The sequence below is a fragment of the Myotis myotis genome, unplaced genomic scaffold (genome assembly GCF_014108235.1).
Source record: "Myotis myotis isolate mMyoMyo1 unplaced genomic scaffold, mMyoMyo1.p scaffold_m19_p_3, whole genome shotgun sequence".
Classification (NCBI taxonomy): Eukaryota; Metazoa; Chordata; class Mammalia; order Chiroptera; family Vespertilionidae; genus Myotis; species Myotis myotis.
In genome coordinates, this window is record NW_023416335.1 from 112,448,282 (window position 1) to 112,520,370 (window position 72,089).

Here is a 72,089-nt window from a genome sequence, read left to right on the forward strand (position 1 = left end):
ACCACTGCAAAAATGTGGGAGGCAGAGTAGTTTTATCTAATATGTAGAAACAAATACAAAAGGACAACAAAAATGGGGGAGACAAAGAAAAAACTCCCAAATGAAAGAAAAGGAGGAATTGTCAGAAATGGAACTAAATGAAATGGAGGTAAGCAATTTGTCAGATAAAGAATTCAGAGTAGTGAGGAGAAACCAAGATTGCGCATAGGTAAACACCAGAGTTTGCTGCCTCAAACAACCACTTCAAAAATACAACTAAAAGACGGAACGGACATCACCCAGAACCACAGGAAAGCTGGCTGAGGAGAAATTCTTCAAATAGAAGGAAAGAGAACAGCATACCGAGACACAGAGGAGGCGCAGTGTGGAAAATACAAAGGTGCGGAGGTGCTCATGGAGCGGGCTGGTGGCTGAGGGTGCGGTTGTCTGTTTCAATCGGGAGGGAGTCGCAGACTCTGAGCTCCAGTTCTGGGCGAGTCTCTAGGGACCCAGACTCAAACGGGAGAAGTGGGACTGTCTGGCATCGGTCGGAACTCGAGGGCAGCTTTCTCTCCGAGGTTTGCAGCGGTTGCTGGGACTCTGAGAAGCAGAGCCTCTGGGGATGGGACTGAGAGCAGCCATAACTGCTCCCTCCACCCGCCCTGTTGACCCCGTGCAACCCTCCCCGCCCAAGCCCTGCACAGAGCCATTTGCCAGATAGCCTCAGGCAAAGGCTAGATTAGCACCTCCCCAGAGGACAGAAGTTTTCCCACTGCAGACAAAGCTGACTCTCACAGCCAGTTGGCCTGGAGGTCAAATCCCCCCAGTATTAACTACAACAATCAAGGCTTAACTACAACAAGAATGCGCACAAAGACCACTAGGGGGTGCACCAAGAAAGCATAAAAAATGCAGAGACAAAAAAACAGGACAAAACTGTCAATGGCGGGTATTGAGTTCAGAACCACACTTTTAAGGTCTCTCAAGAACTGTGTAGAAGCCACCGATAAACTTATTGAGATTGACAAGAAATCTAATGAGACCCTCGATGTTGTGATAAAGAACCAACTAGAAATTAAGCATACACGGACTGAAATAAAGAATATTATGCAGACTCACAACAGCAGACCAGAGGAGAGCAAGAATCAAGTCAAAGATTTGAAATGCGAAGAAGCAAAAAACATCCAACCAGAAAAGCAAAATGAAAAAAGAATGCGAAAATACGAAGACAGTGTAAGGAGCCTCTGGGACAGCTTCAAGCGTACCAACATCAGAATTATAGGAGTGCCAGAAGATGAGAGAGAGCAAGATATTGAAAACCTATTTGAAGAAATAATGACAGAAAACTTCCCCTTCGTGGTGAAAGAAATAGACTTACAACTCCAGGAAGCGCGGAGAACCCCAAACAAAAGGAATCCAAAGAGGACCACACCAAGACACATCATAATTAAAATGCCAAGAGCAAAAGACAAAGAGAGAATCTTAAAAGCAGCAAGAGAAATAAACTCAGTTACCTACAAGGGAATACCCATACGACTGTCAGCTGATTTCTCAACAGAAACTTTGCAGGCCAGAAGGGAGTGGCAAGAAATATTCAAAGTGATGAATGCCAAGAACCTACAACCAAGATTAATTTATCCAGCAAAGCTATCATTCAGAATTGAAGGTCAGATAAAGAGCTTCACAGATAAGGAAAAGCTAAAGGAGTTCATCACCACCAAACCGGTATTATATGAAATGCTGAAAGGTATCCTTTAAGAAGAGGAAGAAGAAGAAAAAGGTAAAGATACAAATTATGAACAACAAATATGCATCTATCAACAAGGGAATCTAAGAATCAAGTGAATAAATAATCTGATGAACAGAATGAACTGTTGATATAATAGAATCAGGGACATAGAAAGGGAATGGACTGACTATTCTTGGGGGGGTGGGGAGGGGTGTGGGAGATGCGGGAAGAGACTGGACAAAAATCGTGCACCTCTGGATGAGGACAGTGGGTGGGGAGTGAGGGCAGAGGGTGGGGTAGGAACTGGAAGGAGGGGAGTTATGGGGGGAAAAAAGAGGAACAAATGTAATAATCTGAACAATAAAGATTTAATAAAACAAAAAAAACCCAAAAAACAAAAACAAAAATAAAACAAACAAAAAAAAGAATTCAGAGTAGTGATGATAAAGGTATTAAAACATTTCTGTGAGAACTGCAAGCAACTCAATGAGAATTAAGAGAAAATTAGGGAACTTAATGAGAGTTACACCAACATGAAAAGAGTGGTTGAAAGAATAAATAAGAATCGATTGGAAATGAGGAATGACATAGCTGAAATAAATAACATCTTGGAAGGATTAAATAGTATACTACAAGAAGCTGAGGACCAAATCAGTGAATTAGAAGACAATGTGAAAAAACAACAACAAACATTCAAGAGCAGCAAATGGGAAAAAAAAAATTAAAAAGCAAGAGGAGAATTTAGGGAGTTTTGGAACAACATGAAAGGTAACCACATTCTCATCATAGAGGTACCAGGAGGAGAAGAATACAAGCAAGAAATGGAGAACCTGTTTTGAGAAGTAATGGCAGAAAAATTTCTCTAACCTGGTGAAGGAAAAAGTCACTCAAGTTCAGGAAATAAATAGAGTCCCAGCCATGACGAACCCCAAAAGACCCACATCTAGGCACATATTAATGAAAATAGCAAACATTAAAGACAAAGAAATAATCTTAAAGGCTGCAAGAGAGAGAGAGAAAGTTACCTGCAAGGGACTTCCCATTAGACTGTCATCTGACTTCTCAATAGAAACTCTTCAGACCAAAAGGCAATGCCACTAAAGAATACAAAGTAATGAAAACCAAGGGACTGAACTCAAGACTACTCTATCCAGCAAGGCTATCATTCAAACTTAGAGGTGAAATAAAGAGCTTTACAGACAAAAGTAGGCTAAAAGAGTATAGTACCACCAAACCAGCACTGTAAGAAATGCAAAGGGACTGTTGTAAGAAGAAAAAATAGAGAGAAAGGGAACACAGTCATAAAGAATAAGAATAGACACTTTTTGAAAGAGGACATACATAAGGGTGAGGGACCTATGAAAACATGCTCAAAGTCACTAATCATCCAAGGGATGCAAATCAAAATGACAACGAGGTATCACCTCACACCTGTCAGAATGGCTATCATCAAAAAATCAACAAATGACAAATGCTGGTGAGGATGCAGAGAAAAAGGAACCCTCATTCACTGCTGATGGGACTGCAAACTGGTGCAAACACTGTGGAGAACAGTATGGAGTTTCCTCAAAAAACTAAAAATGGAACTTCCATTTGACCCAGTGATCCCACTTCTAGGAATACATCCCAAGAAACAAGAAACACCAAGCAGAAAGGATATATGCATCCCTATGTTCATAGCAGCACAATTTACAATAGCTAAGATTTGGAATCAGCCTAAGTGCCCATCAGCAGATGAATGGATTAAAAACTTTGGCACATCTACACAATGGAATACTATGCTGCTGTAAAAAGGAAGGAACTCCTACCATTTGCAACAGCATGGATGGAGCTGGAGAGCGTTATGCTAAGTGAAATAAGTCAGTCAGAGAAAGATAAATATCACATGCTCTCAATCATTTGTGGATTATAATGAATAACATAAACTGATGAACAAAAACAGATGTAGAGACAGAGAAGCATCTATCAGATGCTCAAAACTCAGAGGGAAGCTAGGGGAGGTTGGGGGTGAGAGGGAGATATTAAACAAAGGACTTGTATGCATGCATATAAGGATAAGTGATGGATGTGGACTACTGGGGTGAGGGTGAGGGCATGATTGGGGGGATGAGGGGACTTTGGGGGGATAAGGACACATTTGTAATATCTTAATCAATAAAGGAAGAAAAAAAGAATAAGAATGGCAATAAATAAGTACCCATCAATAGTAACCTCAATTATAAATGGCTTAAATGGTAGCTGAATGGACACAAAAACATGACCAAACATGTGCTGTCTAGAAGAGACCAACCTGAGAACAAAAGACACACAGAGTGAAAGTGAAGGGATGGAAAAAAATATTTTCCAGGCAAATGGAAATTTAAAAAAGGCTGGATAGCAATATTCATATCTGAAAAAAAAATAGAATTCAAAGTGAAGGACATAACAAGGGCCATTGAAGGCGACTTCATAATACTAAAGGGATCAATAAAACAAGAGGATATGCACTGATAAACACATATGATCCTAACATAGGAGCATCCAAGTATATAAAAACTTATGGAGGATATCAAGGGAGAGGTTAATAGCAATACAATCACAGTAGGGGACTTTAATACCCCACTGACATCACTGGATAAATCTTCTAGACAAAAAAATCAGCAAAGAAACATCAATCTTAAATGACTCACTAGATAAGATGGAATTAATTGACATCTTCAGAAAATTTCACCCCAAAGCTACAGAACGTAAATTCTTCTCAAGTGCACATGGGACATTTTCAAAAACAGACTACATCTTAGGACACAAACTCAGTCTCCACAAGTACAAGAAGATTGAAATCATATCAAGCATCTTCTCAGATCACAATGGCATGAAACTAGAAACCAACTATAATAAAACACTCAAAAACATTCAAACACATGCAGGCTCAATAACATGCAATTAAACAATGAATGGGTTACCAAAGAGATCAAAGAAGAAATAAAAAACATCCTGGAAACAAATGAAAATGAACATACAACAAACCAAAATCTTTAGGACATAGTGAAAGCAGTCCTGAGAGAGAAGTTCATAGCATCACAGGCCTCAAAAAAACAAGAAAAACTTTTCATAAGTTATCTAACCCTACCACTTAAAGAATTAGAAAGAGAACAACAAGAAAAGCCCAGAGTAAGTGGAAGGAAGGAAATAATAAAGATCAGAACATTAATAAATGACAACCAGACTGAAAAAAACAATAAAAAGGTCAATAAAACCAAGAGCTGGTTCTTTGAAAAGATAAAAAATATTGATGGCCCTCTAGCTAGACTCATCAAGAAACAAAGAGAGGACCCAGACGTGAGTGGCACGCTCTTGTCCAGGGAGCATCAGCCCTGTGAGCAACCTGCCTCGAGCCTAAGAGCAGCAGCCTCATGTGGCCTGCCCCTGTCCAAGGAGCAGCAGCTGTGTGAGCAGCCCTCTTCCCCGTCCAAAGAGCAGCAACCACACGAGCAGTCCAACCTGTCCAAGGAGCAGCAGCCGCACGAACAGTCTTCCTATGTCTGAGGAGAGGCAGCCCTGCGTGGCCTGCCCACATCCAAGGAGCAGCAGCTGCACACAGCCCACACCCTGCATTAGTCTGAGGAGCAGCAGCTGCACAAGCATCTTGCCCTTGCCCAAGCAGCAGCAGCCGCACGAGCAGCCTGCCCAATCCGAGGAACAGCAGCTGTGTGAGCAGCCTGCCCCCATCCAAGGAGCAGCAGTTCTTCAAGCGGCCCAGCCCCATTCAAGGAGCAGTGGCAGCCCACCCCGGTCGGTCTGAGGACCAGCAACTACACGAGCAGACCTCCCACATCCGAGGAGTGGTAGCTCTATGCAGCATGCACCGGTCTGAGGAGCAGAGCCAAAACAGCCTGCACCTGTCCGACGAGCAGCAGCCAGTCCTAGGAGCAGTAGCCCCACAAGCAGCCCAACACATCAGAGGAACAAAAGCAGCATGCAACCAGCCCCCATTCAAGGATCAACAGCCTCATGAGCAGTCCACCCCAGTTCAAGGAGTAGCAGCTGCATGTGTAGCCTGCCCCATCCAAGGAACAGCAGCCTCGTGATCAGCACATCCTCTGTCTGAGGAACAGCAGCTGTGTGTGAAGCCTCTCCCCACCAGCCAGAGGAGCCACCACAGCGGTGAACAGCACCCACCACAGGAGCTCCTGCCAACTGAGGAGCAGCTGCTACAACAACTGCCAGAGGAGCAACCACAGCCCAAGGAGCCACTGCCACCCAAGGAGCAGCCCCTGAATGACTCAACATCTAGATATGTCGGTGAGATCAAATATGGGTAGACAAAGAAATCCCCAAAGGAAAGAAAAGGAGGACTCACCAGAAAGGCAGCTAAATGAAACCGAGGCATGCATGCAGCATGACAGAAAAAGAATTCAGATTAAGGGTCCTAGAATGCATAAACCAGATGGAGGGAAAAATCAACAACTTATGCAAGAAGCAAGAAGAAACAGATGAAAAAAATCAATAAATTATGTAAGAAGCAAGAAGAAATGAAGAGTGATATAGCTGCAATAAAAAACACCATTGAAAGTTTCAACAATAGACTAGGAGAAGTGGAGGACCAAATTAGCAAATTAGAAGACAGGGAAACAAAACACACCCAAACTGAACTGCAATTGGAGAAAAAAAATTAAAAGATAGGAGGAGAGCCTAAGGGAGATATGGGACAACATGAAATGAAACAACATACGAATAATAGGGGTGCCAGAACAACAGAAAGAGGAACACGACTTAGAAAACCTATTTGAAGAAATAATATCAGAAGACTTCCCTGAGGTGAGGAAGAAAAAAGTCACACAAGCCCAGAGAGTCCCAAACAAGGTGAACCCAAAAAGACCCACACCAAGACACATCATAATTAACATGGCAAATGTTCAGGACAAAGAGAGAATCTTGCAGGCTGCAAGAGAGAGACGGAAAGTTACATACAAGGGATCTCCCATGAGATTATCAAATGATTTCTCAACAGAAACACATCAGGCCAGAAAAGAATGGATGGAAATTTACAAAGTGATGCAAAGCAAAGGACTGAATCCAAGAATACTCTATCCAGCAAGGCTATCATTCAAAATTGAAGGGGAAATAAGAAGATTCACAGACAAAAAAGGGCTAAGGGAGTTTATCACCATCAAGCCACCAATGCAAGAAATGCTAAAGGGACTGGTGTAAAAAAGAAGAAATATAAAGCTCAGAAAGAAAACAGCTACAAAAAATAGAAATGGCTACAAACAAGTACCTTTCAATAATAACTTTAAACGTAAACGGACTAAATGCTCCAATCAAAAGACATCGAGTGGCTGAATGTATAAAAAAAACATGACCCATACATTTACTGTCTACAAGAGACCCACCTCAGAAGAAGGGACTCACACAGACAGAAAGTGAAGGGATGGAAAAATATCTTTCAGGCAAATGGAAATGAAAAAAAAAAAGCTGGGGTAGCAATACTTATATCGGACAAAATAGACCTCAAAGTGAAGGCCATAACAAGACATAAGAAAGGCCACTTCATAATACTAAAGGGATCAATACAACAAGAGGATATAATCCTGATAAACATATATGCACCCAATGCAGGAGCACCCACATACATAAAAAAAACTCCTGGAAGATATCAAAGGAGAGATTGACAACAATACAATCATAGTAGGGGACTTTAATACACCACTGACATCACTGGATAAATCCTCTAGACAAAAAATCGGCAAAGAAACAGCAACCCTAAATGACTCACGAGATCAGATGGACCTAATTGACATCTTCAGAACATTTCATGCCAAAGCCATGGAATATACGCGTTCTTCTCAAGTGCTCATGGGACATTTTCAAAAGGAGACCACATATTGGGTCACAAACAAAGTCTCCCCAAATTCAAGAAGATTGAAATCATACCAAGCATCTTCTCAGACCACAAAGGCATAATATTAGAAATAAACTACAATAAAAACAACTCAAAATACTCAAACACTTGGAAGCTGAATAACATGTTATGAAATATTGATTGGGTTACCAATGAGATCAAAGAAGAAATTAAAAACATCCTGGAAACTAATGACAATGAAAACACAACAATCCAAAACCTTTGGGACGCAATGAAAGCAGTCCTGAGAGGGAAGTTTATAGCTCTACAGGCCTATCTCAACAAATAAGAAAAAATGGTAGTAAATCATCTAAATCTACAGCTCAAAGAATTAGAAAGAGAGCAACAAGAAAAGCCCAGAGTGAGCAGAAGGAAGGAGATAATAAAGATTAGAGCAGAAATATATGACATAGAGACCAAAAAAACAATACATAAAATCAATGAAACCAAGGGCTGGTTCTTTGAAAGGATAAACAAGATTGATGAACCTCTAGCCAGGCTCAACAAGAAGCAAAGAGAGAGGACCCAAATAAACAAAATCAGAAATGATAGAGGCGAAATAACAACAGACCCTACAGAAATACAAATGATTGTTAAAAAATACTATGGACAGCTCTACTCCAACAAACTAGAAAACCTGGAGGAAATGGACATATTCCTAGAAAAATACAACATACCAAAACTCAATCAGGAAGAATCTAAAAATCTCAACAGGCCAGTAACTATGGAAGAAATTGAAGCAGTCATCAAAAAGCTTCCATCAAACAAAAACCCAGGACCAAACGGCTTCACAGGGGAGTTTTACCAAACATTCAAGGAAGAACTAAAACCTATCCTCCTCAGACTACTACAAAAAATTCAAGAGGAAGGAACACTTCCAAGCTCATTCTATGAAGCCAGCATCACTCTAATACCAAATCCAGGGAAAGACAACACAATGAAAGAGAATTACAGGCCAATATCCCTCATGAACATAGATGCCAAAACCTCAACAAAATTCTAGCAAATTGAATCCAGCAGTACATCAGAAAGATCATGCACCATGACCAAGTAGGATTTATCCCAGGGATGCAAGGATGGTACAATATCTGCAAATCAATAAACGTGATACATCACATAAACAAATTGAAAGAAAAAAAACCACATAGTCATATCAATTGATGCAGAAAAAGCGTTTGACAAAATTTAACACCCATTTTTGATAAAAACTCTCAGCAAGGTGGGAATAGAAGGATCATACCTCAACATAATAAAAGCTATATATGACAAACCCACAGCCAACATCATACTCAATGGTCAAAAACTAACCCCATTTCCCCTATGAACAGGATCAAGACAGGGATGCCCACTCTCACCACTCCTGTTCAACATAGTACTGGAAGTATTAGCCATTGCAATTAGACAAGAAGAAGGAATAAATGGCATCCAAATTGGAAAAGAAGAAGTAAAACTGTCTTTATTTGCAGATGACATGATATTATACATAAAAAACCCTAAAGACTCCATCAAAAAACTATTAGACTTAATAAATGAATTTGGCAATGTAACAGGATACAAAATTAATGCCAACAAGTCTATGTCATTTCTATACACCAATAGTGAACTTACAGAAAGAGAGACTAAAGAAACAATCCCATTTACCATCGCACCAAAAAAATTAAGCTACCTAAGAATAAACTTAACTAAAGAGGTAAAAGACTTCTACTCAGAAAACTACAGGATGTTGAAAAAAGAGATAAAGGAAGACATAAACAGATGGAAGAACACACCATGTTCTTGGATTGGTAGAATCAACATCAATAAAATGTCCATACTACCCAAAGCAATCTACAAATTCAATGCACTTCCCATTAAAATACCAACAGCATACTTCACAGATCTAAAACGAACTCTCCAAAAATTCATCTGGAATAAAAAAAGACCCCGAATAGCTGCAGCGATCCTGAGAAAGAACAAAGTAGGTGGGATCTCAATACCAGATATCAAGCTGTATTACAAAGCCACTGTTCTCAAAACTACCTGGTACTGGCACAAGAACAGACATATAGATCAATGGAATAGAATAGAGAGCCCAGAAATCGGCCCGAACCAATATGCTCAATTAATATTTGACAAAGGAAGCAGGAACATACAATGGAGCCAAGATAGTCTCTTCAATAAATGATGTTGGGAAAATTGGACAGATACATGCAAGAAAATGAAACTAGACCACCTACTTACACCATACACAAAAATAAACTCAAAATGGATAAAGGACTTAAATATATGACAAGAAACCATAAAAATACTAGAAGAATCCAAAGGCAACAAAATCTCAGACATATGCCGAAGCAATTTCTTCACTGATACAGCTCCTAGGGAATTGGAAACTAAAGAGAAAATAAACAAAGGGGACTACATCAAAATAAAAAGCTTCTGCACAGCAAAAGAAACCATCAACAAAACAACAAGAAAGCCCACTGCATGGGAGAACATATTTGCCAATGTTATCACTGATAAGGGTTTAATCTCCAACATTTATAGGGAACTCAAACAACTTAACAGAAGGAACATAAACAATCCAATCAAAAAATGGGCAAAGAACCTAAATAGACACCTTTCAAAAGAGGACATTCAGAAAGCCAAGAGATATATGAAAACATGCTCAAAGTCACTAATCATCCAAGAGATGCAAATCAAAACAACAATGAGGTACCATCTCACACCTGTCAGAATGGCTATCATCAACAAATCAACAAACGACAAGTGCTGGAGAGGATGTGGAGAAAAAGGAACACTCGTGCACTGCTGGTGGGAATGCAGACTGGTGCAGCCACTATGGAAGACAGTATGGAGTTTCCTCAAAAAACTAAAAATGATTTGACTCCATGATCCCACTTCTAGGAATATATCCCAAGAAAACAGAAACACCAATCAGAAAGGATATATGCACCCATATGTTCATAGCAGCACAATTCACCATAGCTAAGATCTGGAAATAGCCTAAGTGCCCATCAGTAGATGATTGGATAAGAAAAGTGTGTACATCTGCACGATGGAATACTATGCTGCTGTAAAAAAGAAGGAATTCTTACCATTTGCAACAGCATGTATGGAACTGGAGAACATTATGCTAAGTGAAATAAGCCAGTCAATGAAAGAAAAATACCACATGATCTCACTCATTTATGGATAATAAAGACCATCATAAAATTATGAACAAAAATAGATACAGAGGCAGAGCAGACTTGAGCAGACTGTCAAAGTACAGTGGGAAGGCCAGGGAGGGTTGGGCGGCAGGAGGGGGGTGGTGAGAGATCAACCGAAGGACTTATATGCATGCATATAAGCATAACCAATGGACATAAGACACTGAGCGGTAGGGGAGGCCAGGGATTGTCAAGGGCGGGGAAAAAAAGGAGACATATATAATACTCTTTGTAATAATTTAAGCAATAAAACAATAAAAAAAAAGAATAAAAAAAAAGAAAGGACCCAAATAAACAAAATCAGAAACTAAAGGGGTGAAGTAATAACTGACCCCATGGAAACACAAAGGATCATAAAAAAAAAAAATGCTATGAACAACTTTATTCCAACAAACTCAACAAGATGAAATGGACATATTCCTGAAAAAATACGATCTTCCAAAACTGAATCAGGAAAAATAAGAAATCCTGAATAAGACAATAACAACTGATGAAATAGAGCAGCGATCAAAAATCTCCTGGTGAAAAGCCCTGGTATGGATGGCTTCACACAGTTTTACCAAATATTCAAAGAAGAACTAACACCTAACCTTCTCACACTATTCCAAAAAAATTCATTCAAGAGAAAAGAATACTTCCAAGATCTTTCTATAAGGATTGCACTACTCTAATTCCAAAACCAGATAAAGACATGACAAAGAAAGAATTACAAGCCAATTTTCCTGATGAACATAGATGCTAAAATCCTCAACAAAATATTAGCAAATTGGATACAGTAACACATTAAATAGATCATACACCACAATCAAGTGGGATTTATTCTGGGGATGCAAGGCTGGTATAATATTTGCAAATAAATAAATGTGATACATCACATAAACATATTGCAAGACAATAATCACTAATCATATCAACAGATGCAGAAAAAGTATTCAACAAAATCCAACACCCATTTTTGATAAAAACTCTCAGCAAAGTTGGAATAGAAGGATCATACCTCAACATAATAAAAGCCATTTATGACAAACATACAGTCAACATTATACTCAATGGGCAGAAGCTAAAAACATTTTCTCTAAGGATAGGAACAAGACAAGGATGTCCACATTCACCACTCTTGTTCAACATCATACTGGAAGTCCTAGCCATAGCAATCAGACAAGAAGAAAAATAAAAGACATTCAAATTGGAAAGGAGGAAGTAAAACTATCATTATTCACAAATGACACGATATTTTACATAGAACACCCTAAAAACTCCATCAAAAAACTACTAGATTTAATAAATAAATTCAGCAATGTAGCAGTATACAAAATTAACACCCAGAAATCTATGGTGGACTCTCATAGCCAGTTAGCCTGGAGGTCAAATCATCCCTGGTATTGCCGACAATAATCAAGGCTTAATTACAACAAGACTGCGCACAAAGACCACTAGGGGGTGCACCAAGAAAAGATAAAAAAAATGCGGAGACAAAGAAACAGGATGAAAATGTCAGAAATGGAAGATATAGAGCTCAAAACCACACTTTTAAGGTCTCTCAAGAGCTGTCTAGAAGCTGCCGATAAACTTAGTAAGGCCCTCGAAAAGATTGGTGAGACCGCTGATAAATGTAGTGAGATCCTCAAGAAATCTAATGAGACCCTCGATGTTGTGATAAAGAACCAACTAGAAATTAAGCATACACTGACTGAAATAAAGAATATTATACAGACACCCAACAGCAGACCAGAGGAGCACAAGAATCAAGTCAAAGATTTGAAACGTGAAGAAGCAAAAAACACCCAACTGGAAAAGCAAAATGAAAAAAGAATCCGAAAATACGAAGACAGTGTAAGGAGCCTCTGGGACAGCTTCAAGCATACCAACATCAGAATTATAGGGGTACCAGAAGATGAGAGAGAACAAGATATTGAAAACCTATTTGAAGAAATAATGACAGAAAACTTCCCCCACCTGGTGAAAGAAATAGACTTACAGGTCCAGGAAGCACAGAGAACCCCAAACAAAAGGAATCCAAAGAGGACCACACCAAGACACATCATAATTAAAATGCCAAGAGCAAAAGACAAAGAGAGAATCTTAAAAGCAGCAAGAGAAAGAAATCCAGTTACCTACAAGGGAATACCCATCCGACTGGCAGCTGATTTCTCAACAGAAACTTTGCAGACCAGGAGGGAGTGGCAAGAAATATTCAAAGTGATGAACACCAAGAACCTACAACCAAGATTACTTTATCCAGCAAAGCTATCATTCAGAACTGAAGGTCAGATAAAGAGCTTCACAGATAAGGAAAAGCTAAAGGAGTTCATCACCACCAAACCAGTATTATATGAAATGCTGAAAGGTATCCTTTAAGAAGAGGAAGAAGAAGAAAAAGGTAAAGATACAAATTATGAACAACAAATATGCATCTATCAACAAGGGAATCTAAGAATCAAGTGAATAAATAATCTGGTGATCATAATAGAATCAGGGACATAGAAAGGGAGTGGACTGACTATTCTTGAGGGGGAAAAGGGTGTGGGAGATGTGGGAAGAGACTGGACAAAAATTGTGCACGTATGGATGAGGACAGTGGGTGGGGAGTGAGGGCGGAGGGTGGGGCGGGAACTGGGAGGAGGGGAGTTATGGGGGGAAAAAAGAGGAACAAATGTAATAATCTGAACAATAAAGATTTAATTTTAAAAAAAAGAAATCTATGGCATTTTTATACACCAATAGTGAACTCTCAGAAAGATAAACTTTAAAAAAAATGCCATTTACCATTGCAACAACAACAAAAAATAAGACACTAAAGAATAAACTTAACCAAGGAAGTAAAAGACCTGTACTTGGAAAACTACAGGACGTTGAAAAAAGAGCTAGAGGAAGATATAAACAAGTAGAAGAATATACCATGTTCATAGATTGGTAGAATCAACATATTAAAATGTCCATTCTACCCAAAGGAATCTATAGGTTCAGTGCACTCCCTATTAAATTTCCAATGGCATATTTCACAGATCTAGAAAAAATATTCCAAAAATTTACATGGAACCAAAAAAGACCCTAAATAGCAACAGCAATCTTGTGAAAGAAGAACAAAGTTGGAGGATTCACAATACCAGATATCAAGTTGTACTATAAAGCCCCACTGTAATCAAAAAGCCTGCTACTGGCACAAGAACAGGCATATAGATCAATGGAGCAGAACAGAGAACCCAGAAATTAACCCAAGCCATTAAACTCAATTAACATTTAAGAAAGGAGGCAAGAGCATACAATGGAGTAAGGACAGTCTCTTCAATAAATGATTTTGGGAATATTGGACAGGTACATGCAAAAAAAATGAAAGTAGACCACCAACTTACACCATACACAAGAATAAACTCAAAATGGATAAAAGACTTAAATGTGAGACGTGAAACCATAAAATTCTTTGAAGAAACCATATGCAGCAAAATCTCAGAAATCTCTCATAGCAATATGTTTACCGATACATTTAAGGTGAAGAAAACTGAGGAAAAAATAAACAAATGGGACTATATCAAAATAAAAAGCTTCTGCACAACAAAAGAAACCATCAGCAAAATGAAAAGGTAGCCCACTGCATGGGAGAACATATTTGCCAATGATACATCTAATAAGGGGTTAATTTCCAAAATATACAGGGAACTAATACCACTTAACAAAAGGAAGACCAACAACACAATTAAAAAAAAATAGGCAAAGGACCTAAGTGAAATACAGAAGGCCAAGAAAAAATGCTCATTCACTAATCATCAGAGATGCATATTAAAATGACAATGAGATATCACTTCATACCTGTCAGAATGGCTATCATCAACAAGTCAACAAATGACAAATGCTGGCGAGGATGTGGAGAAAAGGCAACCCTAGTACACTGCTGGTGGGAATACAGACTAGTGCAGCCACTGTGAAAAACAGTATGGAGTTTCCTCAAAAAATTAAATATGAAACTGACATTTGACCCAGTGATCTCACTTCTAAGAATATATCCCAAGAAACCCAAAACACCAATCAGAAAGGATATATGCACCCCTATGTTCATAGCACCACAATCCTATCTAATAATAGACAAACATGATAATTGACCATACCTTTTCTATGCCTCCCATTGGCTAATCAGTGCGATATGCAAATTAACTGCTAACAAAGATGGCGGCTAATTTGCATACTGCAGGCAGGGTGGGACAGTGCGAACTGCCAGTGCACCACCATCCAGGGCAGGCCAGCCACCTGGGACCCCATCAGTGGGTCCCAGGTGGCAAGGCAGGCCCACCCCAGAAGCCCCAGCAGCTACCTGATATGGCAGTAACTCTATCAGTGAGCACTCTGAAAGTCATGGCATAAATGCATCAATTAAAAGACAGATTATGAGGGTGAATCAAAAACAAAACCCACTTTAAATATAAAGACACATATAGATTAAAAGTAAATGAATTAAGCTGCAGCCTATTTTGCTCAGTGGATAGAGCATTCGCCCGTGGACTGAAGGGTCCCAGGTTCGATTCCAGTCAAGGGCATGTACCTCAGTTGCTGGCTTGATCCCCAGTCCCTATAAAAGCATGTGCAGGAGGCAACCAATCAATGTGTCTCTCCCTTTCCCTTCACACTCTCTAAAATTCAACGGAAACATATCCTTGGGTGAAGATTAACAAAAACAAAGTAAATGGATTAAGTAACATTAAAGAGATTATAAGAAAACTATATTCCAAATTTTGTTAGTTGTATAATGGTTATGTTTAAATTATTAACACCTAAGAAATTGGGTGAAGGGTACATATAATATGCTGTAGTATTTTATAGTGTTTTTTTTACATGTATGAGATTATTTCAAATTAAAATATTAAAAAATTAAAAATTAATAAAATATTAATTGAAATGTGTATGCATTACATGAAAAATCTCCTAATTGCTTCTAGCATAATTTATTAAATTGTGCTAAAATTTATAAGGGTTCAATTAAAAAAATATCTTAATTCTAAATGATATAATAGAAAATACATAATAGTGCAGTTATAAGCACTTATCTGAAAATAAAAATTCAAAGAAGTGAATTTAAAGAAGGGATTAGCCAAAGAAAATATATGCACAACCCATGGACACAGACAACAGTATGGTGATGGCCAGAGAGAAGTGGGGGGCAAGAGCTGGGTAGAGGGGGCAAAAGGGGGGAAATAGGGACATCCTATATAATAATAATAATAATAATAATAATAATAATAATAATAATAATAAAAGGCTAATATGCAAATTGACTGAACGGCAGAATGACCAGTTGCTATGATGCGCACTGGCCACCAGGGGGCAGACGCTCAATGCAGGAGCTGCCCCCTGGTGGTCAGTGCACTTCTATATGGGGAGTGCCATTCAGCCAGAAGCTGGCTCATGGCTGGCCAGCGCAGTGGTGGTGGCAGGAGCCTCTCCCACCTCTGTGGCAGCACTAAGAATGTCCAACTAATGGTTTAGACGCGATCCTTTGGGGGCCTAAGCCTTTAGTCGGACATCCCCCGAGGGCTTCCTAGCTGCCAGAAGGATGTCTGACTGCAAGCTTAGTCCTGATCCCCCGGGGGAGTGGGCATAAGTCGACAGGTGGACATCCCCCAGGGGTCCTGGACTGTGAATGGGTGCAGGCCGGGCTGAGGGCCCTCCCTCCCAAGTGCACAAATTTTTGTGCACCGGGCCTCTAGTTTATAATAACTAAGATTTAGAAATGGTCCAAGTGCCCATCAGTAGATGAGTGTATAAAATAGCTGTGGTACATTTACAGCAGGAATAACTATGCGGCTGTAAAAAAAAAAAAATAACAACATTTTCAAGAGCATAGATAGATCTGGAGAGTATTATTCTAAGCTAAATAAGCCAGTTAGAAAAAGACAAGTGTCACATAAGCTCACTTATATGTGTAATCTAATGAACAAAACCAAACTGTTGAACAAAATACATCTAGAGACATGGAAGCATGGAACAGTCTGTTGAACCACAGAGGGAAGCCAGGGGAGGGTGGCGGGAGGGGAAGAGATCAACCAAAGAACTTGCATGCATGTATGCATAACCAATGGACACAGGCACTAGGGTGAAGGCCTGGGGTGGAAGGTGGGAGTGGCTAGATGAGCTCAATGAGAGGAAAAAAGGCACAGATGTAATACTTTCAACAATAAAGATTAAAACAAAAAAATAAAATAAAACTTATCACTCTTTTTACCATCCCATCTCTATTCTTTGATTTATTTATTTATTTAACAAATATTTATTACATCTGGTTGACAAATAATGTAAAAAACCCTGAAAAGAGAACTTTAAAACATGTCCATACCTTCTGTCCTCACGTAACTTTTCTACTTAACCATGTTTAACCTAGGGCAATGCCTTCATGGTTTCTATTTTCCTTTTTGTATTTCTTTTGTTTCGAATTAAATTTATTGGGGTGACATGGGTTAATAAGTTTATCTAGATTTCAAGTGTACAATTCTATGATACATCTTCTGTGTATTGATTGCATTGTGTGCCCAACACCCAAGATCAAATTTTCTTTCATCACCTAATATTTGACACCCTCTGTCCTTCCTTCTGGTAACTATCATTCTGCTGCTTATGTCTATGAGGGTTTTTGCTTTAATTATTATTATTTTTTATTTGTTGCTTTCAGTTTTATATCCCACATCTGAGTGAAAACATAGGCTTTTAACTTTTCTGTCTGACTTGTTTTGTTTAGCATAATATTCGCAAGATCCATTTATGTTGTTGAAATAAATTTCTGAATATCCCTGTTGTAAAAATGAAGCTGGATACTGTGATTTGTAAACTGTTAAGTTGTATACTAATGTATCATCAATAAACTCTATCAGTTAGAATACAAGTAACAGAGAGCTTTACTAAAAATGGCTTAAACCATTAGGGATTTTGTTAGGTCAAGTAACCAACAGTGCTAGAGGTAATGCTCACTTCAGGCAAAGCTTGACTTAGTAGCTCAACAATGTCACTGAGAATCCAATTTCTTTCTAGCTCTTCACTTTGCCCTTTTCGGTGTCACCTTATAAGGCTTACTCCCCTTAAGGTTCCCTCTGGCTTCCAGCAGCTATTTCCTCATTCTAGTCCAGAAGAGAAGAGGCAACATCCCTGCCCAGCCTTTCCAAGGAAAGTCTGAAGATTCATTCTGATTGGCCCTCCTTGTATCATTTTTGCCCACTTCTGCATTTATTTGAATCCCTGCTTTTAATTATTTTGTGTATACACGCAGAAGTCCAATTGCTGGATCTTGTGGTAATTCTGTTTAATTTTTTGAGAAACTGCCATACTGCTTTCCACAGTGGCTGCACCATTTTATATTCCCACCAGCAGTGAACAAGGGTACCAGTTTCTCCACATTCTCACCAACACTTGCTATTCTCTCATTTGTCAAGAGATTTTTGTTTTTCTTACAACAGCCACCCAAATGGGTGTGAAGTAGCATTTCATTGTAGTTTTGATTTGCATTTCACTAATGACTAGTGATGTTGAGCACCTTTTTGTGTGCATGTTGGCCTTTTGTATATCTTCTCTGAAGAAGTGTCTATTCAAGTTCTTTGCACAATTTTTACTGGGGTTGTTTGTTTTTGAATTGTTTTCTAATTATAAGAGTTCTTTGTGTATTCTGGATATTAACCCCTCATCAGATATGTGATTTGCAATCTCACTTCTTAGGTTGCCTTTCACTCTGATGGTGTCCTTTGATGCCCATGAAACCCTCTCTTCAAGGCATCCAGCTTCTTCTCTCAGGCTCCCCTGGACTGCCCCTGTGACAGGATAGTAAGAAGCAGGGGAAATGCCTTGACAAATGGAATAAGGAAAACTGAGACAAAATAATTAAACAAGGCCAAATAATTTCAGCAATTCACAGCCAGCAAATGAACCACAAGATTTTGTCTTCCCTAACCAAGAATACTTAAGAGAAAATGGTTTACATATTTCATAATGCCATGGGGTAGACTGGCCTCAGTTAGGTCCTAGTCCCTCCTAGATGACATTCTTTGAAAATAAAACTAACCAAATAGTAACCCTAACTCCCCTATGTGCACATTTTGATGAATCAACATATTGAAGGACACACCTGGAATGCTAATGAATATTGCTAAGACCCTCCTCAAGACCTTCCCTAGGATCCTCCCCCCAAGAATGATAAAAAGCCTCAAGACATAGGATCTATGGGCACACTCTCGCTAGAGTACACCCATGCCTCGAATCTCTTTCTCCTAAACTTTAAGGGTTCCCATAAGACTTGCAACTTGCAACCAGGGGAGCAGCAGGCAGTGGCAGCTCGTTCCAGGTTAACCCCCTGAAACTGTCTCCAAGGCCCCCTTTTTCTCTGACTTCTCAGTGAGCCAAAGCAGCCCAGCTTAGGCTCTCTCCTGTTGCTTCTTCTATCTTAAGCCCTTCCTTGTTTCACTGTTCCCAGCTTTAACAAGTATACTCTACTCACAATACACTCTCACAGAGCACACTCACACCTTGTATCTCTGCTCACTCCTAAATTCTAAGGGACCCCATGAGGCTCATAAACCCTTTGATCCTGTCTCTAAGGCCCCCCTTTTCTCTGAATTTTCAGTGAGCTAATAGCAGCTCCATCTAGGCTCTCTTCTGTTGCTTCTTGTATCCTAAGCCCTTCCTTCCTGTCACTGTCCACAGCTATAATACACATATTCTCAAAATCACCTGGGCTCATGTTATGAAATCTTTCCTGCACAAAGTCAAGAGCCCACATGCTACCTAGCAGCTGATTTGAGGCAGACCTGTGCCGGAAGCCGGTCCATCTTGCTGCTTGACACAGTCGCTACAGGAAAGAAACATCTGTACAGCATATGTTTCAAGGGACCTGGCGTATATGGCATACTGTTCTTAATATGTTTGCTCCCCTTCTTGGCGCTATGTGTTTTAACCAAGGTCACCTTTCCGAGAAAGGTTGCTTCCCCAGGTAAGGATTTTTCCCTGAAGTTAGGGAGGGAATAAAACCCCTTAACTAAGTGCCAGGCGGGTAGTTAATCACTTTAACTACAAATAATCACGCTTAAGCTACATAATCTTTACTCCCTGGAATGGAGATAGGAAACACCCTAACCTTTGGAATAGAAATTGATAGGATTAAAATCAACTGGTATAAATACAGATGTAACAAGACAATAAAACACAGAACCTGGAGCTCCCCTGCACTCCTGGCCTCCTCCCTTTCCCTGCCCTCTTGTGGGTCCTGCACTGTCCTCCCCTCTGCATTTCTCCTCAGGGTCCCGAGGACCAGCAACCCTCTGCTTCCATCGTCATAGTGGTTATGTCTTCTCTGCGCCGGAAGGAGAACCCGGGAACACTTGGAATTATGGCGGCGGTGGATATCCGAGATAATCTTCTAGGAATCTCTTAGGTTGACAGTACATGGATCCCCATTTTGAACAGTGGAAGTGTCCTAGATTACTTTTCAGAAAGAAGTAATCCTTTTTACGACAGAACGTGTAATAATGAAGTGGTCAAAATGCAGAGACTAAAATTAGAACACTTAAATCAGATGGTTGGAGTGGAATACATCCTTTTACATGCTCAAGAGCCCATTCTTTTTATCATCCGGAAGCAACAGCGGCAGTCCCCTACCCAAGTTATCCCACTGGCTGATTACTATATCATTGCTGGAGTGATCTACCAGGCACCAGACTTGGGACCAGTTATAAACTCTAGAGTGCTTACTGCGGTGCATGGCATTCAGACAGCTTTTGATGAAGCTATGTCATACTGTCGATATCATCCTTCCAAAGGGTATAGGTGGCACTTCAAAGATCATGAAGAGCAAGAAAAAGTTAAACCTAAAATCAAAAGGAAAGAAGAACCAAGCTCTATTTTCCAGAGGCAATGTGTGGATGCTTTACTCCTAGACCTCAGACAAAAATTTCCACCCAAATTTATGCAGCAAAAGTTTGGAGAAAAGCCTGTCCCAGTGGATCAGACAAAGAAAGAGGCAGAACCTACACCAGAAACTGTGAAGTCTGATGAGAAGGAGACCACAAAGAACATCCAACAGACAGTGAGCACTAAAGGTCCCCCTGAAAAACGAAAGAGACTTCAGTGAGTATTGGACAAGAGAAGCTTGTAAGACTTCTTGTCCATTATTATACCTCATACTGTGACAGGCTCTTGAACTATGAAATTCTTTGTCACAACTCTCATTTGTATAGAATGTGCTTGCTTTTTATGCTCTTTAAGAAAGGATATAAGGACCCTCATGCTTTTGAGATGGATATTTGTATGTATCTTTTGTAACCTTTCCCCTACGGACTTGAGCAACCTCCTCACTCACATGTGTACTGCCTTCATATGTTTGAAACCAAATTAAAGTATTTAGAAAAAACAAACAAACAAACAAAAAACCCAGAACCTGGCTAGGCTGCTGATCAACTGAACGCTGTCTCCATGTCATTTCTTCTTCTCCGACTCTGTCCACACCTTTGGGAACCCCTGGACCTGCTGGGGTTGGACACCAACAGACCTGCAGTAGGCCCAGTCCCTGTCCAGTAAAACCTTCACAGGGTTCCTGGTGTTGATTCGTTGGCCCTGTATCCTGCTTCCTCCCAGGGTAGGCTCCATTTTGGCAGAGGATGGGAGAATGGTGGGTGCTTCAGCCCCACTCAGAAATGCCCTAAAGCCATCTCCTTCACATATGAAGCTGAAGACAACATCCTACCTAAAAATGAGGATTTGCTAATAGCTTTTTTTAAATCTAGAAATGGGTTGGTGACCTTATTTCAGAGATAGTTTTTGTTGTTTGATTTTTTAAAGAAAAAGCAGCACTGCCTGGGTGGCTCAGTTCGTTGGAGCATCATCGAGTACACCAAAAAGGTTGTGGGTTCTATTCCCAGTCAGGATGTGAACTGGAGGCAATCGGTTGATGTTTCTCTTTTACACCCATGTTTCTCTCTCTCTCTCTCTCTCTCTCTCTCTCTCTCTCTCTCTCTCTCTCTCTCCTTTCCTCTCCCTCCCTCTCCCTCCCCCACAAAAAATCAATAAAAAACATATCCTCTGATGAGGATTAGAAAAAAAGAAAAAGAAACATATTTTTTTTAAAATTTAGGGAATGTAGCAACTCCTCTATCCCAGCTTGAGGGCAAGGGCTCTGTTGAAGAGTGATTGGCAGCAGCTAAACCTGGAAAAAGGCAAATCTCCACCTGAGCCTGTAAGGGGAGATGGTGAGGTCAGTGCCTGGAAGCTCAGATCTGGAAACATACCTGTGGGCCCACGTCAGACCAGTCTGCTCGGAAGCCAGCCTCTGTAGGGGGAGTGCCTGGTACAGAGCAGAGAGTGGGCAGAGTAAGGAGACAGGCCACCTGTGTTAGCTTAACTGCTGTGATTTGGGGCTGTAACTCCCCTTCTCTGAGCTTCAGCTTTTTATATAGAAAATCAAATCAGTAATTGTTATAAAATCTTACTTTATTGTTACATGATTTACACAGTGCTTCATATGCATTATCCAATTTAACAAAATACTACAGAGCAAAGGACTTTAGAAAAAATAAAATGTTTAACATATGAAAGAAATTGTTTTCTTTCTTTGAAACCTGCCCTGGGTGGTTCCACTATTGTTTGGTTAAGAGAATTATACAAATTTGAGGCCTGGTTCTTTATCTTGTATAGACTGAGAGGCAATTAAACAATTATTCATGTCAGAATCTGAGGTAAGAAGGCTGCTTCAAAGGGTCCACTTGACAAAGTGAAAAGCAGTTGAGTAGAAACAGAGAGCACTACATAATTTCCTTCTGGAATATCCACACCATATGGCCCAAAGCAAGAATTTCAACTCAGCTGTGAAGAGAAAGAGACATAGAGAAAAACATTCGTGTTTTTGCTCTGATTTTTCTCAGCCATATTATGGAGGGCCTTTGGAGGCCACACATTGCTTTAAAGAGAAACCAACCCAGACCCTCTGAGGAAGATGGTTTTTCTCTGTGGGTAGAGATCATTCAGTCACGAACCAGTATCTTTTCTAAGAGGAAGGTTCCAGCAACCAAAACTGGCCATAAAAAGGACATTAAACCTTAGCATTCTCCTCATTTCCAGTGCCAATAACAGAGACAACCCAAGGATACAGGGAAGATACCCAGCCCAGCAGTCAGGCCCAGGACTCCAGCTTTCCTGGCAGAAGAAAATGAAGTTAATAGCAAACACATCTACATGTAAACTAGCACCACTCCCACCCCAACCACTGCCACTTTTCACCCTTGCCTGTTCAATAAACCCAAACCCCAATGGCCCCTTAGCCTTTGACCTTTCTTGCAGGGCTCTTGTCCTTCAGTGCCCAGGTGGAAACCCTTCCCAGGCTGTCCTGTGGAGATGAGTGGCCTGTCACCCACTCGAATGTGTGGCTTTATAGAGCTGGGACCTTCCTGGATTAGCTCGACAAACAGTCCTGCCAACAAAAGGAATTTCAAAATAACTCTAATTTTTTACTCCTGTTCCCCAAAACCCTAGGAGTTCTCTGGACACAGCCCATAGCACACTGTACGGAAGTGTCCTCCCTGTCTCTGTCCAGCCCACCCCACAGTGTATCACTCCACCCTGAATTTGTCCAAACACCCAGCCCCTCTCTTTCTGCACCTCTCCATGACTCTGGCCCCCTTCCGTCTTTAATGTTGTGTGTGTTCTGACCAAGTTTCTTCCTTTTTACAGGTCAGGATAGTGACTGGGCTTAGCTGTGACAGAGAGTTTGGAGGATGAGAGTTTGGAGGCTAGTGGTCACTGTTCCCACACAAGTGAAACCAACCCTTGAGTTCCTTCAGTTCCTTGGCTTCCTCCAAGCCACAACCAGGGAGTAGTGACAACCTCAAAGCCTGAGCTGCCACCCAGACGTCAGGGTGTAATGGCAGCACAGAGAAAAGCCTATTTTAAAATATCTGGAGAACATTAAAGAAAGTTCTCTTTATGACATCCCCACCTCCACTGCAGCCTCTCCCTAGGCTGCCATTGAAATTCACTTTCTCCAGAGCAAAAGTGGCGACAGCCTCTGCCAGTGAGGAGTGCATTGCAAGCCCACTCCACAATAGGCTGTCCTCAGAAGGTCCTCCAGTCACCATACTCGGTGACACTCTGCCTGACACCTCTGAGAAGCACCATTGTGCTCACTTCAGAACTCGTCCTCACTGCATCCTCAGGAAGGGAAGGGCACAGCACTGAAGAGGGGTGGGGCAAAGTTGGGACTTCTTTCGGTAACTAAATTTAACCTTGGGTTCCAAGCACAGATATTACTATTTGAAAGTACATCTCAAATGAGTACTTAGTGTGCCTGGTAAACCTTGGTGTCATACATGGCTTTTAGCATTAGTCATCTCCCTGCTGGGAAAGAGAAGTCCAGAAATAAGGATGTTGCAGAACAAAACTGTGTGGTTCACCAAACCCCAGGGGAGAGGGTGGGGAAGCAGCAGTGCCCTGGTTAAAGGTCACAAAGCATTATTTCTACTTTAATATCAGAGTCTGAGTGAGGCTAAGATCAAAGTGAAAATTAACTGAGGACAACTGTGCCATGTGGGCTTTCTGAGAGAGCTTGCTGAAAGGGAATGCAGACCACCTTAGCTTTCCCTGAGCCATGATGAAGAAGGAATGGTGTGAATGGGGACGAACATAACAGATGGCAAGAAAATATGGTGGAATTCCCTTCTTTGAAGATTCCTGGAACAAGACAGACATACACATTAGGTGCAGGTACACCTGGAAGTGAGCAAACTTCTTCCCCCAGGACTATGATCCTGTACTGTGTGTGACCCCTGGTTCTCCAGGCCTACAGAGTCAGAATGACTCACTCTAGGAACACAGGATGCAATGACCATGTGCAAACAAACCCGTGGCTCTGAGTCCCCCCGTGGAAGGACCATGTGTGCTCTCACCTCTTCTCTCCTCGCAAAGTCTCTAGGAGGTCATGTGCTCTCCTTGGTGAATAATAAAGATTTCTTGTGTGGATCCAGCCTGGATCTTAATGGTATTAATTTTATACTATTTCTGTTGCTAGTGGTCACTGTCATATTGTCTGAGCCTGACCCTCTTCTAGCTGCTTGTGTTATCCATCCTTCCCAGTGCTCAGAGAGGGAAAATATGCTCTTCTCACCCAGTCCTTCTAATAAGAGGGACCATACTTTCTCAGGTTGTTGTTGAGTTTCCCTTAGTGGCACCAACCATGAATTTCCCCACAGTTGAAGGGAGTAGGAGGGCACCTTCTGCAGGACACCCAGTGCACTTCTTCTAACAACAATCACCCATGTTCCCAGATGGATGCCAGGAACACATCAGAGCTATACTGAGTACTTGCATCCACTGGACACCATGCTCAATGCTTCACATGTATTATCTCATTTGACCTTTGCTTCTACCCCATGAAATAAATACTATTCTTGTTCCTGTTCTACAGATGGGGACACAGATGTGCAGACACCGGTGGGGTGGCCTGGTCAGCTCTTCATGTTTCAGGTGACTTTTCACTGTGCTGCAGTGGCCAACCTCCTTTCATCATTCTGTCCTGCCAAGGGTCCACTGGATCAAAGCAATCATTCTCTAGTGGATAGCACTGGTGTGCCTGATGGGTAGGTAGACAATTGGCCTCACTACATGACATGTGCTGATAGCTCTGGATTTTCTTTTAGTTACAATGCAATTCAAAAATGTGAATAAATGCTCAAGAAATAGGAAATGCAGCCTGAACAATAACAAAAGCCAAGATACTGATATTTCATATGTCCATGCTCTGTTCTGTGAGGACTCATTCCTCATAAGAATCCTGGGCAGTAGGAACTATTATTATCCCTCTTTTATAGGCACAGAGAGGTTAAGTAACTTGCACAAGATTCCACAGCTCTTACATGGAGATGCCAGCATTCAAATCCAGCAACAGTGTGGTCTGTTCCTTAAAAATGTAAAATATAGAAAGGATTTCAATATTCTTGTATGTTTATTTCTTATCACAGTTTAGAAAACAATATGCCCAAAAGACCAGAATTAAAATAAGGCATGAGAAGTAGCTAAAACAAGGGGCTCACGTCCAATGACTACTTTGGAGCCCAGACTTTGTGTTTGGTCTCCTCTCTCAGTTTAGCAGTGAAAGTGTAATAAAATAAAAGCAGGCAAGTGCCCAAGGAGGACACAAACACAGCCCTGTAGGAGCTTAGGTGATAAGAACCTCCTGACCTGCTTCTATTTGCAGAAGGTGTTGAACAATCACTAGGATCTCTATGGATGGTGAAGGGGGAAATGAATAGGAACATTGTAAGCAGAAAAAGGACTTCGTGGTGGAAGGGTCCTGGGGTCCTGAAATAGTGAGTTATTGAAATCGAATGAACCAGGGAGGAACTAATGGATTATTCCAGGGAGAAAATACACTTAAATTTATGAGAGCAATCGGCAGGTAAAGTTTAGCAACATTCCCAGCACACATGGGGCCTTCAAAAGAACTCAGTGATGGCCCACTGGGCAGAAGAGTTCTATCCTGTCTGCCGGGATGTCCTGGTTTACACCTACTCTTGTGGCATCACATCCAGTTAATACCCTCTTCTACTCTCAAAAGGGTCCTCACACGAACAATAAATTATATGACTACCTTGTATCTGGCAGATTGAAAAAGCCAACAGACAGAACCTTCAGTGACACTTAGGCACTAAAGAAGTAGTGTTTTATTTATTTATTTATTATTTTTAAATCATCACCCAAGGATATGTTCATTTATTAGAGAGAGAGAGAGAGAGAGAGAGAAAGAGAGAGAGAGAGAGAGACATCAATTGGTTGCCTCTCATACTAATCCCAACCAGGGACCTAACCTGCAACCTAGGTATGTGCCCTAACTGGGAATAGAACCTGCAATCTTTTGGGTGTATGGGATGACACTCCAACCAAGTGAGCCACCTGACTGGGGCAAGAACTCATGTTTTTAAAAGCCTATATCACAGTGCTAGCTGAACGTGGTAAAAAAGATGCAGTCTTGAACACAGGTGTCTGAACACAACCATAGTTAGTTTTGAAAGCCATAGTTAGTTCTTCTTCCCTCACCATATTTGGTCTGAGCCAAATTCATAAAAAATCATCTCAGTAGTATCTATCACAAAAACACAAGGAAAACCCAGCACTTTGATAAAAAGGCATTTCCCATCTTTTGGCAGCCAGTGATGGCAAAGGAAAAGCCACAGGTTTAAATCACACACTGGCACAAGCTGATGGGGCTAATTTTTATCCAAGAAAGCTTTTGAGTTGAAAACAACTGAATTCAAAGAAGTTAATTAAAACCACATTGAGTTGTCAGGGAGTTTAGAAATCAAACACAAAGCACTTTGAAACAATGAAACTCACTAACTCTGAGGCAAACAAGTTGACCAGTTTGTGCAGAGGAGCCAGCCTGTTTGTATGTAGGCTAAAATCCTTTCAGGAAAGTGCAGTGTCCACAGAGCAGAGCATGAGAAGGTGGAGGCAGTTCTACCCATCCTTTCAGCTTAGACATGGAATCTGTCTACAGGGCTGCCTCAGGGGAGACAGGCAGGCCCTTCCAGTGAAGTTTATTTAGTAGACACCTGTTGTTCTGTTGCTAGGTTTTATTACACTAGAGGCCTGGTGCACGAATTCATGCATGGGTGGGGTCCTGAGGAGGGGGGAAGCTGGGACACGATTGGCCCTCCAAGCAGGCCCTGGGACGCCCTTGCCAGCCCAGGATCCGGATCCGTCCCCTGACATTCGCACTACTTGTCGGGAGCCACCTGGTGGCCACTTTTATATTGTTTCTTCCTTGCAGAGCATCTAGGGAGGGGAAGTGGCTGCGGTGCCCGAGGGCCAACATCCAGGAAGCCTCAGTGCTGTAGGGATCGTGCCAGAGGTGCTGGTCCATCAGTGCCTGGCCTATTCTCTGGAGATTGGACCTGCAGAACTACTGAGGGAGTGAGTGGCTGCCAGAGGGCTGGTGGGCAGCTGGGACGGGTCTCAGCTGAGCAGTGCTCCTGCTCTGGAAGCGCACTGACCATCAGGGAGCAGCTCCTGCACTGAGCATCTACTCCATGGTGGTCAGTATGCATCATAGCAACCAGTTGTTCCAGTCTTTCAGTCGCTTAGGCTTTTATATGTATAGATGAAGTTGAAAGCCCTGCTTCTAATGCATCTGAAACTTTAAGACTTGCCAGACACACTCCCCTGTAAACTGGACTGTGTGGAGCAGTGTGCTATGATTTGCCTGGCATCCAGCTTGTGTGTTCTGCCATTCCCTGATGCACATGGCAGGCTCTGAGCATTGCAGACAGGAAATTTGCTTTTTCTCTAGCTCTTTTCTGAGTCTTCTGTGGCTTGTTTATTGGAAAATAGGTGAATAATGATAAAAATAGATTAATAAGGTAATTCCAAAATGATGGTGGAGTAAGTGAATGCTACACTGACATGCTCCCAGAACCAAACTGGAATTACAACTAAAATACAGAAAAACCATCCTGAATAACCAACATAAGACTAATTGGAGAGAAAACTGATGACCAAGGAGGAAAATGAATACCACATAGAGACTGGGAGGAAGTAAGGAGGTGGGAAAGGGCTAGCAGGCTCCCACAGACAGAAGCTAAAGTTCTGGAGGGATATCTCAGCTGTGAGGGGTCCCCACTGAGAACTCTGGGACCTAAAATCCAGGCTGGGCTCCCCATACCAGAGCACAAGAACTGAGAAAGGTGCTCACATAACAGGGTTGCTGTCTGCAGGGAGAGATGGCTGGAAATTCAGGCACCCTCTTCAAGGGCCAATGCACAAAATTTCATGTGTAGCCACTCAGGGCTCTGGCAGAGGGAGGATAGAGTAGACTGAAGTTGTGTGACCTCAGAAAGCAGATAACCTAGTTCCCCGTGCTGAGCCGTTTCCTCATGCTGCAGAGGACATATTTCTCCAGCAGACCTTTGCTATCAATTCAGTTTCTGCCTGGGGGAAGGCAGTTTCCCCATCCTATCAGAGAAGCCTTTGCCCCAGCCTATGGAGTTTCTGAGGCCCATTAGAAGACAGAATAACAATCCACCTGCAGGCAGAAGCAATTAATTTGCCCCACCATGTTGGAAAACCACTTGCCTGAGGCTAATCAAGATTGAATACAATCAGACTTCAGGCAGAGGTGGGTCTCTCGAGGCTTTGAGTCTGCCTGACCTAATTTGGGGCCCGGGGGATAGGAAAAGCAGACCTTGATGTATATCTTGGTCCTTTCCAAAGGCACCCCACCCCACCCCAGCAGAGGGAGCCACAAGCTGAGGATTGTTGATAGCTCCAAATAGGGTATGCAAGGCAATCAGAAACAGCTTCTGGCACTGTCCTTCACTAGAGATTGGGAGGTGTACCAGATCTATCTACTAGTAAGACATAGACACAAACCCAACAGGAAGCCAAAATAGGGAGACAAAAAAAAAAAAAACCCAAATGAAAAAACAAGAGAATTTTCCAGAAGAAGAGCTAAATAAAATGGAGATAAGAAATTTATCAGACATAGAGTTCAGAATAATGATGTTGAAGATGCTCAACAGCATGAGAAAATAGGAAGTAACTATGAAGAAAGACACAGCACTAATAAAGAACACAGTGGAAAAAATACACAGCAGATTAGGGGAAGCCAAATATCAGATGTGTAAATTAAAAGATAGGGTAGCAAAAAAGCACTCCATTAGAGAACGAAAAACAAAAAGACAATTTAAAAATAGGAGGACAGGAAGAGAGGCAAAATTGTGGCTGAATAGGCAGATGTGTCCTGCGCAAAGAGAGGAAACAACTAAATCGAATAACATCCACCTGGAATTGGGGAATGAAACACAGCTGGTGAGACAATCTGTGGCCAGAAAGGACAGATGATGCCTGGAGAACAGTAGGATCAGGGATTTGAGCTGGAGAGAGAGACAACCAGGATGAGAGGGTCAGAAGGAACCTATGCTGCACCAAGTCCACGTCCCTTGGGGACACACATAACACTTGGCTGTGGAAGGGGGTCCATAGGGCTGCTAGCAGCTGGGGAATCTAGGTCTAAGTCCACAACCCCGAGAGTCTGTGCCCAGAAAGGCAGCTTGAATATGCATTATTGGGGGGGGGGGGGCAGCGGGGACACGCAGTGGCATGGCTGTTTTGCCTTTATATTTTCCTTGTGTTTACTCACTAAACCCAGTTCATAGGATCTTTCAATTACAAACACTTACCGAGGCTGTGATGCAGGTTGAGGTACAGTTTTGTGGAGGCTGGGCAGAGGCTGTAGAAAGGAAAGGAGTAGGACAGGGAGAAGTGACCAGAAATCTGGGACTAGGACATTCTGGTCTCTTCAACCCAAATCAGCCATTTCTCTCCTGAAGAGCCAACACCTCCCAGCACCCATGGGCAACTAGTGCAGCCACACCAAGCCTAAAGCTCTGCAGAGGAAATAAAGAACCTGAATAGCCCCAGGGAGCCATTGGGGACTGAGTTGAGAGGCCGTTTGATCCCAGAAACTAATACAGCAACACCCCAACCTAAAGCCCATGTCAGAAATAGGTGCTTGTGTAAATATGACTGAAAGCAAACAAAGTGGGCAGATTGGTCCCCCTTGCCTGAAATCAAGGCTGTGGATACAGACAGAGGAGCAGTGAATCACTGGGAACTTCAACATGGTGCTGACTACTTAACAGGAAACTGAGAAGTGGCAGACAGAACAGTAGAGAGGGGTCTTAAACCAGCCCCATTGGAACATTAAAACTCAGCTGAAGTGAATAAAATTTTTTTTATTTTTTATCTTTTACTTAAGAAACAAAAAAAAATATTTTATTTATTTTTTCATTTTTTTAACCTTTTATTTTTATTTATTTATTTTTTTAATATATTTCATTGATTTTTCGCAGAGAGGAAGAGAGAGGGATAGAGAGTTAGAAACATCGATCAGCTGCCTCCTGCACACCCCCCACTGGGGATGTGCCCGCAACCAAGGCACATGCCCTTGGCCGGAATCGAACCCGGGACCCTTCAGTCCACAGGCCGACACTCTATCCACTGAGCCAAACCGGTTAGGGCAACCTTTTATTTTTTTTGTGGAGTTTTCTCCCTATATATGTATATGTTCCCCCTTCATTATATTTTTAATTTTTATCATTATTTTAATTTATCTTATTTTTTCTTTTTTACCACCTTTTTCTTCCTCACTTCTCCCTTTTTCATCCTGTTTCTCTTCTCCTGTTCTTGCTTTAGTTTTCCTCTCACCTTTCTTTTTACCCCTTGTTAAAAATTGACCTTCTTTATCTGCTTTATTGATGTGTTATTATTATTGTAGTCTCTGTTGGCTTACTCATATATCTAATTTCCTCTCCCCTGCTCCAAGTTCATTCACCCTTCTCTTTTCTCTTTCTTCGCTAGCCAATTTTTTATGCTTTTGTTTTTCCTCTCCTCTTTTGCTCTCTTCTTCTCCTAATTGCTTAGTTTCACTCACTAAACTCAAGCCTATCTGCTCTCTCCTCTATTCTCCTTTTCCAAAAATAGATGAATATATAGATCAAGCATGACAAACTCGCAGGCAGCAGACTTGATCTAGATGGATGGATTAAAGAAAAAAATTTTCATCTTTTTATTTTTTATTTATTGATTATTTTGTTTTTGACTTTTTTTCTTATCCACTCATTCTCTTTCTACCTCCTCTATACTGAACTGTGACCATTCCCCCATTCATTCAATTCCTTTACCTTATTGTCTGTAAATAAGCTCTGCCACTACAGATACTGTACCTCCTTTTTTTCTGGTTGTTTGTTGTTTGGATTTTTTGGTTTATCTGTTTGTTTTGTGGAGTTTTCTCCCCATATGTATATTTTTCCCCTTCTTTCTTCTTTTTCTTTCCTCTCTTACCTTTTTTCCTTTTCTCAATATCATTTTTGCTCTCTTTTCTCACTCCTAATTCTCTTTTCTCTGGTGGTCACTTTTACTGGGGTTATCAGTATTGTGATTACATTTGTGTTTTGTTCCCTTTGTGTTGTGTCTTGTTGAGTTGTATTTTGTGCTTTTTGGTCAACGTGGTAAAGAGTGAGCAACATAATCAGATACCCTGAGAGGAGACACCATTCACAAACAAGACAATAACACTCTAGACCCAACTACACAAATAAAATCCAAATATCCCAAGTAAGGGGCATCCTTAGAATACCCAGCCCAGAAGACCTGAAAGATTGAAACACTGGGTCCCACAAAACATCTACTATATAAGACAAACTCAAAAATATGGGTGATATAGAAGTTTGATCTAATACATAGAAACAACCACAAAGAAGCAGCAAAAATGGGGAGACAAAGAAACAGTGCCCATACAAAAGAGAGGAATCACAAGAAAAGGAACTAAATGAAGTGGAGGCAAGCAATTTGTCAGAGAAAGAATTCAGAGCAATGGTCATAAGGATGTTGAAAAGGATAGAAGGCAAATTCCAACAACATGTGTAAGAATCAAGATAAAATGAAGAAGAACCAGGAGGAAATGAAGAAAGACATAAGTGAAATAAAGAAAACAATGGAAAGTATCAACAGTAGGCTAGAAGGAGCTGAGGACCATATCAGTGAACTAGAAGATAAGGTAGAAAAAAAACACCCAAACAGAGCAGCAACTGGAAAAAAAAATTTAAAAAGCAGGAAGAGAGCCTAAGGGAGCTTTGGGACAACAGGAAATGAAACAACATATGCATAATAGGGTACTAGAAGGAGAGGAAACTGAGCAAGGAATAGAAAACCTGTTTGAAGAAATAATGACAGAAAACTTCCCTGATATTGGAGGAAAAAATTCACACAAGTCCAAGAAGCACACAGAATCCCAAACAAGATGAACCCAAAAAGACTGACACCAAGACACATCATAATTAAATGGATAAACACCACCAACAAAGTAAGAATCCTAAAGGGTGCCAGAGAGACAGGAAGTTACCTATAAGAGATCTCGCATTAGACTATCAACTGATTTATCAACAGAAACACATCAGGCCAGAAGGTAATGAAATGAAATATACAAAGTGATGCAAAGCAGGGGACTGAATCCAAGAATACTCTACCCAGCAAGGCTATCATTCAAAATTGAAAGGGAAATCAGGAGCTTCACAGACAAAAACAAAAACAAAAAACTATCTGAGTTTATTACCACCAGGCCAGCAATGCAAGAAATGACAGAGGCACTGCTATAAAAAGATATAGGAAGGGAAGAAGGAACACAAGCATAAAAAATGAAAATGTCAACAAGCAAGTACCTATCAATAATAACTTTAAAGGTAAATGGATTAAGTGCTCCAATAAAAAGACATAGGGTAGCTGAATGGATAAGAAAACATGACCCATAAAAATGCTGTCTACAAGAGACCCAACTCAGAAAAGGGCTCACACAGTCTGATAGTGAAGGGATGGAAAAAATGGTTCAGGTGAATGAAAATGAAAAATAAAGCTGGGGTAGCAATACTTATATCTGACAAAATAGACCTCAAAGTAAAGGCAATAACAAGAGATAAGGAAGATCACTTTATAATACTAAAGGGAGCAATTAAACAAAAGGATATAATTCTAATAAACATATATACACCCAATATAGGAGCACACAAATACATTAAAAAATTCTGTAAGATATCAAGGGACAGATCAACAGAAATACAATCATAGGAGGGGACTTAATACTCCATTGATACTACTGGATAAATCCTCTAAACAAAAAATCAGCAAAGAAACATAAATTCTAAATGACTCACTAGATCAGATGGAATTAATTGTCATCTTCAGAACATTTCACCCCAAAGCTACAGAATATACCTTTTTCTCAAGTCCACATGAGACATTTTCAAAGATAGACCACATATTGGGACACAGGAAAAGTCTCTTTAAATTCAAGAAGCTAGAAATCATATCAAGAATGTTCTCAGATCACAATGGCATAAAATTAGAAATCAATTACAATGAAAATAATGAAAAAAATCAAACACTTGGAGGCTAAATAGCATTCTATTAAATAATGATTGGGTTACCAAAGAGATCAAAGAAAAAATAAAAAGCATCCTGGTAACAAATGACAATGAAGACACAACAATCCAAAAATCTATGGAACACAGTGAAAGCAGTCCTGAGAGGGAAGTTCATAGCTCTACAGGCCTGCCTCAAAAAAAAAAAAAAAAAAAAAAACAACAAGAAAAACTAGAAATAAGTGATCTAACCCTACAACTTATAGAATTAGAAAGAGAGCAACAAGAAAAGCTCAGAGTAAGCAGAAGGAAGAAACTAATAAAGTCCGAGTGGAAATAAATGACATAGAGAACAAAAAACAATACAAAAGATCAATAAAACCAAGAGCTGGTTCTTTGAAAGGATAAACAAGATTGATGAACCTCTAGCCAGGCTCATCAAGAAACAAAGAGAAAGGACCCAAATAAGCAAAATCAGAAATGAAAGAGGTGAAGTAGCAACAGACCCCACAAAAATACAAAAGATTGTTAAAAAAAAAAAAATACTATGAACTACTCTACTACAAAAAACTGGACAGCCTAGATAAAATGGTCCTCAGGTTACATTGGAGATCTGTTCCTACAGTGCGACATAACACGATTTTCACTGTAAGTCAGAACCCACCTACATAAGCACCTATTTCACTCACATGAAGCACATACACAGCAGTAATGAAGTGAAACAGTAAAAAAAATTTAAAAGAAAGCTAACAATTCCTGACCTTTACTTGCGGTAAATAGATAATAAAAAACATAAAGCACATATGTACATACGTCAAAATGACAGAATATTTTTTTATCCTATCTAATAATAGACAAACATAGTAATTAACTGTAACTTCGATACCCTTCCCATGGGCTAATCAGGGTAATATGAAAATTAACTGCCAACTAAGATGGCGGTTAACCGCCAACCAAGATGGCTGTTAATTTGCATACTTGCAATGATGGGAGTTGAAAGGGGAAGGATGGACGACAGTGATCAGAAACCCAGGGGCAGGCTAGAGACAGGGAGCAGGGCAAAGGTTGACCCTGGAGGCCACCTTTGCCCTGACACCAGCGGGTGATCGGAGAAGCCTGGGGGGTGGGGCAGGGAAGTGGACACAGACAGCGAAGGAGACTGCAGAAGCCGGGTGCAGGGGCGATCACAGAAGCCAGGTGCATGGGCAGGGAAGCAGCCTCTGCCAGCGCCCCGGCCGTGGCTTCCCTGCTCCACACCCGGCTTCTGCGATCCATGATGCCTATTTTTGCATGACACTTAACTGACTACCCTCCCTGGAAGCACAAAAGAAAAAGAAGCCCCCAGAAGAAGAAGCCGCCCACCTTTGGTCCAGGTGCCAGAGCCTGGGGCTGGCGGCAGCCCAGGAGATGGACAAACTACCGGCCAGAGGTCCCAGGCTGCAGCCACCTGGAGAAGCTACCAGCCCTGTGGTCCAGGGCGACAGCGTCTGTGGCCAGGGAAACAGTTTCCCTCTTCTCCTACTGTAGTCATTACTTCAATATTCCCCCTCTGAATTTCTCTCCTGTGCTGCAACCCAACTCCACTTTTCATCGAAAGGATACAGAACAGAGAGAGCAGTGTTAAAAGCTTACATTTTTAAGCCGGTAAGGTTGGTACTTAAACATATAAATGGAAAACTAGAGTCCTTAAGGTAACAAAGGCTACAAAGGACAGGGACAGCGCATGACCTATTATATCCAGCAATCCATATGGGGACTGAAAACTTTGCAATGATGACAATTACTGAAGATATGAATCAACTAAAATAGTTGACAGGGACAATTCTTCCATCTTTGAAAATATCTACATCAAATCTGTTTAAATAGATTTTCATCTGCATAATATAACACATTCTGACAAGACCACCACCACCACCAATATGGTCAGTGTTGTGCTGTAAAATGTTTAATAACTGAGGGACCCCCCCCCTCGAGTGCACAAATTTTGTGCACCGGGCTACTAGTATATAAATAAATGGGAGATGACGAAGTAACTATGAAATGCCATACATTGAGTCTGATGTAACCTGAGGACTGTCTGTATTCTAAGATACAAGCTTCCAAAACTCAATCAAAAAGAATAAAAAACCAGAATAGGCTGATAACTACCGATGAAATTAAAGCAGTAATAAAAAAAAATCTTCCAACAAACAAAAGCCTTGGTCTGGACAGATTTATAGGTGAATTCTACCAAACATTAAAAGAACAACTGAAACCTATCCTCCTTAGATTATTCAAAAAATTCAAGAGCTTAAAGGCACACTTCCAAGCTCTTTCTAAGAAGTCAGCATTACCCTGATTCCAAAACCAGATAAAGACACCACAAAGAAAGAGAACTACAGGCCAATATCCCTGATGAACATAAATGCTAAAATCCTCAACAAAATTCCAGCAAATCAGATGTAACATTACATTAGAAAGATCATACACCATGACCAAGTGGGATTTATGCTGGGAATGCCAGAATGGTACAATATCCACAAATTAATAAATATGATACATCACATAAACAAATTGAGAGACAAAATAACATAATCATACCAATTGATTCAGAAAAAACATTTGACAAAATCTAACACCCTTTCTTGATAAAAACTCTCAGTAAAGTGGGAATAGAGTGATCAAACCTCAACATAATAAAGGCCATATATGACAAACCTACAGCCAACATCATACTAACTGAGCAAAAACTAAAACCATTTCCCCTAAGAACAGGAACAAGACGGGAATGCCCACTTTCACCACTTCTATTCAACATAGCACTGGAAGACCTAGCCATAGTGATCAGACAAGAAGAAGAAATAAAAGGCATCCAAATTAGAAAATAAGAAGTAAAACTGTCATTATTTGCAGATGACATGATATTGTACATAGAAAACCCTAAATACTCCATCAACATAATTACTAGATTTAATAAATGAATTCAGCAATGTAGCAGGATACAAAATTAACACACAGAAATCTGACTTTTTTATACACCAATAATGAACTAACTGAAAAGAAACAAAACAACAACACCAAAAAAAATCCCATTTACCATTGCAACAAAAAAATTAAGATAACTAGGAATAAACTTAACTAAGGAGGAAAAATACCAGTACTCAGAAAACTATAGGACATTGAAAAAAAAGATAGAGGAAGACATAAACAAATAGAAAAATATACTGTGTTTATGGATTGGTAGAATAAACATCATTAAAATCTTCATACTACCCAAAGCAATTTATAAATTCAAAACAACCCCCATTAAAATACCAACAGCATATTCCACAGACCTAGAACAAACTCTTCAAAAATTCATATGGAATAAAAACAGACCCCAAATAGCCACAGTAATCCTGAGAAATAAGATCAAGTTGGAGGGATCACAATCCCAGATAACAAGCTATATTATAAAGCCATTGTTCTCAAACAACCTGGTACTGGCACAAGAACAGATATATAGACCAATGGAACAAAGCAGAGAGCCCAGAAATCAACCCAAGCCAATATGCTCAACTAATATTTGACAAAAGAGGCAAGAGCACACAATGGAGTCAAGACAGTCTCTTCAATAACTGGTGTTGGGAAAATTGGTCATATACATGCATAAAAAATGAAACTAGATCACCAAATTACACCATACACAAAAATATACTCAAAATGGATAAAGAACTTAATCGTAACACGGGAAACCATAAAAATCTTAGAAGAAGCCATAGGCAGCAAAATAGCAGAAATATGTCATAGCAACTTCTTTACCAATATGGTTCCTAGGGCAATGGAAACTAAGGAGAAAATAAATAAATGGGACTACATCAAAATAAAAACCTCTGCACAGCAAAAGAAACCATCAACAAAACGACAAGAAGACCCACTGCATGGGAGAATATATTTACCAATGTTATCTTTGATAAGGGTTTAATCTCCAAAATTTACTGGGAACTCATACAACTTGTCAAAAGGAAGATAAATAATCCAATCAAAAAATGGGCAAAGGACCTAAGGAGACACTTTTCAAAAGAGGGCATAGAGAAGGCCAAGAGACATATGAAAACAAGGTCAAAGTCACTAATCATCAGAGAGATACAAATCAAAACAACAATGAGGCACCACCTCATACCTGTCAGAATGTCTATCATCAACAAATCAACAAACGACAAATACTGGCAAGGATGTGGAGAAAAAGGAGCCCTCATACACTGCTGGTGTGAATGTAGACTGGTGCAGCCAGCCTGTCAAGGGGGGCCAGTTAGGGGCAATCAGGAAGGCAGGCAGGTGAGCAGTTAGGAGCCAGCAGTCCTGGATTGTGAGAGGGACGTCTGAGGGATGTCCCAGGATTGGACCAAAACCGGCAGTCGGACATCCCCCGAGTGTTCCTGGATTGGAGAGGGTGCAGGCTAGGCTGAGGGGGGGACCCCGCCATGCATGAATTTCGTGCACTGGGCCTCTAGTTGTTTAATAACATGCTATTTAGTCTCCAAGTGTTTTAAAGTTTTTGGAGGTTTTTTACTGTAATTAATTTCTAATTTCATTCCACTGTGATCTGAGAAGATGATTGATATGATTTCAGTTTTCTTGAACTTGTAAAGACTTGTTTTGTGACCTAAAGTAGTATATCTTTGTGAATGATCAATGTGCACTTGAGAAGCTGTGGGGTGAAATGTTCTATAACTGTCAATTAATTTATCTGATTCAGTGTGTCCTTTAGAGTCACTGTTTCCTTGTTAATTTTTTGTCTGGATGATCTATCCACTGAAGTCATTGCCTACTATAACTGTATTACTGTTGAACTCTCCCTTGATATCACCCAGACTTTTTTTTATATAGTTAGGTGTTCCTATATAGGGTACAAATATGTTTACCAGGGTTATATCCTCTTGTCGGGTTGATCCCTTTAGTATTATGTAGTGACCTTTATTGTCTCTTGTGATGGCCTTCATTTTGAAATCTAGTTTGTCAGATCTGAGTATTGCTACCTCAGCTTTTTCTTCATTTCCATTTGCATGGAAAATTTTTTCCGTCCCTCACTCTCATCCTATGTGAGTCTTTTGTTTTGAGGTGTACCTCTTGTAGACAGCATAAATTTGTGTCATGTTTTTTATATCCATTCAGCTATTTTATGTCTTTTGATTGGAGCATTTAATCAATTTACATTTAAGTTTATTATTGATAAGTACTTATTTATTACAATTTTAAATATTTATGCCTATGTTTTTCTAGTTCCTCTTCTCATTACAGCAGTCCCTTTAGCATTTCTTGCAGTGTTGGTTTGGTGGTGATAAACTCCTTTAGCTTTGTTTTTGTCTGGGAAGCTCTTTATTTCATCATCTATTTTGAATGATAACCTTGCTGGATATAGTAATCTTAGTTTCAGATACTTGCTTTTCATTACCTTGATTACTTCATTCCATTCCCTTCTAGCCTGTAGAGTTTCTGATGAAAAATCAACTGTCAGCCTTATGGGAGCTCCTTTATAGGTAGAAAATTGCTTTTCTCATGCTGCCTTTAAGATTCTATCTTTGTCTTTAATTTTTAGCATTTTAATTATGATGTGTCTTGGTGTGTGGCTTTTTTGGTTTATCTTGCTTGGGACTCTCTGTCCCTCCTGAACTTGTGTGACATTTTCCTCCACCAGATTAGGGAAGTTTTCTGCCATTATTTCTTCAAACACATTCTCTACCCCTTGATCATTTTCTTCCCCTTCTGGCTTTCCAATTATGTGAATATTGTTATGTTGTCCCACAGCTCCCTTAAGTTGTCCTCATAATTTTTTGTTTTCATTGTTTTAAGTATTATATATGTATCCTTTTTCCCTGATTGACCTCCCCCTGGCCACTCCCACCCCCCAAGACAAGTTCCCACTGCCCCAGTGATCATGTCCATTGGTTATGCTAATATGCATGCATACAAAACCTTTGGTTGATCACTTACCCCATCCCCTCACCCCAAACCCTCCCCTGCCTTCCCTCTGAGGTTTGACAGTGTGTTTGGTGTTTCTTTGTCTCTGGATCTATTTTTTTCCATCAGTTTATGTTGTTCATTATATTCCACATATGAGTGAGATCATGTGATATTTATCTTTCTCTGACTGGCTTATTTCACTTAGCATAATGCTCTCCAGGTCTATCCATGCTGTTGAAAATGGTAAGCATTCCTTCTTATTTACAGTGGCATAGTATTCCATTGTGTAAATGTACCACTGGTTTTTAGTCCACTCATTTGCTGATGGGAGCTTAGGTTGTTTCCAAATCTTAGCTATTGTAAATTGTGCTGCTGTGAACATAGGGGTGCATATATCCTTTCTGATTGGTGTTTCTGATTTCTTGGGATATATTCCTAGAAGTGGGAATACTGGGTTGAATGGGAGTTCCATTTTTAACTTTTTGAGGAAACTCCGTACTGTTTTTCACAGGCTAATCACCCCTAACCACCTCTGCCTGCTGACCTGATTGCCCCTAACTGCCCCCCACCCCGCACCGGCCTGGTTGCCCCCAACAGGGCCCTCTGCCAGCCTTGTCACCCCTAACTGCCCACCCCACCAGGCTGGTCACCCCTTACTGTCCCCCCTGCCGGTCTGGTCGCCCTTCACTGGCTCCCCTGCCAGTCTAGTCACCCCCAACTGCCCCCTCTGCTGACCTGGTCGCCCCTCAATGGCCCCCCTGATGGCCTGGTCGCCCCTCACTGCACCCCTGGCCAGCCTGGTTGCTGCCAACTGCGCCCCCTGCCGACCTAGTCACCCCTTACTGCCTCCCTCTGCCAGCCTGATCGCCCCACACAGCCTGTTGTTTGGTTGCCCCTCACTGGCCCTTCTGCTGGCCTGGTTGCCCCACACAGCCTGCTGCTCAGTCATTTGGTCGTCCCTCACTAAATCCCCTGCCAGCCTGGTCACCCCACGCAGCTTGATGCTCAGTCGTTCAGTCATCCCTCACTAACCACCTTGCTGGCCTTGTTGCCTCACTCAACCTGTTCAGTCATCCATTCGATTGTTTCGGATGTGACGGTCCCTGGCTCTTTATATATATGGATGAATGGGATCAAGAAAAGAAATCAAAAATGTCCTGGAAACAAATGAAAATGAGCACACAACAACCCCAAATCTCTGAGACACAGTGGAGCAGTCTTGAGAGGCAAGTTTATAGCATTACAGGCCTACCTCTAAAAAACAAGAAAAATTAATAATAAACTACTTAACTCTACAACTTAAAGAATTAGAAAGAGAACAACAAGAGAAACCCAGAGTAAGCAGAAGGAAGGAAATAATAAAGATTAGAGCAAAAATAAATGACATGGAGACTAAAAAATCAATACAAAAAATTAATGAAACCAAGAGTTGGTTCTTTGAAAAGATAAGCAAGATTGATGAACTGTTAGCCAAACTCATCAAGAAACAAAGAGAGAGGACCCAAATAATTAAAATCAATAACAAAAGCAGTACAGTAACAATTGTCATCACAAAAATACAAAGTATTGTAAGAAAATACTATGAGTAACTATATGCCAACAAACTGGACAATGTGGATGAAATAGACAAATTCCTAGAAAAATACAATATCCCAAAACTGAATCAGGAACAACCAGAAAATCTGAATAGGCCAATACTAGTAGCAACTGATGAAATAGAAGCAGTGATCAAAAAATTCCCAGAAAACAAAATCCCTGATTCAGATGGCTTCACAGGAGAGTTTTACCAAACATTCAAAGAACTAACACCTAACCTCCTCAAATTATTCCAAAAAATCCGAAGGAAGGAATACTTCCAACCTCTTTTTATGAGGCCAGCATTATCCTAATTCCAAAACCAGATAAAGACACTACAAAGAAAAAGAATTATCAGCCAATATCCCTGATAAATGTAGATGCTAAAATCCTCAACAAAATATTAGAAAATTGGATCCAGCAATATATTAAAAAGATCATACACCATGACCAAATGGGATTTATTTCAGGGATGAAAGACTAGTACAATATTCGCAAATCCATAAATGTGATATATCACATAAACAGATTGCAAGACAATAATCACATGATCATATCAATAGATGCAGGAAAAGCATTCAACAAAATCCAACACCCATTTTTTTTTTCATGAAATTATTTTAATTAAATCTTTATTGTTCAGATTATTACATTTGTTCCTCTTTTTCCCCCCCATAACTCCCCTCCTCCCAGTTCCCGCCCCACCCTCCGCCCTCACTCCCCACCCACTGTCCTCATCCATAGGTGCACGATTTTTGTCCAGTCTCTTCCCGAATCTCCCACACCCCTTTCCCCCCCAAGAATAGTCAGTCCATTCCCTTTCTATGTCCCTGATTCTATTATAATCACCAGTTCATTCTGTTCATCAGATTATTTATTCACTTGATTCTTAGATTCACTTGTTGATAGATGCATGTTTGTTGTTCATAATTTGTATCTTTACCTTTTTCTTCCTCTTCCTCTTCTTAAAGGATACCTTTCAGCATTTCATATAATCCTGGTTTGGTGGTGATGAACTCCTTTAGCTTTTCCTTATCTGTGAAGCTCTTTATCTGACCTTCAGTTCTGAATGATAGCTTTGCTGGATAAAGTAATCTTGGTTGTAGGTTCTTGGTGTTCATCACTTTGAATATTTCTTGCCACTCCCTCCTGGTCTGCAAAGTTTCTGTTGAGAAATCAGCTGACAGTCGTATGGGTATTCCCTTGTAGGTAACTGAGTTTCTTTCTCTTGCTGTTTTTAAGATTCTCTCTTTATCTTTTGCTCTTGGCATTTTAATTATGATGTGTCTTGGTGTGGTCCTCTTTGGATTCCTTTTGTTTGGGGTTCTCCGCGCTTCTTGGACCTGTAAGTCCATTTCTTTCACCAGGTGGGGGAAGTTTTCTGTCATTATTTCTTCAAATAGGTTTTCAATATCTTGCTCTCTCTCATCTTCTGGCACCCCTATAATTCTGATGTTGGTACGCTTGAAGCTGTCCCAGAGGCTCCTTACACTATCCTTGCATTTTTGGATTCTTTTTTCATTTTGCTTTTCTGGTTGGGTGTTTTTTTGCTTCCTCGCATTTCAAATCATTGACTTGATTCTTGCGCTCCTCTGGTCCGCTGTCGGGAGTCTGTATAATATTCGTTATTTCAGTCCGTGTATGCTTAATTTCTAGTTGGTTCCCCAATATAGCATCGAGAGTCTCATTAGTTTTCTTGTAGATCTCATTAAGTTTATTGGCGGCTTCTAAACAGTTCTTGAGAGACCTTAAAAGTGTGGTTCTGAACTCTATATCTTCCATTGACAATTTTGTCCTGTTTCTTTGTCTCCGTATTTTGTTATGCTTCCTTGGTGCACCCCCTACTGGTCTTTGTTCACAGTCTTATATACATACAACACCCATTTTTGATAAAAAAAAAAAAAACTCTCAGCAAAGTGGGAATAGAAGGATCATATCTCAATATTATAAAGGTCATATATGACACACCTACAGCCAACATTATACTCAATGGGCAAAAACTAAAACCATTTTCACTAAAAACAGGAACAAGACAGGGATGTCAACTTTCATCACTCTTATTCAACAAAGTACAGGAAGTGCTAGCCACAGCGATCAGAGAAGAAAACATAAAAGGCATCCAAATTGAAAAGGAGGAAATAAAACTGTCATTATTCTCAAATGACATAATATTGTGCATAGAGCACCCTAAAGTCTCCACCAAAAAACTACTAGATTTAATAAATGAATTCAGCAATGTAGAAGGAAACATAATTAACACCCAGAAATCTATGGCATTTTATACAGTAATAATATATTCTCAGAAAGAGAAACTAAACAAATAATCCCATTTACCATTACAACAACAAAAAATAAGATACTTAGGAATAAACTTAACCAAGGATGTAAAAGACCACTACTCAGAAAACTACATGACATTGAAAAAGGAGTTAGAGGAAGATATAAACATGTGGAAGAATACACTGTTCATGGATTGGTAGAATTAACATAATTAAAATGTCCATACTATCCAAAGCAATCTACAGATTAAATGCAATCCCTATTAAATCACCAATGGCATATTTCCCAGATTTAGAATAAATACTCCAAAAATTTATATGGAAACAAAAAAGACCCCAAATAGCCCCAGAAATCTTGAGAAAGAAGAACAAAGTTGTAGGAATAGCAGGTATCAACTTTTTATATTAAAAAAAAACCCCACTATAATCAAAACAACCTGGCACTGGCACAAGAACAGGAATATAGATCAATGGAATGGAACAGATACCTCAGAAATCAACCCAAGCCATTATGCTCAATTAATATTTGACAAAGGAGACAAGGACATACAATGGAGTCAAACAGTCTCTTCAATTAATGGTATTTGGAAAACTGGACAGATACATGAAAAAAAAAATGAAACTAGATCACCAACTTACACCATACACAAAAAAAACTCAAAATGGATAACAGACTTAAGAGTAAGTTGTGAAACAGTCCTAGAAGAAACCATAGGCAGCACAATCTCAGACATCTCTCATAGCAATGTGTTTGAGGATACATCTCTGAAGGCAAAGGAAAATAGAGAGTGGTGCACTTTTCTCTTCTTTGAAGCATAGTTGCTGTGATGCTACTAACAGAGTAAATGAGCACCATCAGATGCTTCTATGCTGGAAAATAAACAGATTGGACTACATCAAAATAAAAGGCTTCTGCACAGCAGAAGCCATCAACAAAATGAAAAGGGAGCCAACTGTATGGGAGAACATATTTGCCAATGATACATCTGATAAAGTGTTAATATCCAAAATATATAAGGAACTCATACAACTTAACAAAAGGAAGACCAACAATCCAATTAAAAACTGGGCATAGGACCTAATTAGACACTTCTCCAAGGGAACATACAGATGGCCAAGAGACATATGAAAACAGTGGGTGAGAAGAGATCAACCAAAGAATTTATATGCATATATGCATAACCCATGGATACTGACAATAGAGAGGTGGAGGCCTGGGGCAGGGGTAGGGGATCGGCTATAAGAAGTTAATGGGGAAAAATGGGGGACATATGTAATACTTTCAATAATTATTTAAAAATTTTTAAATAAAAGAAAGATTAATAAATCTCTCCCATCCCCACCAAAAGCTTGATATTTCAAAGAATGTGAAACAAAAACAATGAGAATAAAGCAACTGAACTAATCTGCACTATGATTTGGGAGATGCACTATGAATGTGGATCTCCCTTAACTGTGGAATTCCAGATTCTAAACATTTCACAAATAAAATTTGACGTGTTGCATGAACTTGGAAAGTATGCACTGTGTGAATTAAATGCACAGGGACGATTTGTTTTTAAAAAGTCCCTGCTGGCAAAGTCAGGCTTCTTTTAAACTTTTAAACTTGCGAGGTAGAACCAATCCCAAAGGTGAGGTTGGAGAGACTTCCTGGTGCATCTTGATATGAAAGATTAAAATCTGCGCTCCAGTATAGGAGCATCTGATGGTGCTCATTTACTCTGTTAGTAGCATCACAACCACTGTGTTTCAAAGAATGGAAAAGTGCACCACTCTCTATGTACCTGTGTTACCTAAAGGAACACTTGGAAGTCAATATTAGGCATCAATGCAATGCATCATGACAGAAATAGAATAACATATAAATATGATTTCAAATATATTTTAATAAATAAATAAATAAATGTAATTGCATCCTCATAAAATGCACAGCTTTTATCCTAGTGAATATTCAAAAGCATATACACCAAAGGTTATCTTAAATAAAATCCAAGTTATTTTCAGATGCTGAGGGTTTGAGAAGACCCCAATTGGGGGGAGTAAAAAACCCCTCAAACATGTTTGCTGTATTCCTAGATAATCCCTGCATGCTTAAAATGTGTTATGTTGATACAATGACATAAAATACCCAAACAGAAATTCCTAAGGGGAAGCAAGAAGTGATTTGCTTTCATTATTCTGATAGTCCAGGAATGCCAAAGACATTGAACATATTCCAAACACCGTGAATCAGAATCGAACAGATAGAGCAGCTGGGTTCAGGATTAAATTACAAACCATCAGAATAAACAGGTGACACTACTGAACTCAGATGGTGTGCCAGGCGCTTTCAGAGCTGGGGATCAAGTTGTGTGGTTACCCCAAAAAGGATATGCTCACATCCTAATCCAGGGGTGGTGAATGTCTGGCCCGTGGGCCATATAAGGCCCGCACAATCATTTGTTCTGGCCCTGCCAAGGCATTAGGAGTGAGTTAATTAAATGTTTGACCAAATATAGCAGGCTAATTTTTAAGTTGATAATTTTGTATGGCCCATGAATGATGTTATAAATATCCAAATGGCCTTTGGCAGGAAAAAAGTTCCCACCCCTGTTAAAATCCCTGGAACCCTGGAATGTGACCTGATTTAAGGGCAGGGGGAAGGTATTTGCAGATGTAATAAGCTAAGGCTCTTTAGATGAGATCATCCTGGATTAGCCAGGAAGTCCCTAAGTCCAATGGCAAATCCCCCTATCTAATAATAGACAAACATGGTAATTGACCATACCTTCGCTACACCTCCCATTGGCTAATCAGTGCAATATGCAAATTAACCACCAACTAAGATGGCGGCTAATTTGCATACTGCGGTCAGGGTGGGACAGCATCATCCAACCTGCCCTGCCGCCATCCAGGCCTGCTATCTGCGACCCAGGGTGGCGGGCGTTCATGTGCAACCTGACCCAGGGCAGCTGGGTGGTGCAGCAGCTATCGGTTGGCCAGCCCGGACGTCCCATGTGTGACCCAACCCGGGACGTCCTGTGTGCGACCTGCCCATGGCGTCCCATGTGTGACCTGACCTGGGGCGGTGCCCCAACCCCTGGATTGGCCCTGCTGTGTGTGCGACCCGGGGAGGCGGGGCAGGCACTGAGGGATCGGGCCTGCCATCTGCCACCCGGGGAGCGGGCCTAAGCCAGCAGGTGGTTATCTCCCGAGGGGTCCCAGACTGTGAGAGGGCACAAGTGGGGCTGAGGGACACCTCCCACCCCCCTCCCCTGCAGTGCACAATTTTTTGTGCACTGAGCCTCTGGTTTATATATACAAAAGCCTAAGTTACCCTTATGACCAAACGACAAGAACAACTGGAACAACTGGTTGACCAGTTGCTATGATGTGCACTGACTATGAGGGGGCAGATGCTCAACGCAGGAGTTGCCCTGTGGTGGTCAATGCGCTCCCACCGTGGGAGCCCGCTCAGCCAGAAACCGGGCTCATGGCTAGCGAGCACAGCAGTGTTACTGAGTGGTGGTGACAGGCACAAGCGGGGCCAGCGTGAGCAGGAGTGGAGCGGCACCCGGCCCCGGCTCGGGCTCCTCCCTGGCCACCTGCCACTTAGCGCACTGCTACATCCCTCAGACCTCATAAGCCTGCAGTTACAATCTCCGGAGAATGGTTGAAGGACAGACAATCAGAGTAACCAGGATGAGCTGATATCACCACCTGGCTCCTGGAACTCTGCCTTGGGCATTGAGCTCAAATCTCATCCTTTACCAATTTCCCCAGAGCTATAGAGGAAGGCAGCAATATGACAGTGGCCACAAGATGGCAACTGACAATCAGGGTAAAGGTCAAAGGGAGATGGATCTGAAGGGTGGGGGTGTGGGCAACAGAGCACCCCCGCCCCTCCCCCCCAAGATCCCCAACTTTGTATTGTTCACCTCTGAGCGTCTCTTATCCAGCTCCGAGCAGTGGAAAGTGTCCAGCACGGCCCAAGGCATCCACCGGGGACCTCCCAGCAGGCAAGGCATGACCCTGGCTGCAGAATGGACATTTGGAAATATTTTTTCAGGAAGCTGTGGGGAGAAGGACAGGATCCCCACGCGACTTCCTGGCATCTCATAGGGATGTGGAAACACCCCAAGCACTCAGGCACAGGCTCCCGATTTCCTTTCAATGTGCACAAATTCATGCACTGGGCCACTATAAGAGATACTCAGGAGAAAAACACAGAAAGAAGGAAATAAAGATGGATGCAGAGACTAGAGTGATGCAGCAGCAGCCAAGGACTGTCACCAGAAGATAGAAGAGGCAAGGAAGGATTCTAGAGCCTTCATAGGGAGCATGGCCCTATCGACTACCTTAATTTCAGATGTCTGGCTTTCAGAACTGTGAAAGAACAAAATTCTGTTATTTTGTGATAATTTCTCACAGCAGCTTTAGGAAACTAATACAGACACCATCCCATCATCCAGGAACCAGGGAACATTACACAGAAGGCACTTTTTAATGAACTTCCCCATAACAAAGGAAACAATAGGCAGAAAAACAGAAAAATTTAATTGTAGGTGTGATCTGTCTTAAAAATTCAAATTAGATGATGACTCCCAAAGATCTTTGGGTCATTCAACCCCAAGTGTTCAGTCCTGGGCTGTCAGCTTGGCAAGTATCCCTGCACTCTGTCCTCCCGAGCAGAACTGGGCTCATCTTTACAAGAGGCCCTGAAGACCAGGCTCAAGCACAAATACTTTCTTTTTCATGCACATTTGTGGCCAACATCTGTGGAACATAGGGTTTGAAAATGACGTGCATGTTATAGCCACCTCTGCTCTGGTTGGAGCTACATGCGTTGTGGGAATTCAGCCACAGCTGGGTGTGTCAGCACACTGGTGCCAAAGCAGTGCTCAGAGAGTTCCTGTGAGAAAAACTCCTCCTTAGCCAGGATTCTTTTTTTTTTTTAATTGATTGATTTTTTTAGAGACAAAGGAAAGGAGAGAGAGAGGGAAAGAGAGAGAGACAGAAACATCAATGTAAGAGCAAAACATCCACTGGCTGCCTCCTGCATGCCCCCTACCAGCGATCCAGCCTGCAACCCAGGCATGTGCCCTGACCCAGAATTGAGCCAGCTACCTTTCAGTGCAATCAACAGCTACACCAGCAAGAGCAGCCAAGATTCTTACCCAGAGGCCCAGGCATTGTGTTCCAAGGCCCATGAACGCTGAGCTATCTGTGAAATGCTGAATGTATGCACCCACTTTCCCAAGAGAGGATCAGGGCTTCTGTCACCTTTTGGAAAGGCTCTAACCTGCCCCCCAAAGTTAAGAAACTGTCTTAAGAACCCAGAAGAAGACTCAGTGAGATGACCCAGTAGCAACGTCTCAATTGTTGGAGAAAAAGGGCATTCCAGGAACAAAGACACTGCTTCTACGTGAGGGATGAGACTGGGTTTGAGGCCATGAGAGGAGACTGCAACACTGAAAGGCTGGTGCATGAAGGCTCAAGTAGCTTTGCTTGGGGCCCATCAGGAGTCACATAGCAGAGAAGCCATTCAGTGCCTTGTGAACGTTCCACACACTGAGCCTGCAAAGCCCCCCCTTCCCCCATGGAGAATGCAGAGCAAAGAACACACAAGGTGCCCCGGAGATCACCAAGAATCTGGGGCACAGCTGCAGGAGGCTGCATGTCCTTGAGAGGAAGGGGGAAGTGGAGTCAGCAGAGTTCAGCTTCTGATGCTTTATAAACTGTTTCTATCCATGGACACAGGAACATTCAAATGGCACACCCGTATGACATAGGATCTCTTCCCCCAAAGATGATACAAATACATGTATATAAATCGAGCTCATTACATTGCTGACCAAGCATCCTCTGGACTCCTGCTCAGATTCTTGTGACCCAAACAATAACAGTGGTGCTAGTTCCTTCACATGCCCATGTCACACAGTAAAGAGCTGCTCTGTGCATGTGGAGAGCGCTGGGGTGATAACGCTCATGGCTCTGCTGACCGTGATGAGCTTCTTCTCAGACTCCTGGTAAACCGCCCATGGCAGGCCAGAAAGGCCTTCAGCCCTTGGGGAGGATGCTTCCCACCTCAACAAAATCACATCCTTTCCCAAAACACTTGCAAAAAACCCCACCCAAAATGCATAGTTTTGCTTTTTTATGGTTTCAACAGAGGCAGGTAAAGACTAGAATGTGTATTTTTATAAGAATGCTTGTGTGACAAAAATAGGAAAGGAGCTTAGGGAGTTCTCATTTTGTGATTTGCTTAAAAAACAAAGAAGCTAAGCCTCAGCACTAGTCTCTATTGAAAAAGAAAAAAAAATTAGGAAGGAGGAACTTGTCAGAAAGTAGAGTAAATGCTGACTTCTTCCCTGGGTCCACAATCCCTTCACCATGGAGACTCCTGAAGGTGCCAGCAGTGGTTATATTCACTGCGGAAGCCTTTGAAATGCAAACAGCACAGGGCACAGAAAGAACTTAGCCTGCCACCCTTGAGGAAGGAGCCTCTGACTGAGGCCCAGGGTTGGGAGCTGGGTGGGGCTGCGGAGAAGGCCCTCCTTCCTCCAGGCCCTCAAGACTAAGGGGTGCTTGCTCCCCAGAGCAAATGTGAGGACAGGCTTTTGCCTGGATGGGGCTTGTCTACCACTGTTGAACAAGCTTCTTAGATGTAAAATCGCCCCCGGGAGTGTGAAGGCTTGAGGGGAAGGCTACAGAGTAGATGAGGTGGGTTCCTAGGGGGCTGGGGAGGGGTTCTCAGACAAACGGAGCTTGAAAAGGTGTGAGTACGCTATAGGCCAAATTTTCTCCCGGGCAACTGACCCATGCATGCCCTGGCTGCCCTCTGGCTGCATGAACCCTGCTCAAAACTTGGGAAGGCAGCTCCATGCACAACGGCCTTGGGATTCACGTCTACCTTAGCAAGGATGTAAAAATAGAGCCACAGGAAGAAGCTCGGGTAAGGAGCCGCTCTCCGCCTGGGGTTTTACCTCTAAAATCACCACAGCAATTAGTGATGCTGAGAAAGCCCCGCCCAGGGACAGCACAGGGGCCTGCCCTGGGAGCCTTGCAGGACGCACAGGGGCACAACCAGCGCACATAGTAGGGTGCTTCTTTCTCAAGGGCCTCACCAGTATCGCAGGGTCCTCTGGCTCCCTGCACAAAGCATGCCCTTGGGGCCAGGTCAGCACCCCAACTTAGTGGGTACCAGTGGCTGATGCTCCCCTAAAAGCCCTGTGCCCTCCCTGTCAGGGGACTTGTACTGGGCATCACTTTCCCAGGGACAGATGTGTCCAGCTGGACTGTCCCCACTCACTGGGCACAGCCAAGCCCACCAGCCACAGTGGAAAACCTAAGGAGGGAGAGAAACTCCTGGGTCAGGTCCAGCCTTATCTCAGATAGAACAGAAGCATTAAGTTTGAGACTCATGGGAATTTCCCAGGTTTGCCTCCACAACACTTTTCTAAAACAGAAGTTACCAGAATTCCAGAGTTCAAAATGTGCAGAAAGTGTCCCCCTTTTTCCCCGGAAAGGGAGAACCAAGGGGAAAATGTGTGTTCTTTCCTCCTCTACCCTGACCTACATCCCCATGATGGTGACAGCAGACCTGCTTAACCAGGAAAACAAATGAGAAATAAAGGCCTGAGCAAAAGCCACAGTCACCGCCTCCCAACTATTCAGATTTCTGACAAGCAAGTTAATCGGATGGGCCTCCGTGACAGACATTCCATACTAAATATCATAGCTTTCTGCCAAAACAACGCATATTTTCCACTGGAGCTTGGAGCTGACGTGGGTTCTGTGCAGCTTTATGTGGGAAAAGGAGACTGAAGGCACAGACCCGAAAGGGGGCACCTCCAGAGGTTCCCACTGCCTCTGTTTTTTAATTGTTGCTCAGGCTTTGTGGATTCCAGTTCAAAGGGCGCCACGGGGGAGAGCATTGCTGGTTTTGAAGCATCCTCAGCTGCGACCTCTGGAGCCTGGAGAGGACCCCGGTGTTGGCACAGGCTTGTCAGTGGCCCATCGGGCCTCCAGCACTGTCTGGTGGGGTCCTTGCCCTTTCAGCAAAATCTGCCGACTGCCGCCTATACCGCAGTGATGTTTTCCCTCTGAAATCCTTCTCTTCATTTTCTGGGTTTTCTATTCCTCAGTGCATTCCTCTATCCACATGTCAGGGAGGGTCTCTGAGCAGCTCCATCCCTCTGCCCCGTGGCCTTCTCTGGCCCCCTCACCTTCAGGGAGCACCTCCAGAGCTTGTGGCTCCCTCACACCCCCTTCTCCACTCTCTGTAGCATGTACCCTCAGCACTAAAGAGACAGAGAGAAGCCACTGCTTCCTGGGACAAGGCAGCCTGGAGCCTTTGCTTCCCACTGCAGGTCACAAATGCTCAGCAGTGAGCACGCAGATGCCATCTTGGAGGGCGCTGGCTCGAGACCACAGGCAAGCCCCAGACTCGGCCTGCATAGACCCCAGCTCATCGCAGTGTGGGCCACTGAGCCCTGTGCGTTCCCCAGGACACTGTTGCCGCGGGACCCTGTGCTCAGAGGGGCCCCCTACATGATCTGTGGAGGGTTCTTTTCCTCAGCCCCAGGAGCACCTAGAATGCACGTCTACATCCCACAGTGGAATGCCTTTATTCAGGCTCCTCCCGCCACTTCTCTGGCACCATCTTGAGAAAGTCCTTTGGTTGTTGCTAGTGTTAGTTCTGGCTGCCTCATCCAGACTGAAGATGGAATGGTACCCTCCCTTTCTCCATTGGCTCCCATGAAACTCCCTTCTGGGGCTTCTCCCCTCTACTTCCCCAGATGAACCATCTAAGTTTTCCTCCCTGGCCTGTCCTAACCATTGAACCTAGTTTGGGTCTCAGTCCTCTGTGGCCCCTTTTCCCCCAAAGCTGCATTCTCCCTGGGCAACAGGTGCCACTCCACTTCCAAGCTGAGACTATCTCCCACCAAAAGTCCGAACCCACGTATCAGCTTCTGACTGGCCCTCTCTACCTTAGGTTTTGACTTAGATTCAGTATAGCATAAATGAAACAAATTACCTGTTTCCCAACCGATTCTTTTATGGTATTACCTGTCTTGATTAAACACTGTACTATCTTCTCAGTCTCCCAGAAACCTGAGTCCACCATAGACTCCTCCCACCATCACCACCACCAGGGCCTTCCAAACTCACCACATGCTGGAACCTGAGCTGAGCACTTCACTTAGAGCATTTCATTTACTTCTCATCATAAGGCCATGGAGCCAGCACTATTCTAATCCGTATCTTCAAGATGAGAATCGAGATTAGAAAGGTGAGGAACTGTGGCCCAGATCCCTTAGGGAGCAGGTGTGGCATTGAGATTCATGCCCACCTCCATACACATCTTCCTGCAGAACCTATTCTCCCTAGTGGAGCACCCGTAAGGGGGAGAGAAGCCACTTCACAAAGGGGAACACAGAGGCTCCAGGCAATTGGGGATCTGTCTAAGGCCCACCAGAGCTACCACCTTCTCATCCTCAGCATGAGCTGCCTCTGAGGAAAAGGGGCTCCAGAGCATGTGGTGGGGTTCCTTCTGCTAAATGAGTTTAAATTCTTGTGTGAATTATGATTATGCCAGTGATGATGGACAGTTATACTAAATTTCTGTTGATGAGAATAAGAAGAAGTTGTTTAAGATGCAGCATTAAAGATCTAAATTCAGCCGAAACCGGTTTGGCTCAGTGGATAGAGTGTTGGCTTGTGGACTGAAAGGTCCCAGGTTCGATTCCGGTCAAGGGCATGTACCTGGGTTGCGGGCACATCCCCAGTAGGAGATGTGCAGGAGGCAGCTAATCGATGTTCCTCTCTCATCGATGTTTCTAACTCTCTATCTCTCTCCCTTCCTCTCTGTAAAAAATCAATAAAATATATTTAAAAAATAAAAAAAAGATCTAAATTCAAAATTTAAAAAGCTCTTCTAGATCTGGAGAGCTAGCAGACTTTGTATTCCCTTGCTGAAATAGGTTTGGAGGACTCCAACATGAAGGTGGCCTTACCATTCCATTCCATAACAGAGACTGCTTTTGGCCTGCTGGTAGATGTATTTGATTTGGCACACATCATGATTTCTGGCTTCTTTTAAAACTCACTTGGTATGACAATCCCAGGTTCTCTGTCCCAGTTGGCAACAATCCCTGTGGCACAGGGTCAGCTGCCTCCTTGGACAGGACCCACACACTCCAGCTGTCCTTAGCCGCTCCAACTTAGCTACCTTCCTGGCCTCTGTAGGCATATGAATTGATGACCTCAGATGACATTGGTAAAGCCAGCCTTTCATACATGCACCTTTTCACTTAGCCCAAATCAGAGTGACGCCAAACTTTGTTAGACAGCAAGCGGAACTGCTTTTCCAGGGAAAGGTCTGAGTGCCAGACACCTATTTTATTTCTCTGTAAAACATGGCCCAATTAAGTTTTCTATTTGCTTACCTGGTGGAGAAATCAGAAGTATTCACCAAGTACTGAAATACAAACATAGTTCTCAGACTTGCCAACTTCGCTACATCGAGTCACGTGTTGACTTCTATCTAATGCAAACTCCAGAGCAGGCTGGCGACCAACAGGCAGAGAGCTCAGTTTACTATTTACTCTGGAGCTAATTGCAAGCATGTTTACAGGAAAATGCCCTCATCTGCTTCCAGCAGCTCCAGCCACTCAGCCATGTGAGAGCCGTCTTCAAATGTTGCTGATTTATGTTGAGCAACTGTGAGGGCGCCGGAAGCATTTGCTGCAAGCTTGATGATTCCCAGCTTACAAGGTGGCAGTGGGCAGTGTTTCAGTTCAATTTCCCATCAAGACAGAGTTTAAATCCCCAGCTCTGCTGCTCAGATTTGCAATGTGAGCCCTTGAGATTAGCAGAGAGCTTCCTGCCCTAAAATCAGGGGAGCACAACCTGGGCTGCTTCAGATGGACCCCATCACCTTTCAGACCTTGGCTGGGAAAGTGATTAGAACAATCCTTAAAGTTCTGGTCACACATGCTTTTTCCCAAGACATGTTTGTGACTGAGGAAGGACCAGATCTATCACAGAAGATTGGAGGAGCCAGAAACGTGTGCCCTCCCCACACACCTGATTTGTAGATTTCAACCAGCAGATCTGGTATATTTGGAATAACTTGCCCTGTAACAGAGGTTTTTCTTTTAAAATTAAAAATATTCCTGAAAAGAGTGACCTATTAATTCATTAGCTTCTGGTTTAGCTTTAATTTTAACAGAGAACAGAGCACAGCCTCCCTTCTTGCAGATTCCCTCTCAGCCCCCCTCCCCCACACAGAAAGTGCTAGAAGGTCCCAGATCTCAGGGAGCTGACCCTCTGCTGCAGAGGCTGGAAGGTGAGACTGTAGGTTATCTCTGTGAATCACTCATGTGCAGGAATACCTTCCAAGCCCTGTTCTAGCAGTAACCCACCAACAGGTGAACAAGATGCATCTTTTATGTTTCCCTGATTGCATTTGAAAGGCGCACACAAATGATTTAAAAATTGTCCATGGCTTACATTGCCCATATTTCTGCATTATCTGTCCCCACAGTGTCTCAGATAATAAAGCCACACTGTGCTGGGGCGGAAAGGAGATTTAGAGCTCTAATTCCCTCCTTTTGGTAAAGAAGCTGAGGTCCAATGACATCCCTTATTCGGCCGAGCTCGAGGATCCTTAAGAACCTAAACATGTGAGAGACTGAGTTCCATTGACTCATCTTCCCGTCTTCTTTCTCCAGTTCTCACAGAAAGTGTGTATTTCTTCCACTTAGAAGAAGACTGCTCACTTGTACCATATCATTACCTCCTTTATTCTTCTTTGTATTCCAGCTGCCTTCCTCTGTGTTTCTGTCACCTGTCCTGTGTAGCCAGCTTCAAACTAGCCACTTGTTTTGGGCCATGAAACGTTCTCTTTGCAGCTCACCTCCAGTCCTAGGCCAGCTTTCCCAGCCCTCTGCCTCCATCCTTCCGCTGACAAAATTGGGTTCTGGCTCTCCCGCCATGCACTGTTGTTCCTCGGCGGCGCCACTGGGTGGCAATGTTTCAGAGCATTCCTGAGACATGGTTGTCTTTATGGCACAAACAGGGCTATGTGAGCAGGCGCGCCTTGCTGCAGTGCTCGGAAATGGAGTGTTAGTGATTATGGTGACGTGGGACAGAGGTCTGCATACTGTCTGTGTACTTTCAGAGCAAGCTCCAGTCCCAAAGCTGACATCTGCCATCACTCTAACAAAAGAGCCTCAAGTCCTAAGGCAGTTTGGGAGGTGTCCTTGAAAACAATGACTGTAACCCTCTGCCCTCCTTGTTTTAATTTCTCAATTGATCCGTTGGGTTCTGGTTCTTCCATAAAAACAACCACCAAAGGGAAAAGAGGCAATCCCCAAGGGCATTCTGTGTTTGCTGGACAGGGCTGTAATGGCCTAATCCTGCTAATGGCTGTGGTCACTGCAGGATATTAGCTATTAGAGGGGTCTGTTTAAAGGGGGATTGGGTAGGGGGAAGGTAGGGCCATCTGCTGATTACAATATGCCTGAGGAATGAAAAGAATATTTAAAGAGACACTGGCTGTCTACTTGGACACAAATAGTGCATTTGTCATTTAAAAGGTATATTCAGGGCTTGAATTTTAGCATCTGAATTATTTGCATGTCTTGGACTGGATACAGCCCCAGGAACTATCCCTCGTGCTTTGTGAAAAGAACCTCTCTGGAGACTAGAAAGAATGCAGCCTGAAACACTTAAACATTTACATCATGGATTGGATTCTGTGGAAGTCAGACCAAATGTTTTTATTACGAACAAGTCAGCTCGAGACCAAACTGAGAGGTTCCCATCTGATTTCCAAACCTCATGCCCCAGAGCCAGCCTCCACACAGGAAATGGTTCTCTTCATCCTTCCCAGGGCCCCAGAGCCCTCCCCAGGTCCTTCAGTTGCACCAGGCCTTCCCTTCCAAGCCTAACAGAAAACCAAAGAAAGGGGAACCTCCCTGAGTATCAGGAAGCATCAGGGAAGCTGGAGGCAGGTCAGCCTGGCCTCCCAGACGGAGAGAGGTGAGCAGATCCCTGGCTCCCCTGCCGAGCAGACCCTGGTGCAATAAGGCCAAACTTGTTGTCGCCTCTGGGGATTTTATTCCCCAACTCAGTGAGAAGGAAGATGTTCAGGATGCATTTGGTGTTGTCACACCAAATCAAACATTTGGTCCCTGAACCAAGACCATCTAAAGCATCGGTTCTCAACCTGTGGGTCGCGACCCCTTTGGGGGGTCGAACAACCCTTTCACAGGGGTCGCCTAAGACCATCGGAAAACACATATATAATTACATATTGTTTTTATGATTAATCACTATGCTTTAATTATGTTCAATTTGTAACAATGAAAATACATCCTGCATATCAGATATTTACATTATGATTCATAACAGTAGCAAAATTACAGTTATGAAGTAGCAACGAAAATAATTTTATGGTTGGGGTCACCACAACATGAGGAACTGTATTAAAGGGTCGCATCATTAGGAAGGTTGAGAACCACTGATCTAAAGGCTCAGGGACAGAGGACTCCTGAATATTGAGAGGTGAATATGACCATGTAAGGTGACACAGGCTGACCTATTGTCCTAGCCCTTTGCCATATGGTAAAGTAATTGCTGCCTCAAAGGAGAAGGAAGGAGGTAGACATTCTTAGAAGGAGACTTGAATTAACAAGGTTAGGAGAAACAGGAACATCTATATATCCTATCTGATAAAAGAGAAACATGGTAATTAGCGTATGACCGCTACCCTTCCCATTGGCTAACCAGGGCAATATACAAATTAACTGCCAGCCAAGATGGCGGCTGGCAGCCAGGCAGCTTAAAGCGAACATGAGGCTTGCTTGCTTCAGTGACGGAGGACTCCAACGTTCCCTGCCTGCCGCTGCAGGCCTCTGAGCTGCAACTCTAAGCAACTATGTTACAAATATAGAAGCTAAACAAAACCCGAGAAACCTGCTTTAATTGGCCTGGCTTCAGCCAGCAGGATCGCAACATTGTTTTAAATACAGAAGGTAAACAAAGGCCAGAAACCTGCTTTCAGCAGCGGAGGCCTAAGAGCTGGAGCCAAGCCTCTGAGCTAAAGCTGGCCCAGAATAAAAAAGAAAAAGAAGAAAAGGAGCGGTTGGGAGCTTCAGTCACCCTCCAGCCTGAAAACAGCCCTCAGCCCCTCACCCAGACTGGCCAGGCACCCCAGTGGGGAACCCCCCCTGAAGGGTGTGTGACCAGCTGCAAACAGCCATCATCCCCTCACCCAGGCTGGCCAGGCACCCCAGTGGGGACCCCCACCCTGATCCAGGACACCCTTCAGGGCAAACCAGGCGGCCCCCATTCGTGCACCAGGCCTCTATCCTATATAGTAAAAGGGTAATATGCCTCCCAGCACCGGGATCAGCGGAGCCGCGAGGCCTCCTGGCACTGGGATCAGCATGACAGGGGGCAGCGCCCAAACCCCCTGATCGCCCTGGGGCTCTGTGTGTGACAGGGGGTGGGGCCACAACCTCTCTATCCTCCCTGCTCTGTTCATGACAGGGGAAGGCACCCCAACCCCCTGATCAGCCCTGCTCTGTGCCTGATAGGGGGGAGCTCCCCAACCCCCTGATTGCCCTGCGGCTCTGTGTGTGACAGGCTGCAGTGCACCAACCCCCTGATCAGCCCTGCTCTGTGTGTAACAGGGTGCGGCACCCCACCCCATCCCCCCTCAGGCCCTGCTCTGTGTGTGATGGGGTAGGGCCATAACCTTTCCATCGGCCCTGCCCTGAGTGTGACAGGGTGCAGCTCCCCAACCCCTTGATCCGCCCTGCTCTGTGTGTGACAGGGGGTGGTGCCCAACTCCCCTATCGGCCCTACTCTGTGAGTGACAGGGGAGAGCTCCCCAACCCCCTGATCGGCCCTGCTCTGTGAGTGACAGGGGGAGGTGCCCCAACCCCCCAATTGGCCCTACCCTGAGCGTGACTGAGGGTGGCATCGCAACCTCCCGATCCGCCCTGCTCTGTGCATGACAGGGGGTGGTGCCCCAACTCCCCAATCAGCCCTGCTCTGAGCCAGACCAGGGGCTGCACCTAGGGATTGGGCCTGCCCTCTGCCACCCGGGAGCAGGCCTAAGCTAGCAGGTCGTTATCTCCCGAGGGGTCCCAGACTGCGAGAGGGCACAGGCTGGGCTGAGGGACCCCGCCTTCCCCCCAAGTGCACAAATTTTTGTGCACCGGGCCTCTAGTATATATATAAAAGCTTAAGTGACCGTGATGACCAAATGACCAGATGACTGGACGACCGGCCGGTAGCTATGACATGCACTGACCACCATGGGGCAGCTCCTGCGTTGAGCATCTGCCCCCTGGTGGTCAGTGCACTCCTACAGCCAACCTCCCGCGATCCCTCCCCCTGATCAGCCCCAATCGCAGGCCAGGCCGAGGGACCTCACCTGTGCACCAATTCGTGCACTGGGCCTCTAGTTGGATAATAAAAGGATGCCCCACAGGGTCGAAGCTGAAGGGTCTGAGAAACACAGAGGAGACAGGTGGGAGAAGCAGGGGCAGGGCAGGTCTGGAATCCCTGCAGTGGGGTTTGTACTGCAAGGAATAGAGCCACTCGACTTACCTGAACTGAAGGGAGTTGAATCTAAGATGGGAGGGGTGAGGAAGAGCACATGGCCCTGCCTTCGAGGAAAAAAGGGGCAGTGACACCACCAAGCACCATATAGGCACAAGCATGGTTTGGGGGCAAGTGTTTGAAAATATAGTGTATTAATAAAAAATCAGAGATGTAGTAAGGCCAACATATCAGTAGACAACTGCCATTGAAAAGATCGTTCGTTACTCACAGTCCCAAGAGAAGGGGGCATGCTATGTTGCACAGGGCCACACAAGGAAGCCCCAAGGCCAGCCAGGAGGCAGAGGGAGAGAGCCTTTATTGTGGTGTATGCCAGAGGGAGTGGGGAGACAAGGTGAGCAGGCAGAGGGTCAGCTTGTCCTATCATTTCAGTGGGCTCTTGGGTAGGACTGTTTCTACTTGTCTGGTGCCTGGTCCTGGGTGAGCAGGGCAGGGCAGTGGTGGCCTGGAGTGTGGGAGCCGGTAGAGGAGGGGGTGGGGTTGTGTTTGAAGAGCAGGCTGCAGGGTAACTTGTTTGCTAGTCTCATTCTCAGTTACCCCTGGGAGGGGCAGTCTCTTCAAGTTCCTCAAAACCCCAGATGTCAAAGCTTCTGAATGTAGAAAATAAAAGATGGGGCTCAGCAAGAACTCATTCAGGACACACTGTGGCTCTAGCAATAATGCCATCTTGCTGTCCCTCTGCCTGCCACCCCAGTGCTCCAGATCGGGGATTCATCCTCAGCCCCTCGCTCCTTCTCCTCTCTTACTCTGTCTGGAGTTGAGACTCCCAGGAGAGGCTCAGACAGGTCCAGAGGCCTCCATCCCTCCACTCAGCATCACCCTGTCCCTCCTGGGCAGGTCTACATGCCAAGCTACCCATGAATCAAGTGCCTACTTGTGGGCTAATGAATTTACTAGCAGGTCTCAGGGCTTGGCAAGTTCTGCTTAGAGCTCACTGTTGGGGAGATTTAGGGGTGGGACAGATGCTCTATGGATTCCCAGGAGAAAATACTAGAGGCAGCACTTCACTCGACTTTCCCTGTATAAGACTCCGGAAGGCCGTAGACAAATCTGAGCTACAAGGGCCAAGGCATCCAAGGATTTTGAACAGGGCAGCGACAAGTGAAAGCAGCATTTTTATAAGGAAGATAATCTGATGAAAACATACAGAAATGGATTGGAAAGGGAAGAGTCTAGAAACCTATAATAGGTTCTCATGGATCCAGACACTTGGAGTGGGTAGTGGCCATGGGAACAGAAAGGAAGGGGCAGTTCCCCGAGTCAGGTTGGAGGAAGCATTTAGAGAACTTAACAACTGGCCATGTTGTAATGTACCCCTCGAATCACTCAAGGATGCCTCAAGAAGTCGAATTAAGGAGTCACATCTATTGCAAATCCGAGACTACTAGGGGGCATTTTGCTCCCTCAAATCTCATGGTACCTTCCCCAGCCCCAACACCAGATTTATATAGGCAAAGATCACAAAGGTATTGATTACATCCCAGTGTTTGGTATGAGGAATCTGGTTTGCAAAATAGCAGTTTACAGAAGCAGAATTAAGCATGTTAGTTAAATTATAGTTTTGGGTCTCCGGGTCACTTAATCAATGGAAACACATTGCCTGGAGCCATGGGTCTTGGGACCACTGAGTCAACCGGAATGCATTATCTATAGCCACTGAGGCAGTTTAGGATAATTGCACTGTCCTGGTTCCCAGGTACAGAAGAATGTGCTTTCTAAAACCAGTGAGATCACAATCAATGGGATAGCACACATAAGTTCAGAAAATCAAAGTAACTTTTCTATTATTAAACAAAGCAAATAAGTACAGAAGCCAAACAGCAGGGTTAAAGTTAAACTACAGTTTCTACCTGAGATGATTGCTACCATACTTCAGCCAGCCAAGAAAGGAGAAGGTCCACCCAAGGACAACAATGGGGCTTTGGACCTGGAGGGTGGAAAGAAAAATGCCTCACTGACAAACAACAAGAGAAGATATGAGGAGGACTCGTTTAGATATATAAACTTGTGTCAGGTGCAGGACACCAATAGCCCCTCCCACCCCCACTGCTGAATAGGGAACAGTGTGGCCCGAGCAATGGGACACCTTGCTGAGTAGACAATTTAGTGATGGATTTTTTTTCACTCCTAAGTCCGGTAACTCCATGAACACAACTACCACTTTCCTAGATTTTCCCAAGTTTTCTCAGAGTCTTCACAGTACAGGGTCTGAGTCCACAGTAAATAAGTACCGACCACACTTCTCAGATCTCCTCCACCCACCCCTGTCCAAGGATGATTTTTAAATAACTTTTTAAAGCATGACTCTTACTCAAATACATGCTGAGCACCTGCTAAAGAGCTACTTTACTCTCTAATGAGAAAACAAGCAGGATGGCAAAACTTGCTCAAAGATCATTTATGGGACAGACATTTATATGCTTTCAGGACAGGAATGGTAAAATAAGCTTGTTAAGCTTGATACAAAACAAGTGACCATCCTACGGGGTAATGCAACTTTAACCTTTTTATCAATTGAATACAAATGCTTGCATCTGAACTGAACAACAACAACAAAAAAACACCTGCAACTTAGCAGTGATCTGCAAGTTAGCATTGAACTTGAGCCTTAATCTGTGGTGCATAGTAGGTCAAATCCAGTATTGTTCCTCTAGAAATAAGATCGGTCTTACATTGACCTTTTCCACAATCCAATTTGACACTGAAATGTTATGCAGTCTCTTTCTTGCCTTATTTCCAAGTTTGGTACAAATTTTATCACCCATCTTCCATCCTATAAGACATGAGATCTCGGCTCAAGCATCATTTCCTCAGTCAGACTTTCCTGGACATCCCAGGTAAGGTTAGAGCCCCCTGTTCGTTTGCTTCCACAAATGTATTTCACCTTCACAGCAGTTAGGTTAAAAAAAAATTACTCAGATACTTACTAGAACAGTGAGGAACACCTCATTCAGAACTGTTACTAAAGATGCCAAGACTACTGCAATAGGGGAGATCAGGCTCACGTCCCAGTGCAAGGACTGTGGGATTTATAACCCATGAATGAGTGGGGGGCAGGGGTAGGGGATCGACGATTGATTACAAAGAGGAAACATCAGGGCAGAAGGATTCTTGCTAAACCACTTTGACAGAATTCTTGCTGAAGGCAGGCCAGGGTGATGGGGTGGGTGAAGGGGTTTGGGGGCAGGAATTTGATCAGATATTGAGGGTGGGGGAATTCTTACTAAACTGATGACTGACTTAGCAGGATTCCTGCTAAAACTGAGCAATACAGGCCCAGCCAGGGCAGGACGGGGGCCACGGTCGAGGCCTAGTTGAGAAGAGACCTGAAAGAGTCTGACTAAAGTTGGGTTGAGGAGAGAGTTTTTGTCAGTGACCATCACTCTAATTTGTATGGACCTGCAGGCCCATGTCATTAGCATCTGTCTCCTCTTCTAGTTTTTAAGCTCCTTGAGGACAAGGCCATGGTCTTGCTATTACATCCCAGCACCTGCACTATACTTGAGGTAGGAAAGGTGCTTAATAAATATTTACTGGATGAATGGATGGACACCCAGAACACTGAGCCCTGGATGCCCTGGGAGGCAGTTGTCTGCACACTGCAGCTAATTCACTGCCTGGCTGTTGTTATTTTCCTTCTTTGTTTCTATTTGCTTAATTGCACCTTTTCTCATTTGATTGCCTGGTGGGGAACTCAGCTCTGGGGGCACTCGGAGCAAAGTCAAACCATTTCTCCCAGCTCGCCGGTGCTGACTCAGCCAGAGCTGCCCGCTGAGGCCGAAACACACTGATGAGAATCCAGGGAGAGCTAACCTCTTTCTCTCCTAGGCAGACGCTTTCTGGTTTGTACAGGCTGCCCTCCGCCTGATGGTTCTCCCCATTTCCCAGGGGCTGAGGACGCCCTGCCAGCCTTAAGCCAAGAGAAGACCTGTGAGGACATGATGATCACCTCGCTGTTCCATTAGTTACTTTGTGGAGTGGGGGAAGGGAAAGGGGAGGTTTGCTGAGCTCCCAGGATTGGAAAAGGACCCTCTTTTTAGTAAACAACCCCTTAAAGACAAAACATTGAAAGTATGGTAGGGTATGGGGTCTTGCTCCCCTTTCTCCTAATCAATATTGTCAATATTATTTCTCAATCCCTTCATTTGCATTTCTGTTTCTTCATGTTTATTTCTAACCAGCCTCAGCCCACCCCTCCTGTCATTCAGTCCCTGGTGTCACATCTCTAAGAGGCCTGGCAGCACCCGAATGTCCATGTGCAGCCCAGCCCTCTCCCCAAGCACCAGGCTGCAGCTTGTGGCAGGCAGCCCCTGGGTGACCCAGTGATCCCAACTGCCTTGTGTTCCTGCCTCTTCCAGAGCTGGATTGGATCTAGTAACTTCCTTGTAATATGGTCAGAGCGATGGGATATTGTTTTTGAGGTCAGATGTCTGTCTTGCTGGCTCTCTCGTGCTCTGTCACTTCTCACTCAAAAGGAGGTGACTGCCATGCCATGAGCTGCCCTATGGAGAGCAGGCTCTGGCCCACAGTCAGTGAGGATCAGAGGCCTCAGTCCAATAGCCTTGAAGAACTGAATTCTGCTGACAGCCACGGGAGTGAGCTTCAGATAACCCACAGCTCCTTGAAGGCAGCCCAGGAGAAACCACCAAACAGACGGCCCAGCTGAGCCATGCCTGGATGCTGACCCACAGAAAACGAGACACTAAATGTTTATTGTTTTAAGCCATTAAGTTTAGGGGCAATTTGTTACATAGCAATTGGTAATTAATACTATATCTAACTGCCTACTCTACTTGGATATTGAAAGGACATTTTAAACCCAGTCTCAATTTCCTATCCTAAGAGGAGAGAGACCAGAATATACCAGAGATAAAGAAACACAGATATGGGTGGACCCACTGTGCTGAGTGCTGAGAAGATGTGAGGGCTTGGGCGATGGACCTTCTATAAGATGGATCTCACAGAAGGGAGTGGCATGCGTGTGAGAGTCAGAAAACCATTGTCCCATACACGCAGAATGGGCCCCAGACAGGGGACAACTCATCCTGTAGATTATCTGCTAAATGTCATGGCTGGTTGAAGGGGTTAACTTTGAGGCTGCCTGCACTGACACCACCCAGTGAATGTGCAGACACCACCCTGACAAAACCCCCTGGAAACTCAATACCAGATGCACATCACTTGAACATTTTTTTAAAACCCACCCAAATCCCAGTCACTTTATTCAAACACTTTTTAAGATAAGAATCTGAGTTAAGGGGGAGAACCAAGATGGCGGCATAGGTTAACGCCGGAGTTTGCTGCTTTGAACAACTACTTCAAAAGTGAAACCAAAAAACAGAAGGGACATCACCCAGAACCACAGGAACGCTGGCTGAGTGGAAGTCCTACAACTAGGAGGAAAGAGAAACGCATACGGACACCCAGAGGAGGCGCAGTGCTGAAGTCAAATTCTGAGGTGTGGAGTGCGCGGAGCGGGCTGGTGGCAGAGGGCGCGGTTGGCGTTTTCAATCGGGAGGGAGTCGCAGACTCTGAGCTCCAGATACAGGCGAGTCTTTGGGGACCCAGACTCAAACGGGAGAAGCGGGACTGTCTGGCTTCGGTCAGAGCGAGTGCAGCTTTCTCTCTGAGCTTTGCAGCGGGTGCTGGGACTCAGAGAGGCAGAGCCCCTGGGGACAGGACTGAGAGCCGCCATAACTGCTCTCTCCGGCCCACCCTGTTGATCCTGTGCGACCCGCCCCGCCCAAGCCCTGCACAGAGGCTTTTGCCGGATAGCCTCAGGCAAAGGCTAGATTAGCACCTCCCTAGAGGACAGAAGTTCTCTCACTGCTGACACAGCTGATTCTCATAGCCACTTGGCCTGGAGGTCAAACCCTCCCTGGAATTAGCTACAACAATCAAGATTTAACTATAAGACTTCGAACAAAGACCACTAGGGGGTGCACCAAGGAAGCATAACAAAATGCGGAGACAAAGAAACAGGACAAAATTGTCAATGGAAGATATAGAGTTCAGAACCACACTTTTAAGGTCTCTCAAGAACTGTTTAGAAGCCGCCGATAAACTTAATGAGATCTACAAGAAAACTAATGAGACCCTCGATCTTATATTGGGGAACCAACTAGAAATTAAGCATACACGGACTGAAATAACGAATATTATACAGACTCCCGACAGCAGACCAGAGGAGCGCAAGAATCAAGTCAATGATTTGAAATGCGAGGAAGCAAAAAACACCCAACCGGAAAAGCAAAATGAAAAAAGAATCCAAAAATGCGAGGATAGTGTAAGGAGCCTCTGGGACAGCTTCAAGCGTACCAACATCAGAATTATAGGGGTGCCAGAAGATGAGAGAGAGCAAGATATTGAAAACCTATTTGAAGAAATAATGACAGAAAACTTCCCCCACCTGGTGAAAGAAATGGACTTACAGGTCCAAGAAGCGCGGAGAACCCCAAACAAAAGGAATCCAAAGAGGACCACACCAAGACACATCATAATTAAAATGCCAAGAGCAAAAGATAAAGAGAGAATCTTAAAAACAGCAAGAGAAAGAAACTCAGTTACCTACACGGGAATACCCATATGACTGTCAGCTGATTTCTCAACAGAAACTTTGCAGGCCAGAAGGGAGTGGCAAGAAATATTCAAAGTGATGAATACCAAGAACCTACAACCAAGATTACTTTATCCAGCAAAGCTATCATTCAGAATTGAAGGTCAGATAAAGAGCTTCACAGATAAGGAAAAGCTAAAGGAGTTCATCACCACCAAACCAGGATTATATGAAATGCTGAAAGGTGTCCTTTAAGAAGAGGAAGAGGAAGAAAAAGGTAAAGATACAAATTATGAACAACAAATATGCATCTATCAACAAGTGAATCTAAGAATCAAGTGAATAAATAATCTGATGAACAGAATGAACTGTTGATTATAATAGAATCAGGGACATAGAAAGGGAATGGACTGACTATTCCTGGGGGGGAAAGGGGTGTGGGAGATGCGGGAAGAGACTGGACAAAAATCATGCACCTATGGATGAGGACAGTGGGTGGGGAGTGAGGGCGGAGGGTGGGGCAGGAACTGGGAGGAGGGGAGTTATGGGGGGGGGGGGAAAAGAGGAACAAATGTAATAATCTGAACAATAAAGATTTAATTTAAAAAAAAAAGAATCTGAGTTAACATTAACTATGCTAAGGACTGCTTTTAGCATCCTGCTTATGTGAACAATTTTAAAATTTTATTCCAAGTTTCTATCAATAAAAATGGCAAGATTTGAGCTCATCCCCAACACACCTCCATGCTAGTAGAGATATGGGGAAAATCCTAAATGTGAAATTTAGAGATAAACTCCCTCTTGTGTTTTGTGTTTTTGTAGCACCTTCTACTGAGATTGTGTGTTTTATAAAGTTTGTTCTTCACATGCAGTAGCTCATTTGAGCCTCATATCACCTGAAGAAGAAATAGAAAACATGACTTTGTTGCCACTGTAATTAGAAACTGAGGCTCAGAGAGGTCAGACATATGCCTAAGGTCGCACAGCTTCTCCATTCTGGAACTTGCGCTAGAAGCAGGTTTCCTGACCTCTCAAGCAGTAGACGCCCAGTTTGACTTTGACCTGAATTCAGTCGGGGGTCATCCAATAAGCTGGGAAAACAGGACCATCTCTGAGATCGCGTGCACTGTGTCACCAAAGAACCCACCTGGGAGGAGAGGAAGCCAGACAGGCTCGAGCGGCTCTATGGTCAGAGGGAAAGGAGGACACCAGCTCTGTCTCCCAAGCCAGCATCCAAAGGGACAGATTGCTTCAGCGGTTCTCAACCTGTGGGTCGCGACCCTTTCACAGGGGTCGCTTAAGACCATCGGAAAACACATATATAATTACATATTGTTATTGTGATTAATCACTATGCTTTAATTATGTTCAATTTGTAACAATGAAATTGGGGGTCACCACAACATGAGGAACTGTATTAAAGGGTCGCGGCATTAGGAAGGTTGAGAACCCTGGAACACTCTGGTAGATGCGGGCATACAAAGAGTGGGGCCCTGTGCCTTTGCAGGGTGTGACACAAAAGGGGAGTGAGAAATGGTCCTTGTGAGAGCAGAGCATGGTGTACAAGTCTTAGGTGTGTCCTCGGAGATAGGTGGAGGTAGAGAAGGTCTTGGGCACTGGCAGACAGTGCCGCAGTGCCTGGAGGTCCGGGTAGTCCCAGAAGCAGGACCTGGAGAGAAGGAACATGATTGTGAGCCCTGCATACTCACCACCTTGTGTCTAAGATCTTAGCAAGAGTAGGGTACATAGGAAACAACCAAAGACGCTGGGTCTGGGCCAGGCTGGTGTCCGGTAAGAGAGCTGTGGCCCCCACAGGAAGGGAGAGGGAGAGAACCAGAGGTCCCAGGCCTCTGCCCAACCTCCACAGAGACTCTGGACATCCCTGCTGTCCAAGCGGAGGTTTGAGGCAATCCTATCCTAAAAATCCAGAGGAGTGGGGGGGGGGGGGGAGATTACCAATTACCCTGATCATGAAATTAAGGCCTGGAGGCTTTCAGGGCTTGCCCAGATCACCAAATGTCCAACCCAGAGCTCTTCTTACTACATCATGATTTTCTGTGTTACCTCAGATCACTCGACTCTGAGAATTCCCCAGCCAACTCTGGGTGACAGCCTGACGGTCACGCGGTAACCCCAGCTCTCCCACCCTATCAGCTGAGTGCCAGTTTCTGCTTGTCCTGCAGGTGCTGACTAAATCTAAATGCTAATTTTCTAAAGGTTTGCTCTTGTTATACATTTAACCACAGGGCTCTGCCAATCCCTCCCCAGCTTATGGAGCCTGACAGCATGCTCCAAGGAGCATCAGTAAACATGGGCTTCCTGGGTGAAGGCCACCCAGGCAGCGTCGATGAGCTCTGGCCGTGCCTTCCTGGCCAGTGAAGGCACTGATAATGGGCAGCAGCAGGTTATTCATTCGTTTCCAGCAGCTTACCCAACAGCTGAGACCTAGATCTATGAGGGCTCAGGTCTTGGGACTATTGGTCCCATTTTAGCCCCCAAATGGAGGCTGGAGACAAGTTTTTTTTTTTGTTTGTTTGTTTGTTTGTTTGTTTTATTAAATCTTTATTGTTCAGATTATTACAATTGTTTCTCTTCCCCCCCCCATAGCTCCCCTCCACCCTCTGCCCTCACCCCCCGCCAATGTCTTCATCCATAGGTGTACGATTTTTTTTCCAGTCTCTTCCCACACCCCCCCACACCCCTTTCCCCCTGAGAATTGTCAGTTCACTCCCTTTCTATGTCCTGATTCTATTATATTCACCAGTTTATTCTGTTCATCAGATTTTTTATTCACTTGATTCTTAGATTCACTTGTTGATAGATATGTATTTGTTGTTCATAATTTTTATCTTTACCTTTTTCTTCTTCTGCCTCTTCTTAAAGGATACCTTTCAGCATTTCATATGATACTGGTTTGGTGGTGATGAACTCCTTTAGCTTTTCCTTATCTGTGAAGCTCTTTATCTGACCTTCAATTCTGAATGAGAGCTTTGCTGGGTAAAGTAATCTTGGTTGTAGGTTCTTGCTATTCATCACTTTGAATATTTCTTGCCACTCCTTTCTGGCCTGCATAGTTTCTGTTGAGAAAGCAGCTGACAATCATATGGATACTCCCTTGTAGGTAACTGACTGTTTTTCTCTTGCTGCTTTTAAGATTCTCTCTTTGTCTTTTGCTCTTAGCATTTTAATTATGATGTGTCTTGGTGTGGTCCTCTTTGGATTCCTTTTGTTTGAGGTTCTCTGCGCTTTCTAGACTTGTAAGTCTATTTCTTTCACCAGGTGGGGGAAGTTTTCTGTCATTATTTCTTCAAATCGGTTTTCAATATCTTGCTCTCTCTCTTCTTCTGGCACCCCTATAATTCTGATGTTGGTACGCTTGAAGTTGTCCCAGAGGCTCCTTACACTATCTTCATATTTTTGGATTCTTTTTTCTTTTTGCTTTTCCAGTTGAGTGTTTTTTGCTTCTTCATATTTCAAATCTTTGACTTGATTCTTGCGATCTTCTAGTCTGCTGTTGGATCTCTGTATAATATTCTTTATTTCAGTCAGTGTATGCTTAATTTCTAGTTGGTCCTTTTTCATATCCTCAAGGGTCTCACTAGATTTATCAAGGGTCTCACTAAATTTATAGGTGGTTTCTAGAAAATTCTTGAAAAACCTTAAAACTGTGATTTTGAACTCTATATACAGTAGTTTACTTTCCTTCATTTCTGTCATTTGTGACCTGTTTCTTTGTCTCCACATTTTGGCTGCTTCCCTGTGTTGATAGAATGGCTAGGTGTGCTATAGGGCCCAGTGGCTCAGCCTCCCCAGTTACCTGAGGTGGACACTCTTGGTGCACCCCTTTGTGGGCTTTGTGCACAGTCTTGTTGTAGTTAAACCTTGATTGTTGTAGGTATCACCAGGAGGAATTGATCTCTAGGCCAATTGGCTGTGAGATTCAGCTGTGTCTACAGTGGGACACCCTTATGGGGCAAGACTTGCTTCAGTGGGGCTTTCGTGCTCACTGAGTCTGTCCCCTGAGTGTGTCCCTTATAGATCTGAGGAGTTGTAATCTGGATGGTCCCACTCTGACCACTGGGTACACTGGCTCTTGGATCTCTAAGGAGGTGCTAATTTAGCCTCTGCCTGAGGCTACCCAGCAGGAGCTATGGAGAGATCTGCAGATTCCTCTTCTTTGTTTGGGGTTTGGGGGTGCCCAGATGAGGCCCAGCTGTGAAGCAGTGCAAGCTGCTGTGGGGCCTTGGGCCTTCTTTTGGATGTTCTGGGTTTCTCTGACCCAGCTGCAGTCTGTTAGGTTATTTTAGATTGCAAAGGGCCAGGCCATTCATATGCAAAAGCCTCTGCTCACAGCCTGGGTGTGGCGGGGTCTCAGGGAATCAACAGGGTGGAGCAAACAGCTATGGCTGATCCTCAGCCCTGCCCTAAGAGACCCTGGGTCTCAGTGTCCCGTGGTAATCACTGCAAGCACCTCTGAGAGCAAGCCGCCCTCGAGTTCCAGCCTGCTGCCAGACAGTCCAGTTTCTCCTCGTATGAGTCTAGGTCCCCAGAGACTCGCCCGGATCTGGAGTTCAGAGCAGTCAGAGCTTGTGTTTTCCTCCCGATTGAAAAGACAACCATGTCCTCAGTTGCCAGCCCTTTCTGAGTGCACCTCCGTACCTCTGCACTTTACTTCCACAGCTCCTCTGAGTCTCAGTGTGCTTTTCTCTTTCCTTCTAGTTGTAGAATTTCCACTCAGCCAGCCTTCCAAATGGTTCTGGATGATGTCCGTTTTGTCCTTTAGTTGTAGTTTTGAAGTGATTGTGGGAGGTAGCAATTTCAGATGTTTATCTTGGTTTTTCACCATCTGGAGACAAGTTTTAATCACTCTATAAAGTGCAAACATTCACAGCAGCCTGATCTTCAACACATGCTTATCAAGTGGAAGCATGTGCCAGCCCTAAGTTGCAGAACTGGTCTTCACTGGAGAATGATATTAACACTATCTGTCCACCTATCTATCATCTAGGTACCTATGTATCTATCATCTATTTATCTATAATCTATCTATCTATCATCGGTCATCTATCTATCGTCATCATATGTATTAGATTTATTTTAAGGAATTAGCATACATAGTTATGGGAGCTGTCAAGTCAGAAACCCAAAGGGCAGGCTGGAAACTCAAGTGGCAGTTGATACTGCAGTCTTAAGGCAGAATTTCTTCTTCTCTAGGAAACCTCATTTTTTGCTCATTCAACTGATTGGATGTGGCCCACCCATATTATGAAGGGTAATCTCTTTTACTTAAAATCAACTGATAATAGATATAAGCCACTTCTACAAAATACCTTCAAAGAAAAACCTAAATTAGTCTTTGATTAAATAACTGGGTACTATAGCCTGACCAAACTGATACCCCAAACTAGATAACCAACACAGAAGAATTAAAATGATGCACGATAAGTGTAACATTAGCCCAGTCCCTGGCACAGACAGTGCCCAATAGATTGAAGCAATCATTTTAATGTATTCAAAAATATTTGGACACTGCTATGACTGGTGACTACATCTAATTCCTTGCTGATTATGACAGATTAATAGTACTCCCAAATCTAGTGTGAGTGTCCATGTACCAGGTACCGGGCCCCTGGTCCTCTCTGAGCCAGCTCTTGCCCTTGTATGCCTCTGAAGGCCTGTCTCTGCACTGGCCAGAGGAAAGGTATCTCTTCATCATAAATGTCTCTGCCACAGAAAACTCTCATTATAGAACTCTGTAGTTGCTGCCAGAATCCTAATTGTCATTCAGGCACTTTGGTGAGCCCAAGCCCACATGTCTCCCTATATGTCAGAAGCAACAGTAGTGCTTTTATTTTTAACCAAGATCTTATTAGCATTCTCATGGGACATAACTCTTCAATACCTAAAAGGACAGCTGAACCTCATTTCTTCCTGTCTCATGAAATTTATTTTCTCCTTATGTGTTCAATGCTACAAATCCTTTTAGCTGATGAAGGAGGGGTAAGGACTAGAGAAGAAGAGGCATAAAACCAGAAATACAATTAATGTTATGATACTAATAGATTGCTTTTAATAGGACTTGGAGGTAGACCAGTATCCTATCACCAAAAATCATATAATCTGGAACAATGGACCAATAATAGTGGCTACAAGTCTTTTTCATGAAATTTCTTTCCTTTCTGACATTTTAATCTAGAACCCAAAGATATTCTTTGGTAATTGATGATGGCTGCTCTTATTCTAGATGGTTCTTATATGGTTAATATCAGAGCAAACATAAACAAGTATAAGTTAGAGTGATAATGACAACAAGATTTAGAGATGTGGTGAGAAGTGATCAGATTGTTCCAACACTTAATAGAAAATAATAATAATAATTACCCGATTAAACAATGGGCAAAGGGTTTGAATAGATATTTCTCCAAAGAAGATATATAAATGGC

General features: G+C 43.0%; 1 pseudogene; it reads left to right on the top strand.

Annotated features, from left to right (window-relative positions):
* Nucleotides 1-20,129: 20,129 nt before the first annotated feature.
* On the top strand, nt 20,130-20,885 carry LOC118651495 (annotated as a pseudogene).
* The last annotated feature ends 51,204 nt before the right edge of the window (nt 20,886-72,089 follow it).